General features: G+C 34.6%; 1 protein-coding gene and 1 long non-coding RNA gene across 2 annotated transcripts; both read left to right on the top strand.

The window, feature by feature from the left end:
- The first annotated feature begins 17235 nt into the window (after positions 1–17235).
- On the top strand, positions 17236–51104 carry LOC123668316 (MAP kinase-activated protein kinase 2). The gene is made up of 8 exons (XM_045602075.1): positions 17236–17586; positions 39919–40044; positions 45062–45199; positions 46926–47132; positions 47817–47948; positions 48408–48530; positions 50473–50625; positions 50911–51104. Exons 1-8 carry the CDS (start codon positions 17494–17496, stop codon positions 50980–50982), a joined length of 1044 nt encoding a protein of 347 aa, XP_045458031.1. The 5' UTR covers positions 17236–17493; the 3' UTR covers positions 50983–51104.
- Positions 51105–54392: 3288 nt separating this feature from the next.
- LOC123668317 lies at positions 54393–55740 on the top strand. The gene is made up of 2 exons (XR_006745563.1): positions 54393–55207; positions 55241–55740. It is a non-coding gene; the product is annotated as an uncharacterized LOC123668317 (long non-coding RNA).
- Positions 55741–72089: the final 16349 nt, after the last annotated feature.

The following is a 72089-nucleotide window of genomic DNA, read 5'->3' as shown; positions in this document are numbered from 1 at the left end:
TGGCGGTTGCGGGTTCGATCCCCGCATATGACAAATATTTGTATTGGTCATACAGGTGTTTGCCGTGGTCTGGGTGTTTGTGGGTCCTTGTGGGTCTCCCCACCGTGCCTCGGAGAGCACGTTAAGCCGACGGTCCCGGTTGTTATCATGTACACCTGATAGCGATCGTTACTCATAGTAGAGAATATATCCGCCAACCCGCATTGGACGCTTTTTACATGGAGAAAGAGGCCTGTGCCCAGTAGTGGGATATTACAGGCTGAAGCGTAAGCGTATATCATTAACCTTATGATTCATGTAGTTTATGTACGTTTGCAACACCAGAAGCGTCGTAAAATAAGACACACTACTCCCGACCCACTCCAGAAGTTCTAGCCATCTTACTCACCACAGGAACGCAACACTACTCGAGACCATTATTATTCAACGGTGATATTATTTAAGGTTGACGTATTATATTTGACCGGTCTTATTAGAGTTTGAGCTGGATATTTTCTGCTATGCCCCAACGAAACATAATTAATAATTTTAATATGTACAATTTTATTTTTGTGTTACCCACAGATTAGGAATTCTAAACATTTTTGAATATCATATCAAAAATTGACCGCTCCAGCGGGGTTCGAACCCGCGTCTCCGACTGACCGTGTCGGCGCTCTATGATCCTCCACGCGCCACTGTTCGCTTAAACCGAAAATAAAAATCATCATATCAAAAATTTAGCTCTAGTGGGTACATCGTTCCATAGCTTAATTGGCTAAAGCGCCGACACGGTCTGTCGGAGACGCGGGTTCGAACCCCGCTGGAGCGGTCAATTTTTGATATGATATTCAAAAATGTTTAATAATTTTAAATTATATTATAATAAAAAGATCATAAAATTTGTAAATAATCCCACCAGGAACACAAAGCCACTTTAGAGCTGTATTGTTTTTAACTGTGTTGTAAAGAAAGTGGTATTTCCCCAATAGGGCTTTACGTACATTTACATTTACTTACATTTGTGTCGCAGGACCGATGGCCGTTGGAGCAGACGGGTTCTGGAGTGGAGACCGCGTCTTGGCAGACGCAGTGTGGGACATCCTCCGGCCCGTTGGACCGACGATCTACGTAAGATTGCCGGTGTAGGCTGGATGAGGATTGCGGGAAACTGGGATGTCTGGTGCGAACTTGGAGAGGTCTACATCCAGCAGTGGACTGCAATAGGCTGAACTGATAGGGCTTTACTTATATATATTTTTTTTTAATCAAAAATATTCAGCGAATTACTCGCTCAATCATCTAAACGAAGCATAGATTTAAACATTAAAATGTTACAAGATTTGACATTTGATAATTGTAATAAATAATGTCGTATGGCCTAAGACATTGAAACTAATGAGTAATGCAATCGATTTAACACAGATACACTGGCAGCTTGATTTGTTATGGCATTCAAATTGCTTGCAACGTTAAGAGCATGAATTTCAATGTTACAAGAAAGATGAACCAACGCTCCAAGAATTAATGCTAATAATGTGTTATACTATATAAATAATGTATAAGTAATATATGTAAATAAACGTAATTACTTTTGTGGTTTTTTTTTTTGTTTTAAATGGATCATATTATATTTTTGATTCGCTATAATTCAAATGTTATATGAAATCTATAATATAAAAATGAGTCGCTGAATGTGTTGCTAAGCGCAAAACTCGAGAACGGTTGGACCGATTTCGCTAATTCTTTTTTTTAAATATTCCTTGAAGTACGAGGATGGTTCTTACGGAGAGAAAAATTCTAAAAAAAAATTTAAAATTTCCTGAAAAAGTCTAAAAACAACACTTTTCTATACTCCCATACAAAAGATTTGTGATAATACTTAAAAGTCACTGTTAGGCGATACGAAGTTCGCCGGGTCAGCTAGTTTTAAATAAATTTTGAACTCAGTATCGAGAACACCGACAGTTTCCGAATAAAGCGTGACGTCACAATGTTAATTTCTATTAACTGTAGTTTAGGCTTTGACATTAAGTCACAATTGTGACGTCACTAATAATCATGGTGCGTTCATAGTCACGCGGTTCTTTTTAAAATGTTATCATAGATCATATAAAAATTTTTTATTTTACTTCGGGAGGCCTATATCCAGCAGTGAACTGTGATAGTCTGAAGTGATGATTTTTAATTAATTAATTATTATTAAATTAAAAATAAATAATATTTAGCAACGACTGTCTATACAGTTGGTGTTAAATTTTAAATTTATATAAAAAAATCTATATTTTTTATCAACAAACTCAATTAATAGTAATTATAATCAATTAATAGTAATAATAATAATAATTTATTCATCATTATCATTATATTTTCATTGCTTGTCAACTTTACGAGTACTAAACGTACAAATGTAAACAACTTCTAAGAAGTTAATTATGAAATTGTTTTTTTAATTATTTTTTTCATACAACCATTTGTCAAATTAACATAAGTAATGTTACAATATTAAAGAACAACATTATTTAATCCGAGTGCTAGGCTATCTTAATTTTTTTTTCAATTCGTTATACATTTTTAAAATTCACAACTTAAGTACCTACTAAATGCTTACAGACAGTTATGATACAAATCATGTCCAAGTGGAATTGTGTCAAGAATGCTGGCAGCATTTCCCCTCATTATTCTCTGGGCAAAAAATGCACTAGCCCTCTTTTCACCAATGGAGGCAATAAGGCGAGGAGTTATCTCATTTAAAAAATTTTTAGCATTGCTAATTATTTAATTGTGTTAAAAACTTTTCAGTACACGCACAACAAGATTTATATTTCTATTAAAATTGTAAAAATGTCCAACGTTCCAATCTGTATACGAATATAATTAATACTCTGTCGTAAAATGTAACCATAATGGAACCAATCTCTATTTTGTATTAAAAAAATCAACATAAAATTGCATTATGCTTATGAAACAAATTTCCTAATTTATTAATTAGTTTGACACACATCTCATACTCACACATCATCATTTTACTTAATTTCGTTCTTCTTAGGAGGGAACGGGGTGATGGCATTTGCTTCTCGTATTCGCCATATGACGTATAAGACTTTTCGTTGCTCTGCTATTAGAGTGTGTTACAATGATTAAGCTAAGATTTACTACCAACCTTAACAACAACAAAGATGAGACATAGTTTAGATTTTTTCAACGAAAAACAAAAAAATATATTTTGCACTTTACTGGTTTTCAAAATATATCTGTTGCAAAAATGCAGTATTATAAATATATACCTACTATATCGCAGTCCACTGTTGGACTTAAACTTCTAAGTTCTTGCCATATTCCATAAATGTCAGTAAAAAGACCGAAGGACGCCTTACACTGCATTTGTTAAGACGCTGTCTTCACTCAAGGACACGACAGCTCCAGTTGCCATCGGTCGTACGACACACGTGACAAGCCCACTGCCACTTTGGCTTTGGGATTCTACGGGCCCAAGTGTAATTTGAAAGTTAATCAACGATTAAAGGTGCTTACTATGATTGAAGTCTTTCAAAAAGATAAAATAAGGAAATAATATATCAATAAGAGGACCAAAATAACAACAAAACATAATATAAGTAAATAATTATCCACAGATATTTCGCATGAAATTAAAATCTTTAATTTAATTTATTCAAATAAGCTTGAAAGGCACAAATTAAAAAAGTAACGACGGTTTCAGAGTATAATCTGATGCAAAGAATCAACTTTATTAAAATTATCACTACATTATTTGTATATCGAAGACCGTATTATTAATTTTTCAAAAAGGATAACTGCCTCCGACATATAAATTACAAATTTAGTCATATTGTTTTATATCCTACATGAAAACCTACGTTGGTAATCCTACACATCTTTATTTGGTGACAAGGACTGGCAGCATTTCCCGTTGGACCGTCCAGACGTGGAATTGAATCTCTGACATTTTTTTTTAAATGTTGATAGCATTTAGTGGTTCTCTCGCTGTTTATTTCACAAACCTTGTCTTATGTATTTGAATAAAGAGTGTATAATGAATACGATAATTAATTGCATGTGATAAAAGTCTTAGATATTATGCAAAAACGAGTTGTTTGAGTTTTTACAAGACGTGTTTTACATAATGTAAGATATGAACATTTACATAATTATATCATTATAACGTGATTCAGTGTTACTGACGAGAAATTACTGATGAGTGTTTGAGTATGAATTGTCACTACTCATCTTTATAAAGTTCGTTAAATGACAAGCTATATTTGAGTGGTATAAGCTTTCTTATTTTAATTTATCTGATTATTCAGTTTTATGAATGTAAAATCTACGCTTCTAAAATATTTTTTTTAAAATAATAAGTGTTTTTTTACTTTATGTATTGGTTTTATTTTTATTGATTTGATTATATTCGAATTTCGTAGTAGAAGTAAAAATTAAAATACGGTACTGAAGGATATATCTTGCCAAAATCTGAAGCAAGCCAATTGGAAGCTAATCATATTTTGTCCTAATTTTTTTTTCTTTGGCAACATTATTCTACACAGATAATATATCATTGTAACTTTAATTAATGATCTAAATTGCTTCGTTATTACAATGCAGATGTTACGATAGTGGAAGGGATTTCCTTATAACCTCCTTAATTAAACTATCATTTTAATCTATTATTTAATACACACTTAATATTTATTATGTTTGCTTTGTTGGTCTAGTCATTATGTAAAGATGTGTATCTGTGTTTTTTTTAAATATAAAACTAGTTTTTACCAGCGACATTGCTCGCATTGCATCATTTTTTTTAAATAAAAAGTATCCTATGTTACTTCTAATACCTCTAAGATTGTGTGTACAAAGTGCTATGATGGTCGGTTAAGTAGTTTTGCGTGAAAGTGTAACAAAAAACTTACATTCATATTTATGATATATACAGGTGTCTCAGAAGTCGACGTCAAGCCGGAATTGGGTAACAGGCTAAGTCATAATAGTTGTCAGAAAAATATAAAAAAAAAATCTAGGTCTTGTATTTTAAAAATTATAGACGTTCAAAGAAAAGTAGAGAAAATCTACAATCTGTGACGGTACTTTTTTGGTTTTTTTTTTGCCTAATGTAACCCTGAATGAATACTTTTCCTTTAAAGTCTGAACTGAAATTTAAAGTCAATTTCTCTAGCTCGGAAGTAAAATGTCACCATTTGCCCAACCAAAAATTCAAAATAAATACTTAGCCCCGTTTTCACTGGCCACACTGAAAAAAAATGTACTAGGTGAGTCAGGCAAGTAGCTTTAAAAGTTAGCGCGTTTAATAACATTCTAAAACCGTATCACACTTACTAGTTTATTTCTCGGATTGCGACCATTTTTTTATTTTCCAAAAAAAACATAGTTTTTAAGTGTTTTTAACCGACTTCCAAAAAAGGAGGAGGTTCTCAATTCGACTGTATTTTTTTTTATGTATGTTACATCAGAACTTTTGACCGAGTAGACCGATTTCGACAAATTTTGTTTTAATCGAAAAGTAGTGTGTGCCAATTGGTCCCATTTAAATTTATTTGAGATCTAACAACTACTTTTCGAGTTATATCTAATAATGTGTTTTTACTTGACGCTTTTTTCGTCGACCTGCGTTGTATTATACCGCATAACTTTCTACTGAATGTACCGATTTTGATAATTCTTCTGATGATGGAATCCCAGAGAAATCGAGGGAAACTCTTGAAAATCCGCAATAACTTTTTACTGGGTATACCGATTTTAATAATTTTTAATTTAATCGAAAGCTGATGTTTGTAATGTGGTCACATATAAATTTTATTGAGATCTGATAACTACTTTTTGAGTAATCTTTGATAACGCGTAGTTACTTGTTAACAAAAATAATTGAAAAACTTTGATTGATTTAAATTACAACAGATGTTCAAACTGCTTTCCTTCAACCGCAATGCAAGCTCTAAAAAAGATCTTAAAAATTCTTAAAAAAGAAGATTCTAAAAAAAGAGCACGTTATCGGACGGGCGAATCTTTCGTTCTTAACAAATTCAGCTGTTTCCATTAATCGTTGCCGCAACTCGGCTAAATTCTCGTAGGGCATAGTGCGCTGGACAGCCATCTTGCTGAAGCCACATGTCCCTGTTAATACTTAGTGGCACGTCTTCCAAGAGATTTGGTAAATTATTTTGAAGAAAGCCCTCTCGGTCATTATCCAATTACGTTAAAAACTTAATTTCAACAATATCTTAAACGTGTTATGCAAATATTAAATATGGTAATTTTGTGTGTATTTACAAATCAATGCCTACAAAACAACACTCATTTAAATATGTCTTATTTCCCAGCCAATTTTGAAAGTGTTAGAAAGTATAATAGATTGATATAAAAATTATTTAATACATACAAAACATATATATATATATATATATATATATATATATATATATATATATATATACTCTTTCCACTCCCCTCTTCTTTATAATAAATAAAAAAAAATCTTCATAAAACGAGTGTGCTTTAGACCACACGACTGAAGTAAAAATTCTTTTGTTACCCCTACAATAATTTACGAAACGTAACTCTCTATCTCTTTCTATCTTCACTAACTTATCTCCTAAACTTCCGTTCATCACGCCCAATCACACTTTTCGTAACGCTATCGTCACGCATTCACCAGCTTACTCCCCAAGTCAAGCGTGCGTAAAAAAGACAGTAAAAACTAAAAAAAACCATACTAAATCAATGTTACACGCACAAAAAAAAACAAAAACATGAAGTAACAAATGTATATTTTATAAAACACATATAATATATCACGCCAAAACGTTATTTTAATATAAATGTGCCATACCGGCGCGTAAAAGCGCTGTATAGCATTGCTCAACAGACGCGGAGTCTGCGATGATCTGATCTGTGTGGCTAGGAAAATGGCGAAATATCCGCGTAGCGTATAAAATTAAAAAAAGTGTTATTAATTACTTTTTAACCCCTGACGCAAAAATAGACCATACTTGATTGTATTTTACATCAGGCTATCCTGATCTGGACCGGACCGGGTCCTGATCCAGTATGCCTAACCATACTTGATTATATTTTACATCAGGCTATCCTGATTTGGACCGGACTGGGTCCTGATCCAGTATGCCTTACCATACTTGATTATATTTTACATCAGGCTATTCTGATCTGGACCGGACCGGGTCTTGATCCAGTATGCCTTACCATACTTGATTATATTTTACATCAGGCTATCCTTGTCTGGACCACCATACCTGGTCCTGATAGAGCTTGCCGGATCTGGCATGCCTCATTCTATCCTGATTCGGTCCAGATACATTATCTGGTTGAGTCTGTCCTTTTTTCTAGTCGAGAGTATAAAAGTGACGGCAATGTATTTTTGTGAGTCTAGTTAGGACGAAGATGCTTCGAAATGTCTGTCCTTGGAGCTAGACCTACCTGCCATCCAAGACAGCGATACCTAGACGTCGTAAAGCAGAACATGATTATATACTAAAATATTTACTTATTTATATATAAGTTTTTTACATTTATGTAAGTCTATCATATCGTAGTTTATATCTACGTATGTCTGACAATGCCTCGTATTTTTAATATTAAACATGTAAACAATTTGTTTAACGTTATTTATTATTGATCTTAATTTGTGTGCACTTCTAACAGCTGCTACTGTATCGTGTTCAGTACCCAAAGGTTTTCTGGAAGAAATCGCTATTTAGCGATAAGATCGCCTGTGTACGTTTTGTATTGTATCTTTCTTTATATGTGTCTGTATTTTGGTGTACATTAAGAGTAAATAAATAAAATAAACTTGAGAGCCTATGATGTAACCGAGAGTGATGCAAAAGATCGCGCAAAGTAGAGGAGTGTTTGTTGGAAGGCAAACCCTGGCATTAAATACCGGAATTAATAATGCCAAGCAGAAGAAAAAAGTCTGTCTATGTATATATGTGCTTCTATGACAATGTAGCTCTTGAATGGATAGACCGATTTCAATGATTTTTTTTCGTTCCGGTGGTTCTTAGCCATTTTTGGTAAAAATCGATCCAGCAGCAGTGGTCTAGTTTGTCTAGCTATCTACTGTGAATATAATCGGTATCGGAATAAATATTGAGCGCTCAGCGAAAGAGTGGGGTTCGCTTTGTGATCGTGCTGAAGTTGCAAACAGAAAATAGTTTTGCTCAAAAGTACTTACGCTTACGCTACGCTTCAGCCTGCTAAGTATATGCCTGTTTCGCATGTAGTAGAAGGATTAGAGCTTAATCCACCACGCTGCTCTAATGCGGGTTGGCGGATTTATTCCCTACTATGAATAACGATTGCTATGAGGTTTACATGATAACAACCGCGACCAACGGCTTAACATGGAGACCCACAAGGATACAAACACCCAGACCACGGCAAACATCTGTATGGCTAATAAAAATGTTTGTCATGCATCAAGCCCGCAACAGCCACAAACTAGTGCTGTGACCGTTGCGCCAACGCGTCGTCAAGTACTACAATAGTACTTAATACTTATTAAAAATCTACTTTGAACTACTTGAAGTACGGTTATTGATCAATATCCATTTCGATTACCATAACTGTAATACACATATCGCGTATTCAGTGGCCACACAAATGACTCATGAAATAGAAAGTGGTTTCTGGCAACGTCGCAAACTCGAACCGAATTTCGATTATATATAGTTATATTTTAGTTACGTTGTTTTGTTTGCCCTTTATTAAAACTTTTTTTTCAATAAAAATAGTTGTCAATGGGACACAAAATCATCTTTTCTGCAAAAAAAGTTGAAATAATATACAAAGGTAAAAAACCATTTTATTAGCTGAAGGATGTGATTTAATTTTTAGGACCGGTTTTATGGGTTGTGGATAAAATTTTATTTTACGCATAAATTACGAATAGACTTAAACATGACATGACAAGCACCAGTTTTTGATTGAAAAAAGAATCATCCAAATCGGGCCCAGTAAAAACTTTTGATTCTGAGGTAACACACATAAAAAAAAATGCATTCGAATTAAGAACATCCAACTATGAATTTGCTTAAAAATATAATTATGTTAATACGCTGTATACGTAGGTATTCACAATCATTTATTTATTCGATTTTAATGGACGAAAAAAAAATTTAAATTTGGATCTAACTTTTAGAACAAAGCAAAATTTTTATGATAATTTCCAATGAGTTGGATGCAAGATATGAGCCGAAAAATTCTTCGCTACAAAACAACTTTTACCTAAAGCACATGCAATAGATTGCCCTACCTTAGGTGGCGCGGTGGCGAATGCTAGCGCGATCCCATCTCGCCCCACCCAGGCGGACGACTGCTCACACGTGGTGGTTTTTTAGTCAGTAGGACTCTGACATAACAGGGTATCCATTATGGACTTTCCCCACGTAAAAAAAAAGTACCGCTTTCCTTACTAAATATAACGCCATCTATTAAGAAGTAGATTAAGTTGGACCTTTACAATATTAACAGCAAACACCTGCTAACCTGCTATATCACACAACGTAACAAGATTGAAGTATAAGTTTGAAAGGGTGACACTCAGAGATAGACCTGAGAGAGACCTGAGAGAGAATAAAAAGAGAAAGGCTTTTAAATTCCATTTGGTCGGGCAGAAAACACTCTACGCTCCTACATCACAAATAATTGTTATTGTATAGCTAATACTTAGGTATGTATTCTTTTAAAAGTATTAAATTAATTTATGATGTAATATAAATTTAATGAAATAAAATTCAGTATAGTTGAAATCATTGCGAATCGATTAAATAACGAAAAATATTATATAGTGAGAGGAACATGCTATTTGATGTACTGTCACGTATTTTATAATAAATATCGTTATTAATGCTAACATTATGTTTGTATTAAAACATTATTTTTGCAAATATTGATACTAGTAATATATTTAAATCTTTGCATATTATAACATATTATAAAGTTTAATATCCTACAACCTTACATAAATATTAACATTTATTTTATAATATGCTATTTTAATAATCTGTACTGTTTTTTTTTTAATATTAATCCTTCTTGTACAACAACGTGTTTCATTATTTCATAAATAATTTAAATTTTTTATACTAGAAGCTATGATAAAAGTACAGTACTTATAGTGTTTATATTCCGTAAAAATAATTGACGCAGTAGGTATAATGTTGATATGCATGGAAATGCAATTATCATTAACGTAGTACTTGCTATGAAAATAATAAAAACTCTTTTAATTGTTTACATGACTTTTTAAGCACACAACGCCATCTCTTAGCAAATAGCTGCAATGGCGTCGTATATAACTAAGTTTTGTTTTAAATATCAAATTCGTCCTTATGTTTCCAAAAAAAGGTTAGGTTTGTTATAATTTTCTGAAACTTATCCATCTATTGGATAAACAAGCCCTAAGTGAAAGTTCAAATTTATCCAAAACACTGGCTGCTACACATGAGATGGAAAATAAAATCATAATTTATTTATCCTTGAACGAACAAAGTTAAATATTTATATTTTTAGTATGACTATAAATCACAATTTAATGGTAATTCAATTCAATATTGTTATTTGTCACTTTCATCTTTTTAACTTTAATTTATAGCAATACTTTTGCTGCGTCCTGTAACCGCTATAATGTAATACAAATTTGAAATTGAAATATTGTTTAGATGTTGAATGTGGGTAGATAATCATCATCGATTCCGGATCTACAAGTTGGTACATAAAGTAGATATAGCAGTATAGATAAAGATAATGTATGATTACTTAAATATATTATGTATTGATCCGAAAAATGGGGTGAATAGGGATTCAAGGGTGAATAGAAGAAATAATTATAAAATATTTGTTTCGTTTCGAATTTACTTATATAAGACATTGTTATAGATAATGTATACTTAATGATTAGTATTCTAGCAGGTTTTCTTATACCACAAAGGTCAATCGCATGATCTGCCTGATGATAAGCGGTTACCGAATCTCATAGACACATACGAGACACGCCCATAGAACACCATAACATTGAAAAGCACGTTGGGAACCCTACCTCACTGTCAACATATCATCGTTAGTAGCTTTGAGCCTTTGACTACCTTACTCAGCACAGGACCACAACATTACTTGAAAGTAGAATTATTTAGCTGTGTTCTTCTGTAAGGTTACGGTACATCCCCAGTCAAAAGCTTCAGATTTAAAGCATCCTACTAAGCCTTATCTCAATAAATTTACTTAAACAATATGACTTTGTTGACCTGAGTACTTTGGCATTTAAAACTAAGTACTTTCACCAAATGGTCTAAGGTTAATACTTGTAACAGCTTACTAGGAAGTTTATCTTATAATTAGATACTAAATCTATTTCAAGTCTAATTTTAAGACGTAATTCGTTTTAATTACTATCTGTAACCGTTCTGAGTGGTGATAAATATTTAATTGGGCAATGGTCGTAGAATGGACTTTTACTTGGAGTGGATATTTTCATATTGAAGTAAATATTTTTATATTTATTAGTTAAATTTGTTGATTTGTTAAACGGTGTATATACACTAGCTTCAAGTCCCCATACCCCGTCCCAATACAATTCTTGTAAAAGACAAGATGTCATCATCAATAATAAGCACACCACTGATTCGGAGTAAAGTTTTGAAAGGTGAAATAATTGGCATGGGACAACAGTTACTCATTTAAACTAGACGTTATTACGTGATACATACATACATACATATAATCACGCCTCTTTCCCGTAGGGATAGGCAGAGACCACTTCTTTCTACTTGCTACGATCCTTACATACTTATTTCGCTTCGTCCACTTTCATTATTCCCTTCATACATTCTCTTCGGTTTAGGGTACTCTTGACCTGGCCTTTTTTCAAGACGTCCCTTATTTGGTATCTCGGAACGTCCGCCTAGGTCTACCCCTTCCAACCCTTCCATCCACACTCGCCTTATACACTTTTTTCGCCAATCGTTCATTACGTGATAGGTTAACACTAAAGGAGTACTATTTATGCATATATTCTTATTCTATTATCCTTCAGTACGCGATACAGTGAAATATGGTGTTCAAAATCCGGAACAAACTGACTGAGGAAGTACTTCAAGTACCTCAACCATACGGAAGATTACAGTCAAAAAATACTGCTTACAAGAAGTGTTGTGTTCCTGTGGTGAGTGAGGTGGCCAGAGCGCCTGGGGAGGTATAGGTGTAGGGTAGACAACGCGTTTTCAATGTTTCTAGTGCTCTGCTTGTTTGACGCCCGAGCTATAAATGCTAAGCAAAGTAGCGAGTAAAACTGTGAACTGTTCAATGTAGGAATTTGCAATCACACTGGCTTACATACTCTGTAAACCGGAACAAAACAACAGTTATATTCGTTTGTCGGTATTGCATCTAATTGCGCGCTTTTGAAATGTATCCGTCTGTGTTGTGTTCTCATTTATAATACATAGGACGCGTTGGCGTAGTGGTTACAAGAACTTGCAGTTATGCTAGCGGTCATTTGATCCATTCCCGTCGCGTATACAATAGTTTGTACAAGGCAGCTCATACAAAATGCAGATGTTTGTCGTGATCGATTGCTCTTGATCGTGTTTAAATTTGTTTTGTGTTGGTTTCCAAAGCCTTGTTTTCACTTCTATTGCTATTGTGTCTGTTTGCCTATTTAGTAAGTTTAGAATGACAGCGGGTTTAAGGTCAGCAAAGTGTTAGCGCTCGTTTGTCATTTTAATGGAATAAAAAAATAATCCATACCTATTTTCTATCAACGTACCATGAAGAGCATATAAAACTCTCGGTTCCAGTTGGTATATTCTTATCACTAGAGAAATGGACTTATGTCCAACTGTGGGATTTTTGGTGGTTGAGTATCCTACATAGGTAGGTAATCATATTTTAAGAAAGATTATGGTAACCGGAGCCTTACTGATGTAGGGCACAGCCCGGCAGGGGAAGTACCTCAACCTTACAGAAGATCACAACTTATTTAGCTATCCTTAATTAGTATTGTATTTTGAGTTAGGTATCCAGTGCTTCTGGGGACTTCCTCGTGTTATGGACGTTCCTAGGCAACGATATCCGCTTACCATCAGGTGGATCTAGGGTTTCCAGATAGCCGGGAAATCCGGGATTGTCCCGGAATTACACGTCTTGTCCCGTGTCCAGGAATTATAGTTGATTGTCCCGGATTTCGAGTACTACTAGTTTTCTAGCGATTGACAAAAAATATTATCAATTTTCGTATATTTTTCAACCGACCGAATTCTTGATCCTCGAATTGTCCCGGAAATGACACGCTTGAATCTGGCAACCCTAGGTGGATCGTATGCTTGTTTATTATATTATTAGTACAAAAAAGCCTCATTTTCTTATCTTGCGTCAAATTTTAAATACATATCCTGCCGTTTCATAATACACTGTACAAAATTACATAAAATCACCGTGAATTATGTTAACATTAGTATTGTTTCTCGACGATGTTCACCTTAATATCATAATGATAATTAAGATAAATACAGCTAGAAGCGAGTCAAAAACACCAAGGTTTTGCTGAAGCATTTATATAAACTATATGTAATGTGTAAGTATAGTATGATTGTTTCTGCTTGCGAATAAAAAAGTCGACTTCAGTTGACATCATCAAGTATTAATGGAACAGTAATAAATAACGTCAAAAAATTTTGGCGTAAACTTGTGGAGGCCTATATCCAACAGTGGACTGTGATAGGCTGTAATGATGAATAAATAACGTAGTATAAAGTTAAAAGTCTAAAATATAAAGATAAAATAATCAATAATACGCATCATAGATATTATGTAAATAGATATAAGATTTTAAATTAACATGATTATTTTTATCGTTAAAATTATTCAGAAACGGGATATTTGCCATGTTTTTTATTTCCATTTTGCGGAGCTCGATATTTCAACATTAGCTACGAATTTCTTGTTTCTTGTTCGTGTTTTTTCGTGTTTGTTGTTGTGATAATTTCTCACATCACATAATATCCCACTGCTGGACATAGGACTTTTACCCCGTGTAGGAGAAGAGAGAACATGTAGGAAAGAGACTAAATATACACGGAAGGAAAACCAATTTGACCCATCAAACTGAAATACGTCGATACCGATACTGTACCTTTTTCGCCGTCTTTTTTTTTAATTACCTCCGTGCGAAACGGGAATCAATTTCTTGTCAATAATAAATAAAGATTCCCTGTATACCTATGACACATAATCACAACTGTAATTAACTGTACCTAACTCTGTGTATTAAAACGAGCAAAACAGCATATTTTAGGTGTCTGAATTTCAAGTTGTTCTACTCAAAAGCTTAACTTAAGTTAGTTGATAAAATATATGAGATATAAAAAGTAATAAATAAAAAAGGCTTCACGCTCAATGCCTTCTTTCCCCTCCGTGACAAAAAAATATATACATTCAGCGTCCGTAAATATACATAAAACAAACATACAACCACCTAAACCACGACATAAAATATATTTTAGCTATGCAAAGATATAACTGTCAGTTAAAAAGCCAAAACTGCCTTCAGATTACCCATTTTTTTTTATATTTCTACCTATCTATGTATAGTAAACGTCAAAACATAACTCTCTTTTTTTCATCACAACAGTCGAGTAAGTCATCATATGATGAAACAATTATGTACTAACATATTTAAAAGATAATCATTTTATGAAGATACATTATGGATACAGCCATTACACATTAGAGTCAAGGCTAGATTAGAATATGAACCATGAAGGCTTTATGACAAATGACCTTTTTAGTAAAAAGGAAAAAATCGTTACAAACTTCACCTGTTTTATATCGTTAGACGTCAGATAGCTTTATCAGCAACCGGTAGAACGGACTCTTATAGTATTAAAAATATATTTGAATAAACAGCTAGTGGTGAGTGTATTCGCCTAAACCACCGACGATTCGCGGGTTTGATTCTCGCTCGGGATGGATGTTTGTATTTGTACAAATGTTTTTTTCGGTTTGTATGTCTATCCATGTGGGTCACCCCACCGTGCTCGGAGAGAACGCGATGATCTCTACTAAAATACCTGAAGGTGATCGTTACTCATTTTAGGGAATATAACCACCAACACGCAGTGGAGCAACGTGGTAGATTAAGCTCCAACCCTTCTCCTCTATGCGAAGACACCTATGCCCAGCAGTGGGCCATTACTGACTGAATCGTAGTATAAATAGATGGTGACAACGATAAACTAACATTTTAATATATCACACATTCTTTTCTGATTATTTTTTATCTCATGGCATCTCTCCAAGTAGGTGACCATAGCGACGGAATCGTAGTAGCGTAGTTTACACCCATTTTTTTCAATTAAATATTGTCACACAGTAAAGAGAATAAATTTCCTTCAGCTATACGATTTTCTTTGTTACTAGCTGTGAAACGCGGTTCCACCCGCCTAATTTCCTATCCCGTGCTAATGTCTGAATAGAAGTAACCTAGTTATTCTCGATCTCCAGATATCTGCGTACCGAGTTTCATTACTATTAGTTCAATTGTTTTTGCGTTTTTTTATGACACTAGGTCGGCAAACAAGAGTACGGCTTACCTGATGATAAGCGATTACCGTAGCTTATAGACACCTGCAACACCAGAAGCATCGCAAGCGCGTTGCCGACCCAATTCCCAATCCCACAGGAGCTCTGGTCACCTTACTCACCAACAGGAACACAATACTGCTTGAAAACAGTATTATTTTGCTGTGATCTTCTGTAAGGTCGAGGTACTACCCCAGTCGGGCTGCTCCATATTGTGTGAAATAGTAACAAATAACTTTTAATCCACCTATCCACACAATCACACAAACTTTTACATTTGTAATTAGCAGGATTTAATTTAATTTTTATCATCTGCGTTAACGTTTATGGCATTTTTCTATTAGTGGTGACGTAATACGTTTTAGATGCGATTTAATATCACTTATACCCTAACAAGTCAAACACTTTTTTTTTGTATTTAAATTTTTTGTCTATTACGGTCATGTTGAAAACCTGATAAATTTACTATATTCTGCAATAATTTTTTGTCTTTATTTCATAATGTAATCGATTGTTAGTTTAAAAAATTAAAACCAAAGTAGCACAAATATTTTACAATTTACTTTTAAGCCATATTATGCAATAGCTGCTGCCCGCGACGTCGTCTGCGTGAACGCTATACAGCACCAAAAATACCTACGATTATACCTTTTAAATTAACATTCATTTACCCGTTTCTTCTTTACATTTCATATCTACTGAAAAATCTCATAGATGACGCTGCTTTAAAATTGTCTTGTCTACTTATATTCATTTAATTATGTTTATCGGCTTACTTACTTATATCGCGTGATTTTTATAGTGTGAAGCTAGCTTATATAGCATGGTTATTAACATAATAACAACAACATTCAAATATGCGTCGTTAGATTACACGTTGTTACAGAATGAGTTGAGGAAATAAAGATTCACTTAAGCAATTAAAACTTAGAGGAAAAATTGGTTGGTAATTTTATTTATCTATATATAAAATAAAATAAAATTCACTAAGATTGTATTTATCCAGGGAGTATGTACCCACAATATTTGTTTTTCAAGTTAAAATTAAATTGTACTAGATTTATTTATTGGTTTAATTTTGTGTTACTTGTAGATCATAGAAGTAATAAAATAATTATATAAACGTTTTTTATTTCCACATAAAATTGGCGAAATAGTCAAAATCAAATTATTACAATCAAAAATGACAGAACAGAGAATAATTGATTTCTTTTCATTGTACACGTCAGTTGCATAAACAGTTCATTATTTCTGTAAGTATTACTATACTCTGTGGTTCATTATTTTCTTAACATTCCCCGAACCATCTCCGTCGTGTCTTCTCTATCTTACGTGACATTGGCGAAATCATTTGTGCTGTTTTGGTACTAGTGAAAGCCATTAATTCTAAATTGATTCATATTTTTTTTAATGTAAAGCTTACAGTTCATTATTCTCTAAAGTCGTAAATTAAATTAAAGTCGCAGAGTAAAGGTTTTCTTTATTTTGTTTCGTTTCAAAAAAGCATTTTATATGCTTTTGTTAAACAATAAAAATAAAATAACATTTTAATTATGAATATTAAAATTTTCGTATATTTCCTATTGGCAACTCTGTACAAAAATTCCAATATGAATGTTTAATTTTATCTTTTATCAGTTGGCAGCCGTGCTCTTCGTAAGTTCGTATTTCGTACGTCGGACGAAATCGACGAGCTGTGTTGCTCAACTTAATGTAAGATTTGTCATCTACGAGGAATTCATATTAAATACACTTAATTTTCTATAAAGACTACATTATTTCTTTATTGACTGTATCGTGTGTTTATTAGAATAAACGTAAACAGTGTTTACAAAAGTGTTTTGTGAAAAATTGTGTTAAAAGTTTAGTGTGAACTTTAGTTTGTAAAAGATGAATATTATATCAAGAACACCGAAAACAACGCCTATAACGGATGACTATGATATCTCTAACACCGTCCTCGGCCTTGGCATTAACGGAAAAGTGAGTTTATTAAACAATTTTGCTTATAACCTACATATACGGAAATTTGATTTAAATCCCCTTTTGTTTACATGTATGACGTAAATGTACGGAATTAGAATTACTGAAGCGTTTTTTTTTTAATCTACAATGCGACAATTCTAAAACGTACGTTTATACAGATTTTTAAATACCGCGGCTATGATGTAATTGTAGGAAAAACAGGTACTAGTAACGTTAAACATTTTAAAGTTGCGACTCATTTTAAACTATTACTAACACTATTTTTGATTTAAAAATATTATTAAACAACTTGCAACTACGTTTTTACGTATTTACTACATAAAATATTACTAAGTTGTAGTAATCGAAATACTTAAATGAAAATATATGTATATAAAGAAACTTATTCATTCAAATACTTTTTACTACAACAACTCATTTGTGACATTGTATGTGTGTATTTTAATACAATACTAAGTTCATCCTGTTTATATTATATTATATGTAGATTGAAACGTTTACGAAGTATTTGAATACACATTTCCTTAAATGATACATTTCATATACATAAATGTTAATATAATTGTTTATTTATTAAAATTTGCTGTGTTAATTATATTTGTGTGTGAGAACACCTACATAAACTGCCAATACAATTTAGTCATTCAATTTGTGTAATTAGTGTAAGGAATATGCATTAGTTTTATTTTAGAACCTCATACCTGACTCATTTTCAAAGTTTATATTTATATGATCAAAGTCCACATGAATACACTTGTGAATATTTTGTGATTGTTAGGATTATTTATATTTAATACTAATTGACTTGTCAGACAGAAAATTCCTGATATTTTCTATGCCATTTCCTTGATTTTCATTTTAGATCAATCTGTACATAAACTTAAAAATTGGCTAGAATTGATTCAATCATTATTATATTATGTATTCAGATTATATTATGTAGATTATTGAGATGTAAAATGAGTATATGGAGTAATCACTAATGTTGTCATTGTTCAGTTGGTGTTTTAAATTACTTTTATAATAATATACATTTTTTTTTAAAGGGTAACTGCAAAGTTTCTTGCTTATTCTTCTCTGCAGAATCTACATGCCAAATTGTCCCCAATAGCTTTATCTTTAACTATAAAATATTAAAAAAAAAAACTGTTATTAGTAATTTTAATTTCTATAATATCAAATCAAAAGTGCTATTGAAGTCTACTTAAATAATTTTCGATTTTGATTTGATTTTCTTAGGATTGAGAGCTAGACTAATTCTTGTGTCTTCATGACCACTCATCTCTCTTTCTCTGAAAAAGCAATACACAAGCTCGTAAACAATGATTAATTCTGTCATTAATTTTTAACTTTGAAAATAGTGAAAATAAATTTTCTCAGATATGAAACTGTAAATCTGTATGCTATGCATTTCTGTCAAATACAGCTGTTTTCAGGAATATTAGCCACACATATTTAAACTACATTTTTATATTGTATACAATACACATACATACAACTATTGGTCTAAGGAATTATTTTATCAAAGTTATTGTATAAAACCAATTAACTATTTGAAGAACATACAATTTAATTTGGTTTTATTGAATGAAATGAAAATATTAATTTTTACTAAGATGAGATTACACAGCCACAGTTCAAAAAAATATTATTCAAAAAAAACACAACAAACAAGTTCACAAAAATAAAAGAAAGTTAAGGTATAAAATATATATATATATATAAAAATATATGTATAATAATAATAATAAAAATTTACATCTTAACGTTAGGTACTTTACAAACTTAGGTAATGGTACCTAGAGTTATCCAACCTTAACTTAGTCACAATATTTAATTGGCATTACATCCTGATGTCTCGGTAGACATTACCTTCCTATTATATCCTCGGTTTTATTAAATATTATAATGAATAAAATAATGTCCCTAGTGTAGGCTGAGAGAAAAAAAGCCAGAGGAAAAAACTTTTGGTACTCTTTTAAAGTTTAAAGTTAAAGTCCTAGTTTTAAAAATTTAATCAAAAGCTGATGTTTATCATGTAGTCACATTTAAATTTCATCGAGATCTGATAACTACTTTTTGAATAATCTTTGATAACGCGTAGTTACTTGACTATTTTTTACGTTGTATTACTTGACGATGTAATTGAAGTCGGTTTTTTTTCGTTTGTCTGCAAACACAATTATATTATATGTATAGATAGCTTACCAGAGACGTTGGTCAATCAAACATTACTCTCAGGGTAGGTTACGTCAGTGGTAACATTACTGTTTCAAAATTGCAATTTTTCTGTGTGTGTTAAATGTATTTTCTATAATAATAATAGTATTTTTTAGGCCTTATATTGTTTCTTAAGTAGTGAATTCTAATGAGATAGATAAAAATATACTTTTTTGTTATTACTTTATATGACATTACAGTTTTTTATGACATACATTAATATCATCACTCAAATGCTTTCAAATGTATATCTGATATCTGTAGGCGCCAACTGATATAATTTTCTTATCTACATTGACACTAAAGTGAGAACATGACGTGAGAGTATCAATAATTCTTGTATTTGCTAATACTAGTAATTTTTTTCTAAGCCTTGGGGCAAAAAACGTTTTTAACCGACTTCCAAAATTGGAGGAGATTGACTGTATATTTTTTAAATGTAGGTACCATAGAACTTTTACTGGGGTGGATAGATTTCGATGATTCTGGTCATGTGCTCCCATTTAAATTTAATCAAGATCTGACAAGTACTTTTTGGGTTTTATTTATTAATTCTTAATTATCTCACAATTTTTGAATTTTCTTTACGTATGCTTGACCTGGGCAGTAATCTGGTGAATGCGTGACGAAAGCATTATGAAAAGTGTGATCAGGTGAGGCGAACGGAAGTTAAGAGGGATATTTAAGTTATATGTAGCTAAAGAAGTTTATTTCAGTCGTGTGGTCTAAAGCACACTCGTTTTTTTTTTTTTGGTAGCTTGTCGACCTACTTTGTATTATATACCTCATACCTTTTTAACGAGTGTATAGATTTTGATGATTCTTTTTTTTTAATCAATAGCTGATGCTTGTCTTGTGGTCCTCTTTAAATTTGATCGAAATCTGACGATATCTTTTTGACTAGTTTTTGATAATGTGTATTTATTTAATGTATATTTTATTTTATTTTCGTCTACCTACATTATATTTACTTTTCGATGTAAATTGAAGTCGGTTTTGTATTGTTAGCGAGCATATACAATTATTTTTGAATTAATCTAGACAAGGCGAACTTCGTACCTTTTATACATATATATATATATATTTTTGACATATTTTTTCTTCGTGAATATATTAATTTTTTTTTTTTATATTAATTTTGATTTAACAATAACGAACACAAGAAAAAGATTTGTCCAGGTTGATTCAGTCGTTTAGAAGTTTGGGCGTAGCTATTCGTATTTATAATCGCGAGTTTGATTCCCGCTAACGGCAGATATTTGGATGTATTCTAATATTTGTTTCTGGTATGTGTGTATATGCTTGCGGGACTCCCCGCCGTGCCTCAGAGAGCATAGGTCCCAATTGTTATAGGCGTTAGCGATCGTTACTAGTGATGGAAACTTTATCCATCAACTCGAAATGAAGCAGCGTGGTGGAGTAATCTCTGATCTTTTTCATATATATGTATATTAGAAGAATTGAAGGAAGGAAGCGTCGGTATAGACCAAAATCAGAAAGAGCTGCTCATCAGTATGATGTTTTATATAGGCTGATTCAGTTTAGTTTAGAAATTGAATGAGTATTTTGCACATGTACCCAGAACAGACAGATGACGGCGTACTTTTAGTGAATAATGAGCCACCTTTGCGAATAATCAAATGAATCACAGGGGATAGAGAGATAATGCGTGGTCAATAACCGTACGACAAGATTTCATTGAATGCTTCGACGATGTCTCACAATTACGTAATATGTTATGTCCTTCTTAAAATCTCTTACTCAAAATATACTTCGAAAAAGGCTTGACAGTTATTTTAAATCATTGTACTTTTCATACAACTAAGGTGGGAAATAAGCTACCCTTATAGATTAAGGTGGAATATAGCAGGGTATATCCAACCCTAAATCTAAATCTGGAGCAGCCTATCTGGTGAAGTATCTCAACCTTACGGAAGATCTCAGCTAAATAATACTGCTCTCAAATAGTGGTACGTTCCTGTGGTGAGTGAGATAGCTTCGGGGTCGGATTTGATGGTTAGGGTCGAAACCTGCTTTCGATGCGTCTGGCGTTGCAGGCGTCTATAGGCTACGATATCTTTGTGTGCTGACCTAGACGTATAAAAAAGTCTAGTCTTGCTGTCATCACAGCCTATCGCCAGGAGCTTTGGAGACCTAACATAATATAAAAACATGCACAAACACCCAGAGCACGATAAACATATGTATGAACTTTTGACATTTTCTCTTCCAAGTTTTAGAGCGGGGATTTGAACCCATAGTCGCTAAAGCAAAATCCATTAGCTGTAATCACGCCCTATCAAGTCATTCTTTCTTCGATAAATTTATTTCAAGCACAAAAATTAAATCATATTCAGAAGTGAAATCTTTTGAAGATACGCAAAAGCTTTGAAATGTCAATGAAAAATTTAATAGAATGATTTTATCCGTGGGCATTCGTACAAAGATTAACGAACGAAAATAAAAGGGACGAAACTTACCTTAAAAATGTTTTATTGCTCACCCTTGTATCTCCACTCAAACGCATCAAAGACTCAATCATCAAAATGTAACAAAAATAAACTTCAAAAGTGTATTAATATAGATTAATTTAAAAAGGAAGCGTCTGGAAAGGGAGGACGTCATTTTATTTTTAAAAATAGACTACCTGTGCCCGCGACTTCGTCCGCGTGGAACTTGAAAAAAAAATTGTTCGATTACAAAATAAATAAATTTCAAAAAATATAAGTAGCCTCAGTTACTCCTTATTACATCAGCTATCTGCCAATGAATTTCCCGCCAAAATCAGTCCAGCCGTTTCAGAGATTAGCCGGAACAAACATACAGACAGACAGACTAAAATTGTAAAAAATGTTATTTTACTTTATGTACGTACCATGTACCTTATGTATGTACCGTGCATTCATAATATGCATTTAGTTAAAAGAGGTTATTTTAATATTACAAACAGACACTCCAATTTTATTTATTTGTATAGATACTGATATCTAGTAAACCGATAAGTATAACCTACTTTTTACTGGAGTTACACTTTTGACGTAAACTCTGTACTGATTGTTTGAAAGTGAGTTGGCGCAGCGGTTACAGCACTGTTGCGCCAGCGGTTGCGGGTTCGATCTCCGCACATGACAAACATTCGTATAGTTCATATAAATATCTACGATTTTATTTTTGTGTTACCCCCACATTAGGAATTCTAAACATTTTTGAATATCATATCAAAACACGGTCAGTCGGAGACGCGGGTTCGAATCCCGCTGGAGCGGTCAATTTTTGATATGATATTCAAAAATGTTTGGTCTTATAAATGTTTGTCGTGGTCTGGCCATTTGATCTCATGTATCGTGTGTTTTCGGACCCCCGACACGGGAGAAAATCCTACTGGGCGCCGTTGAATATGAAGCGTTTATTCATTTACTTAGTAATAACTAGCGGCCCGCTCCGGCTTCGCACGGGTATAAAATATATAGCCTATGTCATTCACTGAAATAATGATTAAAATCGATCCAATAGTTTTGATTTATTCATTACTGCCCGTGGCCCGCACGCGTTAACATTAGAGTAAAACAATTCTTTCCCTAAACAAGAAAAAAAGATTTCCTGCTATCTTTGAAATATCTAAATTCATACACTACATTTTTACTTATTTTCTTTATACATTTTTGGAAACCTTTCTGGAATTTCTTTTATACATATAAACCTTCCTCTTCGATCACTCTATCTATTAAAAAAACCGCATCAAAATCCGTTGTGTAGTTTTAAAGATTTAAGCATACATAAGGATATAGGGACAGAGAAAGCGACTTTGTTTTATACTATGTAATGATTGTGTTAGATATCTATCGCTAGTAAGAAACAATTTAGAACCATTAATTTATAAAAAACAGAAAACGGTTTGTTTTTTATAAATCAATGTGTGAGATCAATTATTTATTCTTGGGTCTGCCATATTTTTTTTTTTTTGTCATTCAGTTGAGTATTTGTCACATACGATTTAAAAGATTTGTAAATCTCTCTTAGTTATGTAGTGTCATGTATTTAGGGATATAAGGGAAGTGTTTAATCAAACCAACTCATATTTTTCATACTACATAAAATTACTAATCTTTAAACACAAAACGGTTTAATAGAATTAATAACTAGTTTAGATTCAATCAGACGCCGCGTTGGCGCAACAGTTACAGCCATGGATTGTACCTGTTGCGCTGGCGGTTGCGGGTGCGATCCCGCACATGACAAACATTTGTATTGGCCATACAGGTGTTTGCCGTGGTCTGTGTGTTTGTTCAGTCCTTATGGGTCCCACCGTGCCTCGGAGAGCACGTTAAGCCGTCGGTCTCGGTTGTTATCATGTACATCTGATAGCGATCGTTACTCATAGTAAGAATATATCCGCTAACCCGCATTGGAACAGCGTGGTGGATTATGCTCTGATCCTTCTCCTACATGGGGAAAGAGGCCTATGCCCAGTTGTGGGATATTACAGGCTGCAGCGTTAGATTCAATCGGATTATTATTAGACTTAAAACGAGTATCTCTAATCTGCCTTATGTGTTATTACAATTAAAATTAACAATGCAAATAATAACCAAATTCATTTACCTTATTTTTGGAAGCCGATTAAGAGAGCTAAGAATTTCGCAACTTTTTTTTTTGTCATAAACTGATTTGCCATTTAGCGATAACCGTACCTTGGCACAATTTACGTAATTCTCGTGACGTTATTTCACAATGTGACGCGTCACGCAGCCTTGGTGAACGTGTATGACCGTATATGTGACGTAGGAAACGGTGATTAATGATTTCTTATAAATAAACATTCAAATATATACTAATAGTATATTACACATTGATATTTTTGTCTACTGGTATGTTAGTATGAGTTTTGCGTGATTTTTTTAGTCATACTATTTTTAGATAGATAATTTGTTGTGGGGTATGTCCGCTAATGATAAATGTATGATTTTAAGTCCGCCTTTTGCTCAAACATTTGTATGATTGTGCAGTTAACTATAAGTAAGTAGGTATATAAGCGCATCGAACAACTGCACCCAATGGCATATATTTTTTTTGCTGTATACAATAAATACATAACTATTTATAATAAAACAGCAATAGATTCAATTTTGTACTGCAAAGATATTTTTAATTTTTATTTTTGAGTGTTATTTTAAGCCATAACTTATTTTTATTTTCATTTATACTTTGTCTGTTTTTTGTCTACACATTATGTCAAAATTATCTGCTGAATCAGTTTGACAAAATGTTTTGAATTCATACAATGAGATAAGCCAATAATACCTTTTATTCCGAAGTTTTGTATTGTTCCTTTAAAAGAAAGGAAGTCAAAATCTATAACGTGTAAAAATTGCAGGTAGTACAATATTGTAAGAACATCGTTAAGTAATAAAAAGTACATTGACATCCATAAAATTATAAGTCAATATAGGTACCTAACCTATAAGTCAATATAATGTGCATATCCTATCTACTCTCTTTAATATCCTACGTGATCCAAACTCTCCTTCTTATCTTCGATCCCGTTTTCACTTCCTACCCTCTCCTAATCGTTCCAGGCGCCCTGGCATTACAACAAAGCTGGATGTACCAAAGTGCAATACAAAATTCAAACTTAATTCATTTACGGTACGCGCCTCTATACTGTGGAACAAACTCCCAGAAAGTATCCAAAAAAGTCCTTCCCTTGTCTCCTTAGAACGAAAATTAAAGGAGCACTTTATTTCTCAAGTCAATTTACAATCATAAGTATATAATTACCTTTCTATTATGTTATGTATTTGTATGTATTTATGTGTGTATGTATGTATATGTATATATATATGTATATGTATGTATGTATAAATGTAAGGTATGTGTATATATGTATGATATGTCTGTGTGTATGTATTTATACTTATAAGTTTGTAATACATTACAGTTATTCAACTATTTTCTCAATATTGTTATTTCTTGCACTGTGTCCCCCGCTATATGACACTCTCTCTCATGACCATTGGTTGACTGGAAGAGATCTCTTTTAGGGATAACTCCACCTTTGCTATCAACTATATATGTAATTTTCTGTATATTCTGTTCTTAAGTGCAATAAAGTATATAATATAACCTAAGCCCGCATATGAACGCAATGAAAAGTTGTGCCTACCCCTATCACAAGTATATTATAAGTTTTTTTTTTTTAAATACCTAAACAAGTGTTTGACGAGTAATGAATGAAGAGTATTATCAATATTTTGTTTACGTATCTGACCCTTATATTTATAACATTAAGAACTAAAATACAGTCCCGAATACACACTTGACATATTAGACCAAGTACTTGATTATTTCTGTGACTCATTGTATTGATTTTTTTTTCATTCTACTATCTCACAATCTTTTGTTTAAGTCATTGTAGTGGCGCCTTCGATATTAATAACTTATCAATAAACACGTACAGACAAACACCTCACCTCTTTCCTTTTTTAAGTAAATAAAAAATTAGGTGTACTTTTTTTAATGCCATTGTCTTGAAAGGTTTTAAAGTATTGTAGGGGAATATTATTGGCTTTTAGAAATTCACTCAATCACTTCACCCTATCGCAGTCCACTGCTAGATATAGTCCTCCACAAGATCGCGTCAAAAATGGCGTGAACTCATCTGTTTTGCCCATTGTCACCACGCTAGGCAGGCGAGTTGGTGACCGCAGGTTTTGCTTTGTCGCACCGAAGACGCTGCTGCCCGTCTTTGGCCTGTGTATTTCAAAGCGATGCCGGGATAACCACCCAACTGCTGTCTTTGAAATACACAGACCGAAGACGGGCAGCAGCGTCTTCAGTGTGACAAAGCCAGCCCTGCGGTCACCAACCCGGCTTCCCAGCATGGTGACTATGGGCAAAACACGTGAGATCACGTTTTTTTTGGCGCGAACTTGTGAAGACCTATGTCCAGCAGCGGACTGCGTAGGCTGATGTGTGTAGGCTATATAAACCTGCACAAACAGAAGCATCGCAAGCGCGTTGCCGACCCTACCCCTGAAGCTTAAGTGTTCTGGCTATTTATTACACGCAAGAACAGAACACTACTTGAGAATACCTAACTTTACAGAAACTTTACAGAAGGTCAAGGTTGGACTTCTCCAGTTTTTGAGCAGAATATGTCCTGTTTTGTCCTCTATGATTGAATCAACAATCATTTGTTATGATTTTTTGTGATTTTTAGATTTTTCTATATCATTTATCTCGTAAAGTTTTCAGAGATACAAAAACAGCTTACTGCGTAATTTCTGCCGCAATATTTATCCCCAGCAATAAATATTTACACAAGATAATATCTATGTGTTAGCAAACGATACTCATACGACTTTATGTGTGTATTACGATAACGCGTTTTCGTCACGCTTTTCACGCGAAGGAATTTTTTTTGTCTTTACGTAAAATATTTGTTCCTGTTAGTATGCGTTATTGATTTTTTTTTTGATTTTTTAATTTTTTTTTTATAAAAAAAATTGACTATAATTTACATCAACTAGTACAATGAGAAGGCATATACGCATTATTGGCACTCATAACGTACTCGTCAGACCTCTTTCAAATTTAAATAGGGCCACATATATTATGTTATGGGGTAATAACACACGTAAAAAGTAGTTGAATTGAGTGCCACCTTCTTTTGTTTTGATGTCGGTTAAAACTTGCTCACGGAATCGTTCAATTTCGAACAAATCGAATGCATTTCATAGTTTAATCATAAAAATCCGTTTTTAGATTACGTTCGCGATAATGATTAGTCGCGCTGTATTTCATTCGAAATAGCTAATTTTATAATGTTTGACAATTTTTGAAAAGCGCTTTTTGAAAACTGCGATGTTTGCCAATACTTCTCTGCAGAATCTACATCCCTAATCTGCTTTACATTTACCGTAATTAATTTGTTACAGATTATTTTATTATAAATAATAACTATCCGACTACAGCAAAACCAAAAGGAGGCTATAATTTTAGCAGTCCATGTATATAGATGTATGTTCGTCTGTTCTCTCATATCTCCCAAACTACGTGTCATATTTAGACAAATGAGGTATCACTGGAAGCGTCTTAATTTTCCGCAGGTTATGGTGTCATATTATATTAAATGTGGCATCCTCAGTAGAACATAAAGTGACGTAAGTACTAATTTTTTTTAGTAGTAGTCGGTTTTAGTTATCAATTTTTTCTTTTTGAAGTGAAACTTCTTTACGAACGCCTGACTTGGGGAGTAAGCTGGGGAATGCGTGACGAGAGCGTTACAAAAAGTGTGATCGGGTCAGGCGAACGGAAGTTGAGTGGGAGATATGAGTTAGATGGAGCTAATGAAGTTTTACTTCAGGCGTGTGGTCTAAAGTATAGTTTTTTTTTTTTTTTTTTGTAAAAATGACTGTTCAAAGGTGCTTTTGATGCCGTATTGCTCTTTGTTTTGATAGGCATCAAAACAAACTTGAATAAGAAATTTTTGAGTTTTGTTAGAAAATGTCAAAGCAAAGCGGTAGCAATACAGAAGTAAATTCTGTAGAGTCTGTAGTTATCCACTGTTGGGCACAGACCTGTTCTATAAAGAAGTTTGTGTACATTTTAACAATAATTGAAGTTTTAATTTGTGAGATGACGATTTAAAAGTGATTTTGAAGCCTATTTAAATAAAGTTATTTTTTGTTTTGATTTTAAAGGTGTGATGCATTCGCCGATTTGTTCGAAGGTCAATCGGCGAATGTATCACACCTGCGATGTACCTTAGTTTCGATTTTTGTTATCAAATGTTACCATTAAATATGATTCATGAAATTATCCTAATCACCCTCTTGACGTCAGAACTGATAAAAAGTTTAACAAACATCGTGTGACGAAAGATTAATGTTTTATAAATGGGGGTATTTTTAACGGATTCCAAAAAAAGTAGTATAATGTTATTAAAATAAAATAGTACCTAAATGAGGATGTTCTCAATTCGAATGTATTTTTTTAACCGACTTCCAAAAAAGGAGGAGGTTCTCAATTCGACTGTATTTTTTTTTATGTATGTTACATCAGAACTTTTGACCGTGTGGACCGATTTCGACAATTTTTTATAATCGAAAGGTGGTGTGTGTCAATTGGTCCCATTTAAATTTATTTGAGATCTAACAACTACTTTTCGAGTTATATCTAATAATGCGTTTTTACTTGACGCTTTTTTCGTCGACCTACGTTGTATTATACCGCATAACTTTTTACTGGATGTACCGATTTTGATAATTCTTTTTTTGTTGGAAAGAAGATATCCCTAGTTTAGTATCATGATAAGAAAACCAGGATCTGATGATGGGATACCAGAGAAATCGAGGGAAACTCTTAAAAATCCGCAATAACTTTTTACTGGGTGTACCGATTTTAATAATTTTTAATTTAATCGAAAGCCGATGTTTATCATGTGGTCACATTTAAATTTCATCGAGATCTGATAACTACTTTTTGAGTAATCTTTGATAATGCGTTGTTACTTGACTATTTTTTCGTCGATCTACGTTGTATTAGTCGTCGATGTAATTGAAGTCGGTTTTTTTTTTCGTTTGCGAGCAAACACAATTATTATGTATGTTATTTCATAACTTTTTACTGGGTGTACCGATTTTCGTGTGTTCCAATTAAAATTTGAGCTTGGTTTGACTAGTACTTCTTGAGTAATCCTTCCAACTTCCAACTACGTTGACAATGTTCATATTTTAATACTTGCCGATGTAATTGAAGTTGGTATTTTTGTTTGAGAACAAACAGAATTATTGTTGTGAATAATGATCACGTGCTAATAGTGCGTGCTATCAATAGTGATGCTGGCTTTTATCTTAATACAAATATACTTTATACTTTGCTAAAAAGTTATCTTTGTTTGAACGTTCCAATCACATGCAATTACGCCGTCTGATACAAGGTAAATGATATTGATGTTAATGTTTTTTTTACTTCTTTATACTAGCTGTACAAGTGTGTATCTACGTGTGATATTCCATATTTTGCTCCCCTTCCCCTACTAGTAAGATTAGTCGTTTGCCCAAAGATTTTCTGGAAGAAATCGCTCTGTTCGCGTTTAGGCCGCCTATCTACCATTTGATTATTTTTGTTTATTTAATTGAATTTTAGTTACCTTTTGTATTGGTGTACGAAAATGTGTACGAGCTGTACCGCGCGCGTTGCTACGCTTTTTTTTCGTTGTAATAACTCAGAAACCTTTGTGGGCTCATGCACAACAATTTGCTGAAGATTATGACATGATCAAATGCATATTTTACTATTGTATAAAGGACATACAGACAAACGTTCATTTTTTATATATAGATTTAAATTTTCCAAAGTTTTGACTATTGTCTGTCAGACATTTCAAATTTGGTTTCTGTCGTAAAAACATAGAAGCAGATCTGTCAAATTCTAAACTTCTAAGTCTTACTAAAAATTTCATCCAAATTGACTTACCTTCCGGTCGGGATCTTGTTCGGACAGTTTCATATCTTTCAAACGTGCATTAAATTTTTATTGTCGCTTGATTTCAACATTATTGAAAAAGTTAAAGTTGAGAAAGAGCTAAAATGAACAAAAGCTCCAAATTATTGATGATGATGGAACCTAGACCATCGTATTACTACCATAAGTTCCTACTACTAAGCCAACCTTGAATTGCAACTTCGCAAACGGGTACAAATATATAAATGTTTCGTAATTTACAAGAATCACGTCAGAAAAAAATATATTTTATAAATACTTAGACACCCGAGGTTCCAACTTCGGGTACTTTCCTTTATAGCCAAGCCCTACATGTTAATACGAATTTCAGCGAAATCGAAGATGGAATAATCATCATCATTATCATTTCAGCCGATCACAGTCCACTGCTGGACATAGGCCTCCATAAGCTCACGCCAAAAACGGCGTGAACTCGTGTGTTTTGCCCATTGTCACCACGCTGGGCAGGCGGGTTGTTGACCGCAGGGTTGGCTTTGTCGCACCAAAAACGCTGCTGCCCGTCTTCGGCCTGTGTATTTCAAAGCCAGCAGTTGGATGGTTATCCCACCATCGGTCGGCTTTAAGTTCCAGGGTGGTAGTGGAACTATGTTATCCCTTAGTCGCCTCTTACGACACCCACGGGAAGAGAGGGGGTGGCTATATTCTTTACTACCGTAGCCACACAGTAGATGTAATAATATGTAATTGGACCAGATACTTTCAATTTCATAACACGCCAAACTGAGTGACAGTTTATCGGCGGAATTAACGCTTGTCAACATATAGGTATTATACAATATTCAATTTTTTTTTTAACTAAAACATATATTATAAAATTTTATCAAATGTAACTATCATTTATTTAAAATAATTAAACAGTTTTAAAAAGGAAAACTTAATTAAACTTACAAACTTAAAAACTTGAAAAATCAATACTTTTGGCGAACTCGGTAAGTAATAGAAAAAGTCGCAGTAAAAAGCTATCTCAGATATAATTTTTTTTTGTAATAAAACAACGTGTCGACAGCCGGCTAAACAATTATTGATTTATGCAGTCTTAAAATGGTTTCTTTGAAGTTAACGATGATAATCATTAATTTGTAAAAAAAAACTACGCAGAACGCTAATATGTACTCTTAGTCAAGTTTATATTTAAACATACAGGGTATAACAGATGATATATATAGATTGAGAAGGTCGAATATTGTATACGAATAGCGGGTGTAACGGTTTTTACAAGAAATTATGAGTCAGCATGTGTAAAGGAAGATGAGTTTCCTGTTGTTTATTATTTGTATTTGAAGTTATTTTCAATTGATTCACAAATTTATTGTAGATGATAATAATAGTTTGGTAGGTTGTGATAGTGGCTATAGATGCAATGGCAGGAGGATGTTACATACAACAGTTAAGTACAATGATATACATCCGAATGTAAAATTCTAGATATCTAGATGACATCCGACGGCCAAGATAGATGTGATGGCAAAAGTCTAATGATGTCTACCAGAGCATTGCACAAAATTTAAATACTATTTTAATGGTTGATGGCTTGTAAAAACTATAGACAGGACTCATCATCATCTTCCTGCCCTTATCCCACTTATGTAGGGTCGGCACAACATGTTTTCCTCTTCCATTCCTCTCTATTATTCGTCACTTCAGTGCTTACTCCTTTCTTTCTCATATCCTCACTCACACAATCCATCCATCGCTTTTTCGGTCTGCCGATCGCTCTTCGTCCTTCGACATTCATCCCTAACATTCTTTTACCGACATAGCGGTCATCCCTTCTCATTACATGCCCATACCACGCTAACCTATTTGCTCCTCATTTTCTCTGTCACGGGTGCTACTTTCAAACTTCCCCTTATATACTCATTTCTAATCCGATCTTTCCTCGTTACTCCACACATCCATCTTAGCATTCTCATCTCGGCTGCGTGCACTCTTCTTTCATCCGTCACTTTTGTTGCCCAACATTCCGATCCATACATTACGACAGGTCTTATGATCGTTTTATAGATTTTCCCCTTAAGTTTAAGGGGCATTCGTGGATCACAAGCTGTTCCAGAGACCTGTCGCCATTTCATCCATCCCGCATTTATTCTATTTTTCACGTCACGGTCTATGTTGCCGTCATTTTGTATTAATGACCCAAGGTAGCGGAAGTCGGAGCAGACTGGTAGGGATACACCATCCAAGGCAATATGGGAAAAACCGGACGAACCGCTGAAATCGCAGAACAAGTGCTCGGTTTTAGACCTACTTATCCTCAATCCCGCGCCCTCCAGTCTTTCCTGCCATTTTCCCAGTCTGCTCTGTACCTCAAGGACATTATCTCCGACAAGAACAACGTCGTCAGCAAACAGCATACACCAGGGTGCTTCCTCCTGTATGTCTGATGTTAGAACATCCATTACCAAGAGGAATAGATACGGGCTTAAAGCCGACCCCTGGTGCAAACCTACAGCCACACTGAACTTGTCAGTTACCCCGGCTTCGGACCGGACGTGGGTGCTAGCTCTATCATACATCGCCTGAACAAGTCGTACATACTTCTCTGGCACTCCTTTCCCTTTCATAGCCCACCACAGAACCTTACGGGGGACTCTATCGTATGCCTTTTCCAGATCTACGAACACCATATGTAGGTCTTTTTGTGCGAGTCGATATTTTTCGCAGAGTTGGCGGAGTGCAAATATGGCGTCCGTAGTTCCCCGGCCCGGCATAAATCCAAATTGGTTCTGTGTGACCTCACATTCTTCTCTCATTCGTCGCGCTATCACTTTCTCCCATATCTTCATACTATGTGACATGAGCTTTATTCCTCGATAGCTGCTGCAGTCCTGTATGTCACCTTTATTTTTAAAAATGGGCACCAGTGAACTGTAGCACCATTCCTCGGGTATGACCTCTTCTTGCAGCAACTTATTGAAAAATAAAGTCAGCCACTTCCATCCATCCGCCTTCAAAAACTTCCATACTTCCGCTGGTATACCATCTGGCCCAACTGCTTTTCCATTCTTCATACTCTGCACTGCCATCTTCACTTCCTCTATACTTACCTCTTTCACCATTCCTTCATTACTTCGTACATTTTCTAACACTCCGCTCCATTCATTTTCTTCATTCATCAAGTTATTAAAGTATCTCTTCCAGCGTTCTTTTATTTCCTCATCGTCCGTCAAAATCTTCCCCGCTTCGTCTTTTATACATTTCATATGGTTTACATCTCTTGCATTCATCTCTCTCTCTCTTGATATTCTAAAAAGATTTTTTTGACCTTGTGGGCTCTCTAAAAAATGATACAACTTATCTTGAGCCTTGGCCCTTGCGATAGCGACTGCTTTCTTAGCCTTCTTTTTAATGTTTTGGTAATCTGATCTTTTTATTTTCTTTTCTCTGTCATTTCCATCTTCCACTCTTTTCCATTCTTTGAAAGCATTCTTCTTTTCTTTCAAAATCGTCTGTACTTCCTCATTCCACCACCATGTATCCTTCCCTATCTTCCTTTTCCCTTTCGTTTCCCCTAAGACATCCCTTGCCACACTTCGCACCCACGTTGCCATCTCATTCCAGCACTCGTTTACTCCCATCCCCACCATATCTCCCATCTCTATCATTTTACCAACCACTCTTTCCCGGAATTCTGCAGCCACCTCCCTATCATCCAATCTGTACCATTTCGTTCTAACTGGGGGCTTCGGGCTCTTATTTAAACTCTGAACTTTCAGAGTTAAGTCCAGGAGCAGTAGCCTATGCTGGGAGACGAGACTCTCACTCGGTATTACCTTGCAGTCCTTGGCCGATTTTAGCCTGTTTCTTCTTAAAAGAATGTAGTCAATTTGGGTAGAGTGTAGACCACTACGGTATGTGATAAGGTGTTGTTCCCGTTTTTGATAAAATGTGTTGGCTATTGCTAAGTCAAAGGCCAAGGCTGCTTCAAGTAGAGCTTCACCGTCTCGGTTCCTAACTCCGTAACCTCTGCCCCCATGCACCCTCTCATACCCGTCATTCATCCTTCCCACATGTCCATTAAAGTCCCCCCCAATGTATATTTCCTCACACTCTGGTACTTTCATTATTACCGCATCAAAATCCTCCCAAAATCTTTCTTTCATACTGTCATCGCATCCCATTTGCGGCACATACACACTAACGACATTTAAAACCGAGTCTTCAATCAACAGTTTTACTGCAATAACTCTATCATTCACTCTTTTCACATCCATCACCTTGTTCTTGAGCTCTCTATCTAACACTATACCTACGCCATTTCTTTTCCCATCACAGCCGCAATAATAAAACTTATAACCCGCCCCTATTTCTCTTGCTCTCTGTCCCTTCCACTTCGTCTCCTGCAAGCACGCTATATTTATCCGTCTCCTTTCCAAAACATCTGCTAGCTCTCGTCCTCTCCCAGTCATCGTACCCACATTCCAACTGGCAATCCTCAAGCTCACCCTCTGGACTCGCCTCTTACGCTGCCCCCGTCCCTGGTGCAGCAACCCTTGTCCATTTCCCACAGACGCCGGGTGCTGCATCTGCGCGTCGCCTGTGGGGTACGCCCTAGCATTATCGCATACTCTAATTCCCAAGCTCATGTTGTAATGTGATTTGGCTTGTATATTTTACGACCGGCCGCCTGCCTGACATCAACCCTCCTTGGGAAATTCACGGTAAGAACTATAGACAGGACTACATAAAACTAAAGGATATCCTTTATGGCAGGGGTTCCCAAACTTATTTCGTCTACTGCCCACTAAGAGAATAAATCATTTGATTTGAGCAATCTTTTAATGAATATTAGTTGATGTTCACAAGTTGTAGTCGAGAGTTCTTATAGATTAAATGACAAATGGCCCCTCAAAACTCTACACAACGCCACCATTTTTTTTTCTAGGTCTATTACCTCCCCTCTTTAGTACTGCAGCGCCCACAAGGGGGCGTTATCGCCCACTTTGGGAAACACTGCTTTATGGCATAGATTAAATATTTATTCCATGATAGCATTTAAAAGATATTCGATTTTAGTCCATACAGAGCATAGCCGTGAGCCGTGTATATGTATGTATTTATGTAGGTGTATTATTACAGGAATGAGAGGATTTAATTAATACACAAACAGTTAAATTCTCTTGAGGTCTCGAAAGTTTCGAGAGTTGAGGGATGTTGTGCAGCGTAAAATATAAGATAGGTATCAAATATATGTTTGCATTTTGTTTTTTATTGCATTGTCAAAATTATATATCGAATTACGTTTGTGACAGTTTCGTATTAAAATATATTAATGTATTTTTATAAAATGAAGTTATTGAAGTTGCTTCTTATCGGAATCAACTGATAATTTGTTATTTTGTCAAATGATAAACTTCTCGATAATTTTTATATATTATCATCTTAACTTGCTGGATCATTTATAACATTTTAAAGTTTATTCCGTAAAAATCGATTTTCAAACCAGCACCCCTCACCCTAAAAATAAAATAAGCCGTGTGAAAAAAATATGAGTAAAATCTGCTGAACGAGTTAACTCCTTACGTTTTTGTTAGCGCCATCTATCGGAACATATGTTACGTTTTCTAATAATTGTTATTTGATACGTTTGTTTACTTTTTAATGTGGCATTAAGCTTTATAGTATATTATTAGTACTATCTTTTATAGACAAGTAAGCCTTTTTGTGCTTATTTAAACAGTCGATCTGAAAAAGAAAACTAGAGTCGTACGTCGGAGCTGTCACACACACTTTTTTTTAATTTTTTTTTTTCGTATTTCGGTATGTTCGATGTTCGTAATTATGTCCAGTAGTTATTTATTATTATACGCTTTAGCCTGTAATATCCCATTACTGGGCTTAGGCCTCTTTCCCCGTGTAGGAGAAGGATCAGAGCTTAATCCACCACGCTGCTCCAATGCGGGTTGGCGGATATATTCCCTACTATGAGTAACGATCGCTATCAGGTGTACGTGATAACAACCGGGGCCGACGGCTTAACGTGCTCTCCGAGGCACGGTGGGTAGACCCATAAGGACTGCACAAACACCCAGACCACGGCAAACACCTGTATGGCCAATACAAATGTTTGTCATGTGCGGGGATCGAACCCGCAACCGCTAGAGCAACAGGTACAATCCATGGCTGTGACCGTTGCGCCAACGCGGCAATTTATTATTAGTACTATCTTTTATTATTTTCGTAGGTAGGTTTCGTGGGTAGTTAAAGACTATATTCGTTACATATATGCGATAATTTAAAGTGTATAGTTGTAAAAATGTATAGTAGATGTATTACAAAAACGAAGTCCGTATTCTTTTTATACCACTAGCGTAGCAAGCAACTATGGGACTATGGACAACACACATGAGTTCCCGCCATTTTTGGCGCGAAATTGTGGAGGCCCATGTCCGGCAGTGGACCGTAATAGGCTGAAATGATGATGATGAATGTTGATGAATGATTATCGGAGATACAATCAGTGTATTGAAAGGCTGAAGTGATGAGCAAGCAAGCGCACAGTTCATCTGATGATAAGCGGTTACTGTAGCTTATAGAAACCTGCAATACCTGAAGCATCGCAAGAGCGTTGCGACCCAACTCGCGACCCTCACCAGGAGCTCTGGCCGCCTAACTAGCCATCACAGGAACACAACAATACATTTCTTTTTTTAATTTATAAATTTTTGATCCACGGGCTCAAAATGCCCGTGCCTTTGTTTATCATGCATTCATTATAATACCACAGGCGATTTTTCACAACAGTACTTGAGAGTTGTATTATTTAGCTATGATCTTCTGTAAGGTTGAGGCATTTCCCCGAACGGGCTGATTCAAATTTTGAGCAAAAGATATAGTTCCCAACCTCAATACAAACATAATTAAAACATAAGTTTTAATTATGTTTTTAACATTTTAGCATTATTTTTATTGTGCTTTTAGCCCTCCTTTTTTACAATTCTTTAATGCATTGTGCAATAAAGTATTAATAAATAAATAAATAAGTACTCATCTTAAGCGCTCATAGGCAGTCTTACTGCTATTAACAATCTACCAGACAGCATTTATTACCATATCCAAAGATTACAAGGATAAAAAAAATTCCGCTAATTTTTATAAGACATAAACTATATATATAATAATTTACGAAATAAAAATACCATTTAACTTTCTTTACCGCTCCTCTTTTTTACCGACTTCAAAAAAGAAGGAGATTCTCAATTCGATTGTAATTTTTTTTATGTATGTTACCTTAGAATTTTTGACTGGGTGGGCCGCCGGCCGGGCCGATTTCGATGATTTTTGTTTTAATCGACAGATGGTGCGTGTCATGTGGTCCCATTTAAATTTAATTGAAATGTGACAAGTATTTTTTGGGTTATCGCTAATAATGTGTATTTGCTTGACAATTTCGTCTACCCACGTTGTATTACTGGTCGATGTAATTGAAGTCGGTTTATTTTTTCGTTTGCAAGCAATCAATTTTTCTTGATCATATTATATATGTGCGAATATTTCCTTATCAAACTGTCCAAAATATTTTATTTCCGATATGAATAACCAAAAAGAATAATGATTTTCTTTATAAGAAAATCTAGTTCAATATCCAAATAATTTTGCGATAGCTATGTCTCAATAGAATACTTAGAAAATATATTTTTTGTTGTTTATAGTTCTTAAGTTATAATGTCCAATGTTAAGTGTGTGTGTCAGATGTGTGAGTTTACGTTTAAAAAATATTCCATTACATTAATTAAATTTTTATTAATTAAAATAAAACTCTAAAGTCAAAACAAAATTGACGCTAGCTATTCCTATCGATACAGTAAATTCTGATATATACATATGATAATAGTGATATAAAAAAACCCCTAATTAATGTTTATATGTTGAGTGTATGGTCATCTGGATCGCCCTGCACTATCATACGATTATATCATCAAAATGAGTGTAATTAAAACTGTAATAAATAATTGTTGTAGTACCACACAAGTAAAGTAACATTTAAATTAAATGTAATTTAAAGACTTGATGCGCAATAAGAAAACCCAGTTCAGAAACGTAATTTAACTGACGTCAATATAAACAAAGTATCTCCCGTCTAAATGTCTTGTGTGAACCCGTGTTTCTCGTAAAGATATAATAAGATGTACTGAGTCATGCAGTTCGATGAATGGAAATACAAAGACTAATTCTAGGGTAAATCTTTAAAACTAGTCCCTTCATTTTTTTTTCAGAATTAAGGTTTGACCATAACTATGCACATAATATCTGATAGCACCAAAATCGTTTTTTTTTTTATTCGTTATTGTCAGTACAAGGTTTGTATAACAGAATATATAAAAAATCATATAATCACTTAGAAGTATTAGACTGCCAAGAAAGTAATTTCGGTTTACACCAGTACATGGCGGTTACAGCTCTTTTTTTCATCATTTTTGTCAATATATTTTTTTTAAGTGGAACTTCTTAAGGCGCATATTTGATGAAGTGCTGTGTGGCTACGGCACTAAAGAATTTAGCCACCCCCTCTCTTCCCGTGGGTGTCGTAAGAGGCGACTAAGGGATAACAAGGTTCCACTACCACATTGGAACTTAAGAAGCCGACCGATGGCGGGATAACCATCCAACTGCTGGCTTTGAAATACACAGGCCGAAGACGGGCAGCAGCGTCTTCGGTGCGACAAATCCAGTACTGCGGTCACCAACCCGCCTGCCCAGCGTGGTGACTATGGGCAAAACACATGAGTTCACGTTATTTTTGGCGTAAGCTTGTGGAGGCCTATGTCCAGCAGTGGACTGTATAGGCTGTAATGATATTTAATGAAACGGCAACGTTTTTGTCGATGGCGTTGGAACGGAAATCTAAAGCTTTAGATTTGTATAAAAGAGACCGTGGCCGTTCCATCCGTAAAAAAATTTTCTTCATGCGACTAAAAAAGTTTTACTTCAATAATAATGTCATTAGATGCTGTGTCTGTTTGTGTGCGTGTACCTCTATCTAAATTCTTGATAAACGTTTTATATAATTGTTATAATATTCTTACGGGTTTTAAAACTTGAAACGAAATAATTTCATATTTGAGAAACAGTCATGTAAATATTTCTATTTGAAATTTTCGAAGCTTAATTAGAATTTTACTAACATTACGCACAGCAGGAAATATCCCGCTCAAAATCTAGAACAGTCCGACTGGGGAAGTAGGTACCTCGATCTTATAGTAGATCACAACTAAATAATGCTGCTTTCAAGCAGTGTTGTGTCCTGTGGTGGGTGAGACGGCTCAGAGCTCCTGGGGGTAGGGTCGGTGACGCGTTTGCGATGCTTCTGGTGTTACAAGCGACTATAGGCTACGGTAATCGCTTACCATCAAGCGTTTGCTAATCTAGTTCATCACTTCAGCCTATCGCATTCCACTGCTGGACATAGGCCTCCCCAAGTTCGCGCCAGACATTATGGCGTGAACTCATGTGTTTTGTCCATAGTCATCACGCTGGGCAGGCGAGTTGGTGACAGTGACAGGGTTGGCTTTGTCGCACCGAAGGCGCTAATCTAGTTGCATAAAAATAAATTACTTATGATATTATTTCTGTTATCGACAGGTAGTAGAATGCAAGGAAAAGAGAACAGGCATGAGGCGAGCGTTGAAGGTGTTGCACGACAGTTCAAAAGCAAGACGTGAGGTGGAACTTCACTGGCGGGCCAGTGGCTGTGTTCATATAGTCGAGGTAGGTTTTGATTTTGTATAGAAAAAAACGGGACTATACATTACATATTATTACCCCATACCCATTTTATATATTGAGGTAGAGTACAGCAGGAAATGTCTTGCTCAAAGTCTGAAGCAGTCTGACTGGGGTACCTGAACCTTACCGAAAATAACAGCCCAATAATACTGCTTTCAATTTGTGATCCATAGGCTACCGTAACCGCTTATAATCAGGCAGGTCGTAAGCAAAAAAATATATATTATACTAGCGTTCGCCCACTGGTCAAAATTCGACCATAATTAATTTAAATTATAATTTTGAACATTATTAAGGTTCTGTTGTCAAAGGCTTCTATGATAATAAACAAGAGTATGTATGCGTGTGTATGTCAAATACATGGTAATGTGTGTAATGTTTTTTTTTAATGATTTAATAAATTTTTTATTTATTATCGATAAAAAAATCATAATAAAAAATGTATACCCGACTAATCATTTTCTTTATATACAAATCGAATATAACTTGAAATTAATATTTTCTAATAAGGAACTTCGTTCCTATCTGGTGTCCCACGACACCACACGGTTTTCTTTTTTGTTGTTTAAGAAAAACCACAATTATTATAGATATTTTACCGATGACATTGAAACATTTACTACACCATTGTAATATAACCCAATCGACGATAATCTTTTTATAGCCATTGTAGCGACAATCCCGAACTCGACACAAAAGCACAAATTCAATAGACAATGGATGCGTGTCGCCATTCAAAAACATTCATTACGTTCGCGTATGTGAATTTAAGGTATTTGCAATCGTTTGTCTGAGCGTAACGATAATTTCTCATTGATAGTTTTATAAAAATTGGCGAAAAAAAAATTTAATCCTATAATCTTTTGATGTGGTAATAAATACTGTCTGGTAGAGACTGTTAATAGCATTAAGACTGCCCGTGAGCGCTAAAGATGGGTGTTTTAATTATGTTTGTATCAAGGTAGGGAACTATGAAATTTTTTACTCAAATTTTATATTTGTATAACTATTTTTAGTAAATGTATATTTTTATATGCAGATATTATATAAATATAATTACTCAGACTCGAGACATGAATAGAACCCAAAACCCTGGAGTGAAAAGCAGGGCTATCAAATCAATAAATCTATGTTATTTCATTTTTTTTATGATGGGTCAGGATGAAAAGATAACACCGATAGCTATCATGACTGTATTGCTCCATACGCAATTGTGTCGCAATAATACTCAAGTTAGCATGATAAGCTCAAAGATACACACGGTGAAATGTATTTATTATAATTTTTTCTATGTTTAAAACTAGCATCCCGCCCCGGCTTCGAACGGCGAAAAAATAACAGGGCGGAAAGTACTTTTTTCCCTAAGTATTTTTTTTTTAAATTATAATATATCAAATCAAAAGCGGAATCAAAAGTTAACAATAAACCGCGATAAAATCCGAAAAAAGTGTTTTATTAAATTATAATATAAGTTATGTCACCCACGAATAGTATAACTTCCTAACAGTGAAAGAATTTTTCAAATCGGCTCGGAAGTTTCAGAACATATTTAATCTTTCCTCTTTATAATATTAGTATAGAAGTATAGATTCTTTGTGTATCATAATACTTTTTAGATGATGCTGATGTTCTGACTGAGATTTATTTATTTAATAAAGGCATACCAACCAAGTACATAAAAAAGCCTTCTACATTAAAACAATACCACAAAGTAATACATTAAAATAAATAAATAAATAAATACATTAAGAATAAATAAATAAATAAATAAAGTAAATACAATATGCACTTAAATTAAAGGTTTGCACAACATTCTTAGAACGCTACTGTAATCAGACATTAATCATATTTGTGTAATTCACCGAAAAAATAACATTTGTTACAATAAAAAATAGAGAGAAAGAAAAAACAAAAATATTACAATTATATATCAAAGTCCATCAACGTTTTAATTATTTTTCCCTTAAATTGGCTTAATGAATCTGCGAAGATGTCTATGTTTATGTTAAGAAAAACTGCATTTAATTTTTTTGCACAAGATTAAGCGGTGAGTTATTTATCTACTTAGATTATAGATGCTAAGTGTTCTGTTTTTTCCTTGACTCAACACCGTGGAGGTTAAACAGATATATATACAATTTCATCAAATGTTTTTCTGAAACCAAATTTAAATATGATATTTAGGGCGCAAGTCGGTGTTTCGTTTTTTTTTTTTTTTCCCAACGAAAACTACTCAAACACGGTTGTGTTTTCTATCGTGTCTATCTCTTTCTTTTTGAAGTGAAACTTCTTTAGGTGCATGAGAGTAAAATTTTTACGTATGAAACGGCAACGTTTTCGTCGATGGCGCTGGAACGGAAATCTAAAGCTTTAGATTTGTATAAACATAAACGGGACTTAAAATTTAGTTTGCCAGAGAAGTTTCACTTCTGACATGTGTACTTTGTACGCATGCACTTTTTATTTTTAAATTGGTATAGCCTTTCAAATTAATTCTTATGATTTAGCATTATATTAGATATTTTTGAAAGGAATTAAATTGCTTCTAGTCGTACCTACTTCCCCAGTTGGGGTTTCAAAATTTCGATCAACAAATTTCCTGCTGTGCCCTATCTCAAAATATTAGCGTAACACACCACACGGAATGTAAATATCTTATAGGTAACATACACCCACGGTCGTCTGTTCCTATGTTAAGAAACTTAATGCTTGTGTTACAGGTAACAGCCGACTGTTATAGCCGAATGTTATTTTTTTTTTTTGATAAATATAAATAGAAATAATACATCTATAAATGAAGCGACGAAGGGATAATACAGTTCCACTACCACCTTGGAACTTATAAAGCCGACCGATGGTGGGATAGCCATCAGACTACTGGCCTTGAAATACACAGGCCGAAGACGGGCAGCAGCATCTTCGGTGCGACAAAGTCAGCCCTGCGGTCACCAACCCGCCTGCCCAGCGTGGTGAGCAAGGGCAAAACACATGCGTTTGCGCCATAAAGTCGGGTGCGAACTTGTAGAAGCCTATGTCGAGATGTAGACTGCGATTAGACTTAAATGATGATGATGATATATAAATATACATATTACAGATGCCAGACTCAGGCGGGAATCGCCAACGGGTTAGTCAAAATGAAAATGGACCTAATCTTATCTTCCTAAAAATGCTGGTTCATGCAATATATCAAGATTAACTGAGGCAAGCGTTAATATCAATGCGAAATTGTCAGACTCAATGAATAGTGTTGTATAGATTAGATATATCGTACCGGCGCAGAGACGCCGGCACGGTAATCCCGGCCCTACGTTAGAAGTAGTCTAATACCTAATACCTATAGGAACGGGCCTAACGACATCAAAGCGATAAATAGACGAATAAAATAGCGAAGACTATACTGCTAGTTTGTCCGAAACAGCACGTGACTTTTTTTGCCCTGCTGTTAATATACAAATATTAAAAGGGTTTTTTTTTATCTAATGGGTCTTCCCTGATAAGTATAAATGAATCATATACGAATTGCTTAATTAGCAATGTAATGACTAATATTTTATATTGCTACCAGTCAAACAAATTGACCGAAGTAGGGGAGAGATCGTAATATCACTCAATCACTTAAGCCTATCGCAGTCCACCGCTGCGCATATAGGCCTCCACAAGTTCGCGCCAAAAACTCATGTGTTTTTCCCATATGGCGGATTGGTGACCGCAGAGCTGGTTTTGTTGCATCGAAGACGCTGCTACCCGTCTTCGGCATGTGTATTTCACAGCCAGCAGTTCGATGGTTATCCCGGTATCGGTTGGCTTTTTAAGATCCAAGGTGATATTGGAACTTTGTTATCCCTTAGTCGCTGCTTACGACACCCATGGGGTGAAGAGAGGGGGTGGCTATATTATTTGATGCCGTAGCCACACAGCAGGTCGCAATATAATTTAACCATTTTCTTATTTACATAGGTATTCAGAAAGGACTTTGTTCTGTCGTCTAAAATAAATTGTTTTATTTCCAATTAAAATATTTATATTAACATAATTTAAAATGCTCTGTTGCATCGTAATGGTACATCGCTTTTAAACGTAAACATGAGCTGACGTAACTTTTTATCTTCTAGTACTTGCACGGCTACTTTATCATAAGCATTATAATTATACGTTTCTACATTACATGATGTGTACATACATACATTATATGTATGGGCTTATTAACGCCGGCTCTTATGCGCGACTTTTTGTGTAAATGTTGGGTTTCAGCTGAATCTATATTCCGAATTAGCGGTAGCTTGACATTTATTTTTAATGACATTTTAGACGATTAAAAAGTGCTATTCTACGAATACTACTTGAATAATTCTGTTTGTTTAAAAAAAAAACGACTACAGTTTACATGACAAATAGTACTATACACATTATTAGGAATCACTCAAAAACTACTTGTCCAATCTCACTTAAATCTAAATGATGGTTTGCCATTTAAACGATAAAGAAATAAGCGTCAAACGACAAAGAATTATGAAAATCGGTGCACCCAGTAAAAAATTATGAGATAACGCACATAGGAATAATTGTGTTTGCTCGCAAACTAAAAAAAAAACCGACTTCAATTACATTTACAAGTAGACGAAAAAAATATTCAGGTGAATGGGCCTTATCAAAGATTACTCAAAAAGTAGTCATCAAATATCGATTAAATTTAAACGGGACTACAAGAGAGGTATCAGCTGAAATAAGAATCATCAAAATCGGTACACCAAGTAAAAATTTATGAGGCAAAATAAAACGGAGGTCGACGAAAAAAATAGTGAAGTAAATACGTGTGATTAGATGTAACTCGAGAAGTACTAGTGAGATCTCAATTAAATTTAAATGGGAACATAGACACGCAACACCTTCCCATAGAGCGGGAACCTCCTGTTTTTTTTTTTTTTTTTCAATAGTTAATAAAGTAAGATTATGTATTTTGTTTTTTAATAAAAATGTAAATTATATGTATGCCCAGATAATTGACGTCTACGACAACACGTACGGTGGCAAACGATGCTTGCTAGTAGTAATGGAGTGCATGGATGGAGGGGAGCTCTTCCAGAGGATCCAGGATAACAGGGAGGGCGCTTTCACCGAGAGACAGGCGGCTGAGGTGAGGGCTTACCAAAATATAAAGTTATACCTGACATTTAGGACTAAATTTAATAGTAGCACTGATTAAACCTTTCAAATTACGTGGTCAATTTATATGTTAAAATTGGTCAAAACTTGAAGTTTACTTGAAAATAAATAATATCATTATGCTTAACAATATTATTAATTATTAGACATTTGTTGTACGTTTCTTATTTTTTATAATATTAATCAAAATCAGCTTTATTCAAATAGGCTTTATAAGCACCTTCGAAACGTCATTTTACGAATTAGAATTTTAATTATTTTTAAAGTAAAGCTACCACCTATTCAGAATGCAGATTCAGAAACTCCGCACTATTAAAAAATATATATATATATATATATATATATATACTATATATATATTATGTATATATATATATATATATAAACTGTTTTTATACAAATTTGGTAATATCTTGTATTACATACAGCACCACTAAGTACACACAGTTTAAATTTATTCTCAGACGATTTAAATATCGTTTGTGGGAATCATTATACATGCGAATACCAATGGAAATAGCTAAAATATATTAAATGCGCCGTAGCAACGTCGGTCAGCTGTCGAACTTCTTATATTATTCGGTTCAAGATTATAGTAATGATAAAGATGTGGGAGTTAGTCGGGGGCTTAGTTGCGCAATATTTCATGTAAGATAAATTAATTACAAAAGACTGTTAAAAGATAACTGCATCTTTTGCCGATTGTTCTCAACAGAATGTACATTTCGAATCGGTGGTGCCTTAATTTTAAATATACTTAAATTATTTTATTACGAGCATAAATAAATTTAATTTGTAAATGACGATTCAACCTACTTGGGTAAAATAAATTTTGATTTAAAAAGTTTTTTATGTCTCGCTGATCGCATATGTAACATGTATATTTATTTATATGGTTTTATGGGTACCAAAGAAAAAAACCCTTAATAATAATTATGACAGTTATTCTTCATTATATAAATGAAGATGATATATCTATAAGGCTAAATATTGTGGGATACAATCGATATCTATCGTGTCCGTTATTGCACAATATATATGCAAGACACACAGGTGTACACAAAACGAAATGTATAATCTGTAATTTTTTATGCTTATATATTTACTGCATAAATGACCTAATAGCACAAATATCCATCACATATCCTAAATTATATCTTTGTGCCGTTTGAAGTTGAAATGGATATTATGAAACTTTGAATAGTTACGGGTTTCTGTAAAGAGCTCACTATAGACGGCGCCACGGTTCGCTTAAACCGAATATAAAAATCATCATATCAAAAATTTCGATCCAGCGGGTATATCGTTCCATAGCTTAATTGGCTAGAGCGCCGACACGGTCAGTCGGAAACGCGGGTTCGAACCCCGCTGGAGCGGTCAATTTTTGATATGATATTCAAAAAATTTTTAAACTTTAAAAATAAATTATTATATTTGTAGAAGTAAAGCTACCACCAATTCGGAATGTAGATTCTGCAGAGAAGAATCGACAACAAACTCCGTAGTTACTCTTTTGAAAAATAATATATAAACTGTGTTTTAGTACAAAATTAGAAACATGTTGCATGAAATACAGCGTCACTAAGTCCACACATCTTTATCAACTATGTAATCCTGCACCGAGTAATAAGCTTTATCTATTAATTTTTATTTTTAATAAGACCAAGCAAAGTCATTAACAATATCATTCATTTCAGATAATGCATTCAATATGCGTAGCAGTACGTCACCTCCACGATTCAAACATCGCTCACAGGGATATAAAGCCTGAGAACCTTCTGTACACTAGTATGGAACCGAACGCCATTTTGAAATTGACAGACTTCGGTTTTGCAAAAGAAACTCTGACTCCAGCTGACACATTACAAACGCCGTGCTATACACCGTACTACGTTGCTCCTGAGGTAATAATGTTGAACTACCCTCGAATTTACATGAAACAATATGTAGTCAAAAATTTAATTATTCGTGAATGTTTGAAGTTTTGGAAATATTTAAGAGTTTATCAGTCCACTATCTTTCCGCCCAATTATACGAATTTGCCTGCGTTTTCTGCTATTAAAATACAGCCTATCCCTAGATCATAACGTTGCATTCTGCTGATAAAAGAATTTTCAAAATTCTGACTAGTAGCTTTTGTGTTTATTCATTAGAAATTACGAATTCAAATATTTCCTCTATATTATGTTAGTATAGACAATATATTGGTATAGATTTGGAGGTTTCGGATGTCCAACTAACTAGCTGTATGGTAGAGTGGTTGAGCTATTATTCGGAAGAAAAAGTTTTATGTGTCAAATCCGACATGAAAAAATGACATGCTACTGAAGTTTATACTTAAAGAAGGATTATCGTTATATTTAAAAATAAATTTATGTCCTTCTCGTGAGAGACTGCGCGGTAAATCGTCAGTCAGAAAACAGGGAATAGTTACTGTTTCACTTCCCATATTTTTTCATACCATAGCCCTTATATTGTTTCGTAAGGGGTAAAGTCCAAAAAGGCCTTTATCAAGCGGTGAGATTTTTGCGGGCTTATTTAGTACAATTTTTTTTTCTTTACTTAATATTAATACTTTTTAATTTTAGGTTCTAGGACCAGAGAAATATGACAAATCCTGTGATATCTGGTCATTAGGTGTTGTCATGTACATTCTACTGTGTGGGTTCCCGCCGTTTTATTCCAATCACGGTCTTGCCATTTCGCCTGGGATGAAAAAGGTAAATATCTAAACATTTTTCTTCTTTAGGTTTTCAGTGTTGCCAGTATATAAATTTTATACCAAAAATTTTGAATTAAAAACTTAGCTTTTTGTGTATGTCTACTTTATGAAGTTTGGTACTGTACTTTTTATTTCTAAATTATAAAACAAATATACGACGGTTCGATATTGGTATTGAAGCCTACTTGAATAAATAAATTTTAATAATAAAACCTAATCCATGCCATGATCATTAGGTTCGTTTAGAATTTTGCTTATTACGAATATGTACTCATAAAAAAATATATATAATATAACAAATTTGTATGTCACTCAACTGTTACCTAAAACACAAGCATTAAGCGTAGAACTAACCTTTTTTAGGAATATATGACCGGGTTTGATAAAAATATGGAGATACAATTACATAATCCTATGGTATCCCTGTTATAATAAATTTCACTTCATTCCTTTTCAGCGTATTCGACTAGGTCAATATGACTTTCCAGAACCAGAATGGTCTAACGTTTCAACCGAAGCAAAGAACCTAATCCGTGGAATGCTTTCCGTTGACCCAGCCAAACGTCTCACTATACACCAGGTAAGTAAAACTTACAAGGAGTGTTCGTTTTCCACGTTATCACCAATTTTGCTAAAATTTATTTGATATATGGCACTTGGATACAACTAAAAATACCCAAAATGGGTACTCTAGATGGCCAAGCGTTTAGAAAGTGTATTTTTTTTCTCGGCTCCGGTAGAGTAGGAATCAGTATTTTTTTTTTTTTTGTTCACCATTTTGTAATTAATCGTGTGTACATAGATAGGTCCAGAATTATACTTAGGATACTTTTTGTCCTGACTTTCGCGTTCGACTGAAATCGCGTGGTGCAGCTAGTTAGTAAATAAATGTTCCATATTCAATGCGCCACAATATAATGAGAATTTTGTTACTGTGATCTAAAAAAATACAATGCACACACAACATCTCACACATAGACAAATATTTGTATGATTCGTACAAATAAACTAATATTTTTGTCATTAACGGGGATTGACCTGTTAGTTTTAAATGTCTATCAGATGTTTTATTTATAAAAAACTTAAAAGCTATCTCTAGACGAAACTAATTTTTGCTATTTGACTGTTTTTTTATATACAAGAAATAGTATGTATGTTACATACATATATAAAACTCAGCACGTCTCTTGTATCCATCCTCTAAAAGTACCGAAATTTACTAGACATCCTAATATAAAGTTCATTGACCATGTCATTACATTAACAAGGTAAAATAGAGTTTCATTGTTAATTAAGGCTTTATGGGTGATAATTCAACGTGACACCTTCAGATGTATGTATCAACTGTGTTAATTACAAACTTTGTACTCAGTTACATTAATATTTGGTCTCTAGAGGCACTAAACATTAGCTACTGCGCTTGTTGAGTTTTGAGATAAAAAGAGAAATTAACTTTTTAATAAAATTTTAAAGTATTCCTAAAAGAATTTCCTGCTCAAAATATGGAGCAGCCCGACTGGGGTAGTACCTCGACCTTACAGAAGATCACAGCTAAATAATACTGTTTTCAAGCAGTATTGTGTTCCTGTTGGTGAGTAAGGTGACCAGAGCTCCTGGGGGGGATTGGGGATTGGGTCGGCAACGCGCTTGCGATGCTTCTGGTGTTGCAGGTGTCTATAAGCTCGGTAATCGCTTACCATCAGGTGAGCCGTACGCTTGTTTGCCGACCTAGTGTCATAAAAAAAAAGTATCAAAATGAGGTTATATGGTAATATAACTTTTCACCTAACATCTCTAGATCGTCTTAACTTTAATTAATTTTTGCTGTTTTTAAAACATTGTAAATATTATTATTTGCCGAAATTGAAACTGAAGTAGGATAATATAGAGAGATTTAAGAATGCTAAAATTTATTAGACTGTCAATGTTTGGTATTTTACCTATTTGGTTACAAATAAATGATTACAAACAAGAGGCATAATAGGCATAAGCGACGGTCATACAAAAGCTGTAGTTTTTACACGAGAGGTTTACGACTACTGCTCGACTTAGCTCTCTTTCGCAAAGGAACGATACGGATAATGCCTTGCTTACAAGTCTGTTAAGAGATGACCGTAGTTGTAGCGTATCTACATCTATATTTTGAAAATAACCATTGCTGACCGCGTTCGGGGTAGCCGTCGTCAGAGCGCATGGCCAAGCTAAGTAGCCAATGATCGGTTATTATTTTCTTGCCGCGAATAAATTATTTGTTACTGAAATAGGACACAGCGGGAAATATCCTGCTCATAATTTGGAGCTGCCTTACATAAGACAGTCAAATAACAACGTTCTTAAGTAGTGTTGTGGGTAGTAGTGAGTAAGGTAGCCAGAGCTCCTAGATCGGGTCAATAACGTACTTGCGATGCTTCTGCTGTCGCAGGCGTGAATAGGCTGCGGTAACCGCTTGCCATCAGGCAGACCAGGCTCTAGTTTGCCACCACAGTGGTGTAAGTGTGTAAGCTGTGCATACTCGCGTCCAGGTGATGGCCAGCCCGTGGGTGCGGCAGTACGCGCAGGTGCCGCAGACGCCGCTGTACACCCACACGCTGCTGCGGGACGCGGGCGAGGCGTGGGCCGACGTGCAGGACGAGATGACGCGCTCGCTCGCCACCATGCGCGTGGACTACGACCAGGTGAGTGGGCGTGGGCGAGGGCGTGTGTGAGTGCGTGTGTCAGTGCGTGTGTGTGTGCGTGTGAGTGTGTGTGTGCGTGTGAGTGTGTGTGTGCGTGTGAGTGTGTGTGTGCGTGTGAGTGTGTATGTGCGTGTGCGTGTGAGTGTGTGTGTGCGTGTGCGTGTGAGTGTGTGTGTGCATGCGTGCGTGCGTGTATATCCGTATAATTATGCTTGCTATTATTTCGTGAGGATATGACGCGCTGAATAATTTTATTACATAACTTTATACACTTTTTTTTTTCAGGTACAAATCAAGACACTCGAACAAAGCAACAACTCGCTACTAAACAAGAGACGAAACAAAGTAGGTGCCTGAGATACGGAGTAGTACTTATGAATAATATCACAAATTCTGACCAGAAAAATATCAGTATCGATTTAATATATACAAAATTAAAACAAATTTAATATTGTAGTTTCAAAACACTTAAAATTTTCGCAGCTTGGTGGACTTTAATATCTTTTCGTTTAACTTAATCGATGTATTGTTACCAAGTTATAGCAATTTGTGAATGATCTGCAATTGTCTGCCTTACCCTTTTTAGGTATAGGTAAAGCAATTAGTTGCGCAATGATTGTGCGATTGTTGTAAATCGCTTGTGTTTTGCAAATGGCTTACGTGGTACTTGCGAAATTATGTTGCATTTATAGTACAGTATTTTTTGTAATGAACTCTATTCAGGCTTTCTCTTTTTGCCTGACCTATTCCAAACTTTTGGCTAGTTCCCAATTAATATTTATCAAAATTGAAGTCTTAGCATATAGATACTTAACTTTTGCATTTGTAGTATAAGTTAGAAAAATATTAAAATCTATATGTGAAATCGACTGTTTTTTTTTTGTTGGTTATTTTGAGTGCCCATTATTTTTGTATTACTTATATAAGATATAGTATCTTAGTAATAATAATATTAAATTTGTTTTAATTATGTATAAATAATTATGAAATAATACATTTACCGGTATGGGCAAAATATTATTGATTAGTTAATCAAAATATATTTTTTTATTCAAGTAGGCTTCAAAGGCAATTTTGTATTATCATTTCACAAATGTTAAATACGTTATAAAAAAGGATATTTTGGTAAAATCACGGGTACGAATTCGAGTCACAAATATTATTATTGTATTAGTTTTTTGTCAATAAGTTGTGTTAGACTGACCAGTTCTATTTTGCTCATACTTTGTTAAAATTTTGTGCCAACAAAGTATTATTGCTTATATTATTATAAATAATAATGCCGACTATGATGAAATAAAAGAAAATCTTAAAGCTAAACTGATTTGAAGACGATTCGAAAAAAAAAACAAGCATTTGTGTGTTAAGAAAATTGCCTCAAAAAATATAAATAATTCATAACTACCTTTTTTCTCTTTCAAATGCCAAATTCAACCTACTATAGGTAAGCTTATTATAAAGTTTAATTGGATTTACGTAATATTATTTCTAATCGATGCCAGCGCCGCTAGTGAGCAAAAATGCAACTAAATTATTTTTAAAATTTACAGTACTAACAAACTTTTTATATGTAAAACCTATACAAATAAGCACTTCTTTGTATAAACGCTCATTGACTACAATTCTATAATATACTATAGAGACTGCTTTTAGCAACAAGTTCGCCTTTTGTATGATTAAATAATATTTTTTTTTTGAATAAATAAATGATTATAAAACTCATCGTACGCCCATATAAGATAAAAAAGCAAGTGTGCTTTAGACCACACGATTGAAGTAAAACTTCTGCACAATAGGCGTGCACTGTGTTTTAGTAATAGAAAACGTAACTGGCTATGAGAGAAAGAGAGAAAGAAAATGCGTGCTCGCACCTCGCTTGCTCCGTTTGCCTCGGCCGCTCACACTTTTCGTAACGCATTCACCAGCTTACTCACCAAGTCGAGCGTGCGTACAGAAATTTGGCTTCTAAAAGTACAAAAAATAGAATAAGTACAAAAGACAGTCTTATCACTAAACAGCGATCTCTTTGAGGCAACCTTAGGTTAGAAGAAATAAAGTGTGTATCGGCACGAATATTGAGAGCTCGGTAAGTGGGGAAGCGCTTTGCAGGGGTCACGAACATAAATTTGTTTTGTTCAATACAAGATAAAAGTAATTAAAATGTTAAAGTAAAGTTGAAGGTGTCTGTGCTGTATATAAACATACATAGGAATGTTAATCGCATAACACTTTTATATACTTTCATAGTCGAGTAAAACGTATTAAATTTCGTCAATTAAATATTTAAATATGTATTAAAGACTGAAAATGTTGACGGTTGTATTATTCTGGTCAGAAAATTAAAAAAATAATTGCTTATTTAGTTAAGACATGGATTGTTATGTATTTAGTTAACAAATATTATTGTATAAAAAGTTCTTATGACTCTTTAGCTCGATTATTATACCGGATTCTATATTTAAAAAAAAAAAAACTGTCCGTTTTTGCTTTTAAGCGTTCAATTTTGAACATTTGTTACACGACTTCAGAAAAAAGAAATTTCTCAATTCGATTGTATAATTTTAAATGTGGTACATCATAACTTTTACTGGGTGTACTGATTTTGATATTTCTTTTTTCATTGGATAGCTGGTACTTTCCGTGTGGTCTCGTTTAAATTTAAACGTAATCTGACGAGTAGATTTTGAGTTATCCCTAATGTGTATTTACTATACATATCGATTTAAATTGAAGTCGGTTTTTGTTGTTTGAGAATAAAAATATATTTGCAAAGCGAACGAATCTTTTTTTAAATATAGGAACTGGGCTTTATGTAATAACAATACAATAACATCACAACAATAGTCAAACTTGAAGCGTTTATTTTTAGTATTCTCAAATTATTAATAATTTTTTTCACAAATATCTAAAAAAAGTATTACGAGTAATGCAATTAAGTATAACTATATATATCCCGAAATGACGACAATATGTAGTTACTAACTCAGTTTAATACTTGGAAAATATCAATCGAATCAATGGAAATTATAAAATGAATCAATGGAAAAAATCAAGTCATTCAAGGATTCGAGAAAAGTAATTTAATGAATTTTTTGAGTTAGTAAGAAGTATAGAAACTTCTCATGAAGTATCAATATTTAATGAGCGCAGTACGATTAAATGTATGTGATATAAAATTAAATGAAGTTCAGCTTTCGTGTAACACTAAGAGACAATTTCACCGGGTGTAGATAATGTTTATCCTGCAAATAAGTTACGAATTAGGATATGTTTCGCTCAAAACAATAAACTATTTATAACTTTTAGATGCAAATTTGCGAATACAAGTATACCATAAATATCGTGGAATTCGATTTATCTGTTGCAAACCGTCTTCTGTCAAATAGCATTATCGACAACTGGTGAAATCGGACTTGAATATATTTGTCATACAAATGTAAAAAAAAATGGTGGCACAATCCGATGAGGATGATGTGATACAAATTAAAAAAAATTCCGTCAATATAACTGACATCACAAATTATTTACCTAATATATAACGAAAATTTATTAAATATTAATATAAGGGACATGTATTTTGTTTTATTTTTATATATTTTTATGTATATATTCTGTTATCATCATAGTATTCTTAAGTTTTTTTAATGACTATTGTCAAAAGAAGCTTACCTATTGTTTTTTGTCAATAAAAAAAAGATGTCAATTTTTGTGTCTGTGTGAGTGATAGATTTTAAAGATATATTTAGCTGATCTTTTATTGTCTATGGTGCCGGTTAAAAATATGTTTACAATACATGTTAAAAGCCTCTTTCCCCACTTGTGATGACGATACAAATAGACTGACAGCAGAAAATAGAATAGGCCAGTAGGACTGTTTCTCATTTTTGTTAACCCATAGAAAATCCCTAACGGTTGCCTGCATCCCGGGGTAGCTGGAGGGTATGTCCGATTCGCACGGACAATACCTCTGGGGTGTTCCTTCGCTCGCCTGGGGCGGGATCACGGGGACGCTAAGCCCTTCCGCGATCCCGTCCGATCGCGATCGCGATGCCCAATTTGGGCCCGTCACCATAAGCGACCTCCGAAAGGCTTCCTCAAGCACTAAGTTTCCATCCCTCCTCGAGACTGTGAAATGCGGATCGCTTGGTCTATCGCCCGCAGGACTGTTTCCCCCTAATTAATAAGCTGTAACTTTACCATTAATATATATATATATATATATATATATATATATAGATAGATAGATAGATATATATATATATGCGAAGGGAAATATAGTACAATTCGGTGGTAAAAAAGAATAATGAATCAAAAACTTTTTACTGATACTGTTATCCGTGAAATAGCGTTATCCACAAATGGTGGAACAGACCCTAATATCCATTTAACATAATTTAGTAAAAAAAAATGCAAACGCTTTATCTAAATAGTCTTGTTACAGTGTCCATAAGCTGGCTAAATAAAAAAGCGAAGTAATGTGAACTAGTTCAGTGATTTAGTTTTTAGAAATTAGAAGACAAATAGTAACGATTGATTACAGTACAACAATATGATCAATATTCAGTTCTAAAAGACAGTTGAGGTTAATGTTATTCTTGAAATGGCGACAGTTGAGGTAGAAAAAATTTTTTTTTTTTTTTTACTTGAGAGCTTGAGCGTCTTCACAATTTGAGTTATTAAATCAAACCAGTTATATATTGCATCATTTGCGTACCATTTTTAAGCTAAATACAAAAAATCGGTCAAATAAAAGCCGTAGAAAGCACAATATAGATTTACTACAGAAGTTAAACTACTTACATCTATTTGACTGATTTTTGTGTATATGGCTTAAAAATGTTATGCGGTACATTGTATCTACTTTCTATGTATCATTTACATGAGAATTTGTTATCAATATTATTGACTTAAAAACTTTAACCTTAGTGTAAAAATTAAAATAAAAAGTCAAGTCAAATTATGAATGTGCTTTTTGGTATTACGTAGAGTTTAGTAATCGAAAATAATATATATTTATGTAATGTGTTTGATGTAAATTATTCGATATTCGATGTTTTTCAAATTGTTAAAATGTTGATATCTTAGAAATATACAGACATTACAGACTTTCTCAAATTTTCTTTTAATTTCAAATAAGTTCCTATACAGGTCAGTTTATTTTTTATAATAATAAATTATATTTTAAGTATTTAGACGCACTTATTAGTGTGGCGGTTAGCCATTTTGAATATACAGTGACGTCATATGTCAGTACGGCATAGAATTACTATGTAGTACATAATAATTTAGACAGTGGAACCGTATACAAATATACATTATTTATCTTATTCATATAAAAACTTATTAAAATTTTGCGCTAAAAAATTGACTATAAATTATTAATCTAGGTCAAACTGAATGAAAATACATCCATAAAGTTAGCATAAGTAGCTTAGCAATTTTGAAATAAAGATTACTATTTTAATACATCAGATATAAAACATGAATTTAAAAACACAAAATTATTGCTAAAATTCTAAATATTAAAAGCTTTGTCGCTATCCCGTCCGCGTTTTAAAAGTATGATATTAAAATTTAAAAATATATATTTTTATAGTAGTTAGTGTCAATGTAGATTTATTAAATGAGAAAAACATTAATGTAGACACTGTCTCAAATTTATTTTGTAGTAATCAATTATTTTTTCTTATATTTCTTGAAGTACGTTTTCTATGTTCAGAAAACGATTTACTCGCGAACTATTAATTATTGAACGCGTCTTCAAACAAAACGAATCGTTTTCTGAATAAAGGAACTGAGAATAAGTAAATGAACCTCGACAGGTAATTGACTTATTAATATACTAACTAAGCTAGGCTACGGCTGTCTTACAAAACTTACACAATGTGTACAGTCTGAACACTTTACACTCGGTTAAATGTTTCCCTTTTATTTGATTCGCATTTAAATTGTTTCAACAACTTAAAAAAATACATTTTGTTTCTTTTTTGTTAGGTTTTTTTTTTTTTTTTTTTGCAATTGTCAATCTAAAAACGTATTGAAATTACAGATACACATATTTTTTACCATAATAAAAATTAAATTATCTCACAAAATACAAAAAATTTGTACTTATTAGTTTTTAATTAATCAAAACTCAAAATACATTGTGTTTATTTTTGTTGTAATTTTTCCTACTATTTTATTGATAAGTGATTATAAAATTAATTGATTTAGAATAAATTTATGTATAACTGTCATGTGTTAGTATGTAAGGCGTTATGTATGTACTGATGTGTAATAAAATTAATTTAGATGACTGCACAAATTTTATTTATTTCTCTCTCACTTAATTCTTTTTACTAACATAGTTTAGGGACTTAGATGTGTCGAAATTAAAGTCTCGATCAGAAGGTATCGAATGAATGAATTAATTAATAACTTTATGATTTTTTTTTTGTTTTCGTAGTGTGTGCCCTATTGTCCTTGACAGTGTTACCGGGTGGTCGTCTTTGTCGCGTCCGTTTTTGTCCTCTACCCAGATACTTGCAAACCTCTGGTACAAGAGGGTTAGGATGTATGCGCGCCTTCTTCTAAAACATTCTCCTGAGATGGTTCGCGATTGAATCGATCCTAAGGTCGCGATGCAAGTTGATATTATGCACGTATCACGGTGAGTGCGTGGATGTGCGTGGAAAATTTTGGATAGTCTGAAGCCTATAGATGTAAGTCGCCTTGACGTGAACGAAGACCAGGCTCGCGTAGGTCATTATAGGATGTACGCAGGCCTTGTATAACGTCGTCTTTTTGACGTGACAACATCTAATAAATCGATAAACGCCGGCGGCATTCACGAAAAAGGATGACTCATTGCGTTACGCTCATCATTGTCCCGTTAACGCTCAAGTCGCTTCCCGCTATCTGTCTGTCCCTATGTATGCTTAGATCTTTAAAACTACGCAACAGATTTTTATACGGTTTTTCTTATAATTTCTATAATTGTTATAAATTCTTGTCTCTGGGTTCTCTAACACTCAATACAGAATGTGGCGTACTCGATGTACGAATAAAAGCTAGTGTCTATAAAATCATAAAATATCTATAAAAGCTACTTGTATATAAATCCTCGACGTTATCTCCTAAGATAATAAGATGTTGCGCCAAATGGGCGTGTTTAATTGAATCATTGTTTCTATTACTATGTCTTAGGAAGGTGATAGTTGTGCTGCTGTAAATACAACTTATTCATCTTGTCGTTGTTATATTCAAGGGCATCTTCGATAGTTTCAGGTCGCATACATCTTATGCGAGCTCCTAGAAGGTCGCGGAGACCGCAAAAGTACGATCTAAGGGTGAACTTTTTACACAAGTTTCGTTTGACTTTAATTGTAATTGGTATGGTTTCATTTAAACTAACGGAAGTTATTTTAATACTAAAAAGTATTTGATATTGTTCGTAAAACTCTTGAGGTGTTGCTGAATCTTGTGTAAGAAGAGACAGGTCGTTATAAAGCGAAGCCTCATCGCGCTGGTCTGCAAAATTGTTCACAAGAGCACTACGTATTCCTGACCAGTTTACCGGAACTCCATTGGAGTTTATTGTACGGGCCGCGGGGCCTATTATTTTATTTAAAATGCCATTTATTATAGCTACATTACCGAGCTCGTGTCCGGGTTCAGCTTTCATATACCTACTGCGCTACTATTACATCGCAAAGATTAATAAATCGCGTAAGCACGGCGGTATTCCCATCGAAGTCGGGAATAAGTCTGAGAATCTTATAAATTTGTTCTACGTGGGTGTCGGACACTCTAGCACTTTGAATGTTTAAGGTGTATGCGACTCCATGATCGTATCTAAACCTATAGCTCTATGCGAATCTAATACTAAAAACCTATTCGTACTTTTTAACCTAGGTGATCGAGATTGCCGTGGTTGGAAAATCTTGCTAAGTAATTGTGAACTAAATTATATATATTTTTACAAAATATAAATTATAAATATTGTAACACTAGGAATAAGAAAGGAGAGCAACTCTAGTAAGATCTAGGTACTCAAATATGCAACTTTGGTTTCTTTGCTTAGATCGATATCTTGATCTCCTCCGGACTGCAGCTTTCATAGATTCTGGACCGCCGTTAGAACGTGATCGATTCACTGACTCTACTTTACAGCGGCAGCGATCCTACCGACTGCGCCAATTATAAAAGCGACAGCCGAAGGTTGCAAAAAAAGCAAAGTTTTATTTAAAATTAAATTTATTATAACTAAATTATAATTAATTAATTACACGTGACAATTGTTGGATATGAGAAACAAGAGTGACTTAAAATTAAAGATCGCTCAGTCGGAGCATCGGGTTGTTTTGGGTTCTTCGTGTTGGGTCGTTTCACACGGTGCCCAGGTGCGATGCCATGGTGAGTTTCGTAACAAGTTCCGGCTACCGATTCGAGACATGAGAATGTTTGAAGCAAACTCCGGTCAGCAAATCCCGGCATAGAGCGTTTTGTAACACAGGTGCCGACATATGTACATAATAAAATTGGATTTATTTATACTATTAGTATAGCTTAGTATTACTATTTTTTTTTTTAAATACTGTACTGTTATCAAGTATTCATAGTCGCTCAACAGTTATAACGTAGTTCATATTAATTGTTATGATATAGATTAGTACCACTGAGGTAGGGCACAGCAGGAATTTTCTGCTTGTGGGGATGCTTCTGGTGTTGCAGGTGTCTATAAGCTACGGTAATCGCTTACCATCAGGTGAGCCGTACGCTTGTTTGCCGATCTAGTGACATAAAAAAAAATATACGTGTAATAATGTCTTAAATCAATATTTAATATTCTTCGTTTAATATTTGTCGGCAGGAAACCGCGTATTTAAGAAAAACACGTGGTCGGAAATGATTATTTTAATTATAGAATGATTGAAAACTATTTGATTATTAAATTAATGTCGTCGTGGACGCTGATCGGACTTCAGTAGACATCTTCAGTAGACATCTTTGATTAAAATTATAAAATTATCTTTGTAATTTATTAGGTTATCATTTAATGTTTAAATGTTTTTAATTAATGAACGACATCTTAGTGAATTGATTATCTGTTTTGTAACTTCCTGAAGTAAGTGCCTGTTTAGTTACTATTTATTTTAATGTAATGCTTTCGCTGTTTAAATTGCTGAATGATGAACGTTAAATTATTATTCTAATTTTAGAAGTCAATTCTATGCATATCTACTTTTATTTATTTGTTTCATAATTTAATTTAATATTGTAACGATCCTAATGCGTGTACTCTCTCGACCAATAGGAATATAGTACGACAATGTCTTGATGCAATATGCATCGGCGGGAAATCGAGTTGACGTAAGCGTATTTGGATCGGTAAAGAGGGCAGATTCCTTTTGGTATTAGCTAGCGAACGATTACCATAGTTGAGTAGTGGAAACTGTGTCCATTTTCTGTGTGATTTTTGACATAATATTTGAAGTTCTTGTTAAAAGTGAAATTTAAGCAATCGCCGACTTTGTTTTTCATATTACTTTTATTATTTTGTTTTTCTGTGACGGTAGTTTAAAAATAAATTGTAATATACACAACACAAAGTAATACAACGTAGGTAGACGACAAAATAGTCTAGTAAATACGCAATATCAAAGATTACTCCAAAAGTTGTAATCAGATCTCGATGAAATTTAAATGTGACCACATGATAAATATCGGCTTTCGATTAAATTAAAAATCATTAAAATCGGTACACCCAGTAAAAAGTTATGCGGATTTTCGAGAGATTCCCTCGGTTTGTCTGGGATCCCATCATGAGATCCTGGTTTCCTTATCATGGTACTACACTAGGTATATTCCCTTTCCAACAAAATAAGAATTATCAAAATCGGTTCATAAACGACGGAGTTATCGCCGAACATACATAAAAAAAAAGAAAAAAAAAAACGAAATATATACGGTCGAATTAAGTAACCTCCTCCTTTTTTTGAAGTCGGTTAAAAATAATTATGCAGTTTGTTTATCCAGTTCGAATCATTACAGATAGATACGATTTGAGTTTTACCTTCTTGAAAGTTAATTAAGGTTTAGAATAATATAAATTTCATTTTTACTATATTAGATTATTTACCGGTTGTTACAAATGTGTGGACTCTTCATTAATTGGTAAATTAAGTAGCAAAAGTATGTACAGTATATAATCGTTTTCGTCTATTAATTAGTACTATGTGAGACTTTTTTGAAAACATTATAAGGTATTATAATGACGCCCACGATTGCTATGTAACAAGTCCATACACGATTAAGTAAAGGCTGCTGTGTGATCAAGCTTAAATGAATAGAGACGGCTATGTGATCAAGTCTACATATATACTAACAGCTTTGTGATCAAGTGTGATAAGTATACACTACTGTGTGATTTAAGTCTTCATAAATAGAAATTGCTATGTGATCAAGTGCATATAAATAAAGAAAAAATGTTATCTTAATATATATTGTTAGCATAATCTCGATTATTTTAATACGTTTCGTGACGTCATGCAACAGTGTTAATAAAAAAATAGTTCCCTACCCGCTAATACGTATTGTAACGTCATGCAACAACGTTAGTAAAATTAGTCCCTACCCGTTCAGGGGGGCATTTGCTTCTCGGCTTTCAGAACGTTAGGTCGTTGTTTCATGACGAGCGCGTTGATCCTTTTTATATTCAAAGTAACGGTTGTTTGGTTGGTCAACTTAAATTGTAATTCTCGGTCATTATTTTCGATTAAGTTAGTGGTTAAAGTTAATTTCGTGATAATTGTTGTGTTTGTAAAAATTTGTTATAAATAGAAGTTAAGTGTTCGGTTTTCTGTCTTTTTTTTAAATAAATAAGTTTGTTTCTCCTAAAATCAGAAGTGGGTTTGCTCCTTACGACACCACTTCATAAGCAAGAAGCCGTTAATTTGAAATCGTCATGCCGCGTTCACGATCGTGCGTTTCGTGTTCACATAGTCGATCAGGTAGGACTCCTAGCCGTGAAAATAGGCAGTCTCGCGGTAAATCTATAAGGAACGAACAAACGCGCAATAGGCCGTCTCGGGTAAATCGCCGTCGTCATAGATCGCGAAGTGAATCTGACGATGAAAGGTTATCTCGTCCGCGTAGTAGGTCGGTAGGTTCTCCCTTCACTGAGAGACGATCTCGTCGTAACAAGCGTGTGGGCAATCGTCGTGAGTGGGCATTGCGTCAACTTACTGAACGTTCCCCGCAACCACGCAGGCTGTGTTCGGAGAATTGCGAACGGTTATCACGCAGTAGCAGTGAGTATTCGTTACTTTCTGGTAGATCTCGTTCGCGCAGATGTAGTAGTACGAATAATCGTACCATAGATGCGATTATGACTCGTCTGTCTGCTATCGAGCAATCGACAGTCAACTCATTACGAAATTTGTCACAAACTGACGTACGAAACTGGTAACGTACTTGTAGTGGAGAACAATGCGTCCACGAGGGCCGCACAGTTATGTCTCAAATTTATACAGCTGTGCACAATTTTAGAGCGTTTTATAGTGAAGTAGACGTGAAGTAGACGTGTTATAGAAAAGATTTAGAGGGCTTATCGCGAGTCGCTAATTGTTTTAAGGGTGATACCACCAAGTCTTAACTTGATCAAACGAATGGACCAGTAATGGTTCGTTCGTCGTCTAATTTCTGTCGCGAGTTTAGGTCGTGTAGTTGTTTACGGGATGAAGCTCAGTCGTGGTTAAATGTTAATGTGATGCAGGATAGAACGTGAAGCAGCTTTAAGTCGAGTATCTTTTTAGAAACAGGTGGGATATCTTGGTTGATTAATTTACCAAGGTCAGGTGAGGCCGAGCTTTAGTAAAATTGAGGCACTTATTCAGTCACCGAAGCCTACCAACGCAAGACAGGTTAACCAATTTCTAGGTCTTACAGGCTATATCCGTATTACCAAATTATTAAGAAAAGACTAATCTTTGCTGTAGTGGACCTCGTCATTATGATGAAAATCTCTCAAAGCACCGGGAAGCGAGACTCCGGCATGCGCAGCCCTTACAGGTTCCTTAGCGTGCTCCCGCATCACCGATGCGAGTTGGAATTGCTGGCAGGCTCGTATGGTAAGAAGATACGAGCCGCCTCTGAACACATAGTTTAGTGGCTCGGCGAGTGGACGCCGGACACGTGCTCCGCATTTTTCGATAGCGGTTTGTATACACCGCCATTGTAGCAGTACGGGTAGGCAAACGTGGAGCCTCTGCTATATTTTTCATGAATTAGCAAGCAAACGTATTTTTCATGAATCAACACGCAAACGTGGGACCTTTGCTGTAATATTTTTTTATGAATCAGCACGCAAACGTGGGGCCTCTGCTGTAATGTATTTATATCCTTTGCTGACGTATGTGAGTAGCGTCGTTCATTCGTAAACCAGCGTAGACATATGCCAAATACTGTGTATGAGGCTACTACGGTATCTTTCATACAGTTTTCATTTCACATTATTGCGTATAGCGAGTGATGAGAGTCCGGAATCTTATCAATCGCATTGCATTGTTTAAATAATTAAAATTCATTTTTTTTAAACATTTAATGACGAATCTCATTTAGTTGAAATATAAAAATCGTTGCTTAAGGACGCTTGAGTGCACGCTTGCGCCGGCAGCAATGATAACGCGAATTTTAAATCCACAATTGACAGTTAGGTATACTGTTTGATTTTTGTTATATTTGTGCCTCTGGTGTTTTTAGAGTGCGTCCAAGTCGATGGTCAGAATGGACGAGACCTTTCAGGATGAGGTTGAAAATGGTGAAATGATCGAGGGCGACGGTGCGTCAGGAACGACCGTCTTACAAACACCCCTCTCCTCAACCCGGTCCGAGCGGCACAGAATAAATACGAAGGTGTGGTGACTCCGTATAGGGGTGCGGCGTGGTGCAGAGCTGTACACGTGCGATGGCACCTGCACGTTGCCGGCACGACGTGACAAAATGACCATTTTGTTATTTGAGACAAGCGTAATACTGCCTCTGTCTGCTTCTTATGATGGGTATTGCGTAATACTACCTCTGCCCAAGGGATATCGCGTAATAATGCCTCTGTCTCTGGATCACATAGTGGGTATCGTGTAATACTGCCTCTGCCCGAAAGCCATATATGTTATGTCTGTTCTGTAAGATATGATATGATATGATGTGAATGTGAGAAAAAAAAGACGGGCCCTTGAAAGACGATGAATGAAAGACACGCTATACTTTTAACACGTTTCTTTTACTTTTGTACAATCTTTTCAACAAACGCAAAGTTGTTTTATGCGTGCAGACCGTTGAGAAGTATGAGAAAATAGGCAGCTCTGTGCCAACTGTTGATTAAACTCATATTTTGTTATTTATTTCTCGTGAACAGAGTCTGCTACAGACGATGAATGTGACAATGCTCAGCTTGGGCCTTCGACGGCTCCCGCTACTGCTTCCCCAGGAGTTCCCCCTGGAGACGGCGAGCTCGAGTCCTTATCAGCGTCCATCGACTAGCCACCGCTCGTTTCCAGGTTGATTTCGTGATAATGGTTGTATTTGTAAAAATTAGTAATAAATAGAAGTTAAGTGTTCGGTTTTCTGTCTTTTTTTAAATAAATAAGTTTGTTTCTCCTAAAAATATAAACATACTAATGTGACGTAATAATTTACTAGACAATAGGTTCAAAATAAATACTGTAGGTATACATATACAACTGTGTTACTACAAGCGACATGTTACTGCCGTGCAATATTTTCGTTCCAGAATTCGAGGATCAGCACCGCAGAACAGTAGTACAAGGGCCGTGGGAGACGGCCTACACAGGATGGCCGAGTGTTATCAAGTAAGTGTTGTCATCGTATTTTGATCTTGCAGTAAAGATCGTTTTTACGTAAATTTTTTCGAAAATAACGCGTGATAGTTGCAGAACGGAGCATGAGTACACTTCCCGGGGCACCGGAATCACGGTAGAGTCAGAAATAACAAAACTTTAACCTCCTTTAAATTAACCTACCTGTGGCCAAAAAAAAAGATTAGTTTCGATATCTTTTAAGGAGAGAGGTATAGTAGATGTCATCTATAACTACTGAGGATCGGCAGATATATTTCCTACTATGAATATTAAGTGCTATCAGATGTGTATGATAACAACGGGGACAGACAGTTTAAGGTGCTTGCTGAGGTTTAGTGAGGAGACTGGATTACATTAAGGCTTAAATCTATATCTATACATATAATAAAATGGTAGGCGAGTCAAAACTGTACATTGAATATTTTTAAAAAAGAATATCTGGGATGTGATCTACAATCGACACCGAAACCAAAAATATAGTTTTTCGAATTTTCGTCTGTTTGTCTGTATGTATGTCCGGGATAAACTCGAAAAGTACCGGATGGATTTACTTCAAGTTTGGCACGAATATTATTAAGAAGTCGGGTCAACATATAGGCTTCATATTATCATGCTATCTATCACCTACCGGGAACGAGCAGTGAACCTTTATTGCCTCAACGCATTCTGTAACAACGTTTATTCTAACGACGCATATTTGAATGTTGTTGTATTTATGTAAATAACCATGCTATATAAGCTAGCTTCATACTATAAAAATCACGCAATATAAGTATCTAAGCCGATTAACATAATTAAATGAATATGAGCAGACAAGGCAATTTTAAAGCAGTGCCATCTATGAAATTTTTCTGTAGATATGAAATGTAAAGAAGAAACGGGTAAATGAATGTTATTTTAAAAGGTATAATCGTAGGTATTTTTGTTGCTGTATAGCGTTCACGCGGACGACGTCACTGGCAGCAGCTAGTAATGAAATAATTTCAATTATTACTTACAGGCATTTCTCAAAAGACACAGAGAACTTTGCCCTACTCCAACAGAGCAAGCAGCTGTGCTTAGCCTCGTTACAAAGCTCCAAACAGTATTGGACAACTTGGTAGTCGCATCTGGAGATTTTGCAGCTTGCGTAAGTTAATATTATTTGAATAAAAGTTGTAACTATAATATGTAGTATAGTTTGATTGGACAACTAAAGACACCGCATCACATATGATAAATTAGGTTCCATTGCTAATGATAAAAGTTAGTACTATTTACTTGGTTATATGGGATCATTTAAGTACCTATTACGTAAACATCTAAGTGTGGGGGTCTATGTTTTGTATATTTTTAATGACACGGGGACCTGGGGTTCTAGATAGTGGTTACATCAGCAATATTTATTTATTATATTTGAATAGATTAAAAATATATCAATGTTTACGTATGCACAGGGGAGAGGGTAGCGTTTTGCTGACTTTCGCTGACAAAAGGGAGGAGGAGGTTAAAAATTATTAAATTCTGCTTACGTAATTCTTAAAATTACATACATATATGAATTCATGTTGTACTGAAATTATATATATATATATTTACGTAGTATTTGCTCACGTGTACATATTTTACTAATGTATTTGAAATGCCTATCAATAGCAATTTAATATTTGTATGCGTTTGTTTTTTATTTATTTCAACTAAGCTAAGACTCCATTTTTAGCCGGCTTCAAAAGTAGGAGGAGTTTGTCAATTTGACTGTAATTTTTATGTATGTCACCTCAGAAATTTTTTCTGGGTGAAGCGATTTCGGAGATTCCTTTTTTAATTGAGAGGTGGTGCTTGTCATGTGCTCCCATTTCATTCTAAACTGATAAGTCGTTTTCGTATTGACTTAAATATCACTTGTCAATGTTATTGAGGTCAGTTTTTTTTCATTTGCAAGCAAACAATTGTGTTAGTAAGGGGTACTGGGGTAGTACCTCGACCTTACAGAAGATCACAGCAAAATAATACTGTTTCCAAGCAGTATTGTGTTCCTGTTGGTGAGTAAGGTGACCAGAGCTCCTGGGGGGGGATTGGGGATTGGGTCGGCAACGCGCTTGCGATGCTTCTGGTGTTGCAGGCGTCTATAAGCTACGGTAATCGCTTACCATCAGGTGAGCCGTACGCTTGTTTGCCGACCTAGTGACATTATGTTTGTATTTAACATTTCCTCTCCATTCCATTTCAAGATGCTATTGCCGCTGCTCCGTAGTCTTTTGCACTGAGAATTCACACATTTTGAGTATAGAAGTAAAGAAACGGCTCCGTTCTAATAATATGTATTTATAAGAAACACAACAATTCCTTGCGCTGCAATTCATGCCATTTAGCTAATTCCTATAACAAATTCGGTTTACAAAAAATACTCGATTTCATCATACCTTACTTTTCTTATCTGTACGTATACTAATGGTACTACCATACAAGAGATATGTTTTTTTAACCGACTTATATACACCGAGACCGATATTTACTTATTTGTATTTGGGAAACAGTACAATATAACACAAAGTAAAGATAAACAAAAGTTTTCACTAACAAACTAACACATATAATAAACAGAGCGCAAATATTAAAACAACAAAGTTTATAATTGAAAATAAAATATCTTAAACAAGAAACACAATACAAATACGAAATTAAAATTAAATTGAAATCAAAATCCCCAGGCCCCAGGAGCCTTGGTTATCATTCTCATCAACAAGAAAACAACACTGCTTGAAAGCAGTATTATTTAGCTGTGATCTTCTGAATGTATTTTTTTCAATTCCAAAAAAAATATAATGTTTGTCGGCACCTGCGCTGTCCTACGCAATTAGCATGGAATTTATAAGCAACAGATGCACCAATCACGCCACCTAGCACATCGTTTGATACTCACCTACCCTCACTCATTCTATTACTCGAGTAATTCTGACGTTTATAAAATGATCGATGCAACGGCGGGAAAGGCAGTCTTGGCTCAAGCTTGGCACGGTGTAATTGTTGTATCCTGCTAGTTAGATGCTTTGGATAATTAATTTGTGCAAATGAATTAATTGTCACATATTATATTACGATCTATAGTTGGTAATTAATAACTATCTCATGTTACCTTACATCATAATTAACCAATGTGACCTCATACTTACATCCATACTCTAAGTTTTTTTTTTATCAAAACCCCCGCATAAGTAAATTGTGTGTTTAATATTATTTGTTAAAATTTAAATTCGAATAAATTTTTATTATTATTTATTATTGTTATTACTAATTTTAGCAATTGGAGAAGGTTCGTCAAGTCGGTTCTTACAGAAATGTAACGATGATGGCGGGCAAGAATGTCGACATATAGTGGTCATCGTGAAGACTTTACCACTTTGCCCACTAAAGAAGCTGTGGAGGGGCTGTCAAATAAAGTAAGTTATATTAAACAATTTATGTATACAGTCTACTCTCGTTAATTCAAACCTGCGATAATTCGAACCTCTCTATAATTCAAAGTCATCACGAGTTCCCTACAAAATCTCTTGATATTTCGAAATAAATCAATACAATTTTATACACTTGGTACCTAATTTGAACGAAAAAACCATTGCTACTTTACAAAACGACGCGCTAATTCGAACTCATCGGCGTCAAAAACTCGACAATTCAATGTTGCAAGAAGAAAGAAACAGAAAGCTTGTAAGTACATTTCGAGACAAGCTCAAACTTGTACGTAGATGTATCATCATACACGAGTCTTTGTTTTTATTATGATTAGGTTGACATACACTTCCGCGCGAATCGGCTTGTTTAGTTATGTTTCATTACTGTTTGAGTACGTGCGCGCCTGATGGTCGCGAGGGGCGCGGGCGACGGAGGCGGCGGGGAGCGCCGGCGACGGTGCGAGCGCAGCGGCGACGAATTGAATAAAAAAAATTCATTTTGGTCATTCACGACGCCGAGCCGTCAACACTATCACTATTATTAATTAGGCCGTCCAAGTTTTATATATTTTTTATAATTTAAACCACAATATACGATTGAAGAAATACAGTCCATTTTCATTAACCAGCATCGGGTACCAGTTTCCCCTAACCATTGCGGCACAGGGCACTGGCCTCAACATATAGTTCATCGAGCCGCATATAGTACATCGATACGGCTACGTCAAAGGTCGAGCGAAAGTCACCGCCTTGCATTGTTCCTGTTCAAGTTGTTTCGTCGGAGTGAACATTGCTGCACTCATAGGTGACATTCCCGGACAAGTAGCAATTCATTAGTCAGGAGGAATACATCAGGTCTTGGATACGACAGAAGCTGCGATCATCATACATCAAGGATACACGTGAGATCGTTCCATATCCTAGTGTCATCCTATCATTCATCAATCATCATTTCATTTTCGATTCATTTCATACCATTTTGAAATTTTATTCATCTCATTATTTCGTAGTCTTGGATTCGTTGGATCATCATAATCAGTAACCAGAGTATTCATCCAATAACATTCTATAGAAATAAGATTAAATCATAATATTAGACTAGCCCGTTAGCGCAGTTTGTAGTGCTTTCTGCTCCGAAGGTTGTGAGTTCGATTCCCACCCCGAGTCTGGGTGTAATATAAATATTTATTTATATATTTATATATGTATTATTTATAAGTATGTTTATCGAAAAAAAAAAATATGTAGTTATATACCAGTCGGCTGTTACCTATAACACAAGCATTAAGTTGCTTACTTTAGGAACAGACGACCGTGTGTGTATTGTATAGATATTTATTTATTTATTTATTTATTTATATTTTACGTAAATATTTTTATAGTTTAACTGTTTATAAATTTAGCATCCATCCACGTAAATAAAATAATCGCCAGCTTTTTACAATCATTAGCATTATTATTCATTAAATAATAGCTTATATCATCATTTTCATTAGTTGTAGCTCGCATTCAAATTGATTTTTTAACAAATTTGCTAATTTATAATTTTTTATTTACAGGTCGGTATTTCAAAAATAAAACTGTACCATTGAAGTTGCAATATTAGGCGCCTAGCTATTTTCAATAGCAATCTCATATAGTAGTAGTTAGTTGCTTTACTTTTCATAAGGATTTTTAACTGTAACAAATTGCTTTTAAAATTTAAACTTTAAACATTGCTTGCTTTTTGCTCATAAAAACAATTTTTAAAATAATTATTGCAATAATATTAAATATTTTAATAAAATTAACAATGAGCGATAAACAAATAAAACATTTCTTTTGAATATCATATCAAAAATTGACCGCTCCAGCGGGGTTCGAACCCGCGTCTCCGACTTACCGTGTCGGCGCTCTAGCCAATTAAGCTATGGAACGATGCACCCGCTCGAGCAAATTTTCGATATGATAATTTTTAATTTTCGGTTTAAGCGAACCGTGGCGCCGTCTATAGTGAGTTCTTTACAGAGACCCGTAACTATTCAAAGTTTCATATTACAATGAAAATCTTTGACAGGAGACGACACCATGCTATTTTTAATATCTAAGATTTTTATTTTTGTGTTACCCACGCCTGTCAAAGATTTTCATTGTAATATGAAACTTTGAATAGTTACGGGTCTCTGTAAAGAACTCACTATAGACGGCGCCACGGTTCGCTTAAACCGAAAATTAAAAATTATCATATCGAAAATTTCGCTCGAGCGGGTGCATCGTTCCATAGCTTAATTGGCTAGAGCGCCGACACGGTAAGTCGGAGACGCGGGTTCGAACCCCGCTGGAGCGGTCAATTTTTGATATGATATTCAAAAGAAATGTTTAGAATTCCTAATGTGGGTAACACAAAAATAAAAATCTTAGATATTAAAAATAGCACGGTGTCGTCTCCTGTCAAAGATTTTCATTGTAATATGAAACTTTGAATAGTTACGGGTCTCTGTAAAGAACTCACTATAGACGGCGCCACGGTTCGCTTAAACCGAAAATTAAAAATTATCGTATCGAAAATTTCGCTCGAGCGGGTGCATCGTTCCATAGCTTAATTGGCTAGAGCGCCGACACGGTAAGTCGGAGACGCGGGTTCGAACCCCGCTGGAGCGGTCAATTTTTGATATGATATTCAAAAGAAATGTTTAGAATTCCTAATGTGGGTAACACAAAAATAAAAATCTTAGATATTAAAAATAGCACGGTGTCGTCTCCTGTCAAAGATTTTCATTGTAATATGAAACTTTGAATAGTTACGGGTCTCTGTAAAGAACTCACTATAGACGGCGCCACGGTTCGCTTAAACCGAAAATTAAAAATTATCATATCGAAAATTTCGCTCGAGCGGGTGCATCGTTCCATAGCTTAATTGGCTAGAGCGCCGACACGGTAAGTCGGAGACGCGGGTTCGAACCCCGCTGGAGCAGTCAATTTTTGATATGATATTCAAAAGAAATGTTTAGAATTCCTAATGTGGGTAACACAAAAATAAAAATCTTAGATATTAAAAATAGCACGGTGTCGTCTCCTGTCAAAGATTTTCATTGTAATATGAAACTTTGAATAGTTACGGGTCTCTGTAAAGAACTCACTATAGACGGCGCCACGGTTCGCTTAAACCGAAAATTAAAAATTATCATATCGAAAATTTCCCTCGAGCGGGTCCATCGTTCCATAGCTTAATTGGCTAGAGCGCCGACACGGTAAGTCGGAGACGCGGGTTCGAACCCCGCTGGAGCGGTCAATTTTTGATATGATATTCAAAAGAAATGTTTAGAATTCCTAATGTGGGTAACACAAAAATAAAAATCTTAGATAAATAAAATAAAACATTTGATTGGAAAACAAGCTGTAGTGAAGCGAAAGCTTATTAGCTTTAGTAATTTTTTGAAATCGCTTACACACAGTAAACTAACTAATGATTTACAAACACAGATCGAACTTCTATTGCGTTTAGATAAAATTCAATGTTTATACGATGATTTCGATGCTTTACAGAGTGAGCTGGACGAGTGGTCTGACGAGGCTCAGGGTCGCGAGGCCTTCGATTGCCAGTACTACTCTCTCGTGTCTGCCGGTCGTGCCTTGATCCACAGTCTTTCACTTCCTTCGCGGGACACTTCGGTTCCGGTTTGCTCTTATGCACATTCACACAAGCGTAAGGTTGTTGAACTTCCTAACATAGACTTGCCAGATCTTAATGATGAATACTAGTACTGGCTTGGTTCTGGGCATACGATGAATACTTCAATGCATTCGGATATCACTATTGAACATTTAAATGAATTTCATGAGCTAGATGGTACTGCAGGCGTACTTAATACGACACCAATTAAAACTCAAACTTCTGATATCAGTAATCAGCCCCTTAATAGTTCAAAGTCACGCTCTCTTATAATGGAGTCTGATACTAGTGACTATAAGGAAGGCAATAATTACATAATTTTACCTAACGTCATTAAGTGTCTTCCTTCTACTTGTATTAATTTAAATAACTTACAGATACCCTCGTCGTTCTGTATTCCATCTATATTCAAAGTACTTAAGGAATCACCCACGACTTTAGGGTATTCTTTTCTTATAACGCTACGCAGATTTTTATTTTTCGAATATATTTTATCCCACCAAAAACATTTTCATGTAA

This window comes from Melitaea cinxia, chromosome 30, assembly GCF_905220565.1.
Source record: "Melitaea cinxia chromosome 30, ilMelCinx1.1, whole genome shotgun sequence".
NCBI lineage: Eukaryota > Metazoa > Arthropoda > Insecta > Lepidoptera > Nymphalidae > Melitaea > Melitaea cinxia.
Note: the sequence above shows the minus strand (reverse complement) of the source record. Positions and strands in the feature narration are given on the sequence as shown.

Bases quoted from the DNA above. Each gene is read 5' to 3' on its own strand.
- LOC123668316 (XM_045602075.1), top strand. From the start codon at position 17,494: ATGAATATTATATCAAGAACACCGAAAACAACGCCTATAACGGATGAC. The intron at 47,133-47,816 runs GTAATAATGTTG...TTTTAATTTTAG, and splicing joins CGTACTACGTTGCTCCTGAG to GTTCTAGGACCAGAGAAATA. The intron at 48,531-50,472 runs GTAAGTAAAACT...ACTCGCGTCCAG, and splicing joins AACGTCTCACTATACACCAG to GTGATGGCCAGCCCGTGGGT.